The sequence below is a fragment of the Kryptolebias marmoratus genome, linkage group LG11 (assembly GCF_001649575.2).
Source record: "Kryptolebias marmoratus isolate JLee-2015 linkage group LG11, ASM164957v2, whole genome shotgun sequence".
NCBI classification, from domain to species: Eukaryota; Metazoa; Chordata; class Actinopteri; order Cyprinodontiformes; family Rivulidae; genus Kryptolebias; species Kryptolebias marmoratus.
In genome coordinates this window covers 8573885-8644997 of record NC_051440.1, presented here as the reverse complement: position 1 = coordinate 8644997, position 71113 = coordinate 8573885, and the positions used below count along the sequence as shown (strand labels likewise).

The 71113-nt window shown below is 40.2% G+C and overlaps 4 protein-coding genes across 5 annotated transcripts in view; 3 read left to right on the top strand and 1 right to left on the bottom strand.

The window, feature by feature from the left end:
• Positions 1-13231, top strand: part of si:dkey-82f1.1 (DENN domain-containing protein 2A) — a 37137-nt gene extending 23906 nt beyond the window's left edge. Inside the window, exons 5-20 of the mRNA XM_017434253.3 lie at positions 2221-2324; positions 2421-2618; positions 2743-2836; positions 3204-3248; positions 3522-3709; positions 4621-4730; positions 5334-5403; positions 5637-5714; positions 7649-7789; positions 7891-8039; positions 9662-9839; positions 9974-10015; positions 10121-10226; positions 10686-10997; positions 12181-12267; positions 12405-13231. Of these exons, the coding sequence (XP_017289742.1) occupies positions 2221-2324; positions 2421-2618; positions 2743-2836; positions 3204-3248; positions 3522-3709; positions 4621-4730; positions 5334-5403; positions 5637-5714; positions 7649-7789; positions 7891-8039; positions 9662-9839; positions 9974-10015; positions 10121-10226; positions 10686-10997; positions 12181-12267; positions 12405-12436 (1934 nt within the window). The 3' untranslated portion in view covers positions 12437-13231. The remainder of the gene's footprint in view (positions 1-2220; positions 2325-2420; positions 2619-2742; positions 2837-3203; positions 3249-3521; positions 3710-4620; positions 4731-5333; positions 5404-5636; positions 5715-7648; positions 7790-7890; positions 8040-9661; positions 9840-9973; positions 10016-10120; positions 10227-10685; positions 10998-12180; positions 12268-12404) is intronic.
• Positions 13232-23621: 10390 nt separating this feature from the next.
• On the top strand, positions 23622-52931 carry LOC108246608 (transcriptional enhancer factor TEF-3). 2 transcript variants are annotated; one of them, XM_037978385.1, is made up of 11 exons: positions 23627-23759; positions 36626-36690; positions 38404-38475; positions 40480-40614; positions 41801-41844; positions 42127-42188; positions 42376-42506; positions 43190-43363; positions 47705-47845; positions 49289-49441; positions 51987-52931. In XM_037978385.1, the coding sequence occupies exons 4-11, from the start codon at positions 40513-40515 to the stop codon at positions 52098-52100; spliced, it is 921 nt and encodes a 306-aa protein (XP_037834313.1). In that variant the 5' UTR covers positions 23627-23759; positions 36626-36690; positions 38404-38475; positions 40480-40512; the 3' UTR covers positions 52101-52931. The 2 variants fall into 2 exon arrangements, with proteins under 2 accessions (XP_037834312.1, XP_037834313.1); XM_037978384.1 differs by lacking the exon at positions 40480-40614 and having other exon boundaries at positions 23622-23764.
• Positions 52932-55909: 2978 nt separating this feature from the next.
• LOC108246609 (MANSC domain-containing protein 4) lies at positions 55910-60589 on the top strand. The gene is made up of 3 exons (XM_017434248.3): positions 55910-56176; positions 56272-56400; positions 58737-60589. The coding sequence occupies exons 1-3, from the start codon at positions 55957-55959 to the stop codon at positions 59579-59581; spliced, it is 1194 nt and encodes a 397-aa protein (XP_017289737.1). The 5' UTR covers positions 55910-55956; the 3' UTR covers positions 59582-60589.
• A 441-nt stretch (positions 60590-61030) lies between these two features.
• mrps35 (mitochondrial ribosomal protein S35) overlaps positions 61031-71113 on the bottom strand; it is a 10667-nt gene continuing 584 nt past the window's right edge. The window contains exons 2-8 of the mRNA XM_017434242.3: positions 70142-70194; positions 69852-70019; positions 66552-66612; positions 66300-66439; positions 64947-65056; positions 64788-64857; positions 61031-61526 (exon numbers count right to left, since the gene is read on the bottom strand). Coding sequence (XP_017289731.1) covers positions 61257-61526; positions 64788-64857; positions 64947-65056; positions 66300-66439; positions 66552-66612; positions 69852-70019; positions 70142-70194 — 872 coding nt within the window. The 3' untranslated portion in view covers positions 61031-61256. The remainder of the gene's footprint in view (positions 61527-64787; positions 64858-64946; positions 65057-66299; positions 66440-66551; positions 66613-69851; positions 70020-70141; positions 70195-71113) is intronic.

Sequence of the window (71113 nt, the reverse complement as noted above, 5' to 3'; positions counted from 1 at the left end):
TCTGCACAGAGCAATATTCAGATTTCTTTAGTGTCCAAGGAATTTGTCCCTTTTTATTTGTAACCGTCTAGTTCTTCAGTGACTCGGCTGTTATCAGAGTCGCTGCTAGATAAAAGCGAGCCTCGTGAAGCGTCAGTCTGTCTTCGAAAATACAGCAAGAAATAAGGCAGGTTATAATCATTACTTTAATGAAGGTGATGGAGGTGTCCACCTACCTTCATAATGTGGCTGGGGTTTGCATTTTTTTTTTACACGACTTTATATAATTATGCGACCTTATTCTGATTAGGGTGATCTGAAAATGCTGTTTACACTCCTGCATCTTATTTAGAGTCCAACCTTTAGTGATTATGTGAGTCACGCTGTGCATGTAAACCTACTCAGTGTGAGCTCAGCAGCAGAACTGATGGGAACGGCCTCTGCGCTTGTTTATGCTTCGGTTTTAATTTAGGGCCACTTTGGTTCTCCTTTATTAAAAACCACATGTACAAACCTGAATTAGGGGCCTTCCTTATTGTCTGCAGTGTTGTGCCAACCCCACCTAGAGCCCTTCCAATTTCATAACGCACAATAGTGGCCTTGTGAGAGGTTGTGCTGTAGCTGAGGTTGGCTTGTTACATTACTGGCTGTCGCTTCAGTATATCTTTGTTTTCATTCTAATAACAGGCGTCGGATGAGAGTTACTAGTTGGCAACAGTCGATAAACCATATTTAAGAAATGCCACAGCTTATTTTAGATCTGCTTTGTTCTTTTATAAAGTGGTATTGTTTGTTAAAATGCACAAACATTGTCCACCAGAGACTCACCAGGATCCCAGGGGTACGGGAACTCAGCTATGTTTTAAATCAGCTCCAGCAGGCACGGATCTGGAAAGTTTAAACAACAATGAAAGACTGTGATGCTACATCGACCTTTAAAACACTCATAAATGTGAAATGACACTCCACTTACCTGTCATTGTTTTCAGACTAAGAGGAAGGCATGCTCACAGCGCACACAAACTCACTGCGGAGATTAGCGTGCCGTTTGTATCAGCCGGCAAATGTGGAAAACAGAGCACTCATCCCTGGACTGAGCGTCTCTGTTTGCCTGCGTTTACAGGTCACATCTGGAGGATGGATTGATAGAGCAGAGGAGAGAAAAGACACTTTAGGACTAGTTCACTTTCTATATGCAGGGCTTGAAGCTACACCTAGTTTTCACTTTGCAAACATCTTATCGCAGTAAAATATGAGTAAACTTGTATAAATTTGTGCTTGGTTAGGAGTAGTGTGGTATGACTTTTAGGAACAGTACATTGTATGACGTAGACAAAAAAAAATTATGACAATAACAAGAAATTTCTTTATAGACAGCAATGAAATTTTGACTAAACAGGTGAAGAAAACCAGCCATTTTTGGACCTCTATAAGTCAGGCGTTGTTTACAGTAGAAACATTTTTTAAAGTTTAAACTGGTCAAAGAAAGTTGGACTTTACATGGTGGAGGTAGTATTTTAATAACTTCTATGTTTTTTACAAAGTCGCAGTTTAAGTTTTAGGAGTTTTTGGCTTTCTCCACAAAATGATGTCACATTCTGACTTTTAGACTGTCTGAAACTGTTAGATCTTTTATAAACTCTTCCCACTCTTTTTTCACCCAGTGTGTCACTCACTGCTACAGGACTCACTTTTCTCAGAAGTACCCTCAATTTGTAAAAAGTGCACACCCATGCTTCCACAGATTTTGGCTATAGTTTAGCTCAAAATATTCTCTTCGGTACTGTAAATGAAGAGTCTATTTAACTTGTCATATCTCCTTCATAAAACACTGTAGATACATAAAAATCATGTGTGTGGCCATTAGTCTTCTGCTACTCGCAGTTCAAGAAATCTGAAGAGTCGACTTACAGTTTTTACACAGCAACTGTTTATGTGAGACTGAATGCTAACTTTTCTGTTTATTTCTGCCTGTCTCTCCTAAATTTGCTGTCAGGGAGGGAGAGTCACAGATGTGTGGTTATCATGGTGACCCTAACGAGCCACTGACAGCAGCTCTAACATTTTTTTTCTAGCTAGATTTTCTTTACACTTCTTATATAGTTCATACATCAAGATGTGGGAAATTTTTCTAAGCTTAAATTATTTTTAAAAAATATCAAAATTTCAACAGAAATTTTGAACTATTTAAAACTATTGTGCAGTCCAGCTAAAATTAAATACTTGACTTGTGTTCTGAAGATCCACCGTCCAAGGACAACCCTTATGAAGATATTGAGTTGGAGCAAAGTTGTTTGGGAAGCAAATGCGTTTCACCTGCCTCCTCGTCGCCTGTCCCCGACAAGGTACCAGATCACCAGTGCATTCCTGTTATTCTGCATTTATACCAGAACAAGTACTGCAGCAATGACCATCTTGTGACGTGTCTGTCCACCCACCAGCTAGTACCCAAGTCCGGCTTCTTCAGGCAAAACTCAGAGCGCCGGAGCTTTAAAGCCCCAGAACTGCGCAAGACTAACCGAGACGCTGGCATCTCCTCCCCCTCCCGTATCAGCCCCCCCTCGACACCCAGCAGCCCCGATGACACCCCCTGTCTCTCTGGGGACCCTTACAATCGCAGACGGAGGAAAATCCCCAAGGTACGAAGCCTGTTGCTCTGGAACAGTTAAAGGATGTATTGAAGTGAAGAGAATAGAGAATTCTCACAGAATTCTTCACATAGTTCAGGGTGTTAAAGACGGAAGTTTCTTTTAATAATTACAGATGGTGCTGAAAATCAATGGCATCTTTGAGGCCCGCAGAGGAAAGAAACACATGAAGAAGGTTTCTCAGTCTGCGGAGTCCAGCTCAGGGAGAGGTGAGCCTTCAGCTTCTCTGCAACAAACGATTCGCTCACCTCTTAGTTTGTGAAATGTCATCATAAACGGCTCAGTGTTCAGTTTAAAAACTCATCTGTGTTCATAAATTTTTTTGTTGGCTTATGTTACAAAGATGTCTAAAACACGTTATTTAATTTGTATTAAAAAAAAAAAAAATAACCTGGGTTAAGTGAGACTGGTCTGTGTTTTAGAGAGGACAGGTGGATTTTTTAATGTACTGTCCGTGGTCGGAATGATGCTAATGAGGCAAAAATCCAAAAGAGTTTCACATGATTTGTATTTACAGTCTTGTCTCATTCTTCTTTCCTTTTTATTCTATTTATATTTTCTTATTATTTGTGACAGATGAGAACAGTGAGTCCGAAAGTGACACAGAGGAAAAACTAAAAGGTGAGAACCCGCCCAGAAATGTGCATACCTTTTAGATAGGTTGTCCACGTTTTGTAGTACAAGTATTAAAGTGAACACAATCGTAGTGTGTGTGCAAAAAGATAATGTATTTAAAAGTTTCTTTTAAATTATTTAGTACCTATGGAACTGCAGATTGTTTTGCTTTCTGTTGCAGTCTCCCACTGCTTTATGTGAATGTGCCTATAGAATATATGTGTGCGCATGAGATTGAATTCCTGAACTTGCATGAAATGTCCGTTTCTTGCACCTCAGCTCACAGCCAGCGGCTGGTATCGGTCCAGTCCATGCTGAGGCAGGCGGGGCGGTATCGGACCTTGGAGAGGGATTTGATGGAATTACAGGAAAGAAAGCTCTTTGAGTACTTTATAGTTGTTGCGTTGCATAAGACCAAGGCTGGAGTTCCATACCTGCCGGAAGTCACTCAGCAGTTTCCTTTAAAGGTAAAAAAAAAAAAGACTAAAGATGTTACTGCAGCTAAATGAGACACTCGGCATTTTGTATGTTTTGTCTGTTTTTCAGGAAATAATAAAAAAAAAACAATTAAAGGCCTTACATTCCTTTCATGCCAGAGTGTTAAACTAAGATCATCTTATGATGAGAAGGGACAGAGTTAAAGCTGTTTTGGTTAAACCTTCTAAATGACATTTGGCTCAGTCTTATGCAAAATTGTGAGATCTCACGAGATCTGTTAGAGCTCAAAATATATGAAGATGATACCCATTTACTACCATATCAAACTTTATATCAATATTTGTAAATATGACTGAGTTAGAGCCATTTTTGAGTTGGTAAGGTCAACTAAGGTCAACTAGCTGTGGTGGCCTTCTTCAATCGGGTTGACTCCAAAACTTAACCAGCTGTGGATGTACCTGTAATGATTGCTTTCCGATGGTTTCCTTAAACTCTGTCCAGTGGTTCATGAGATGTTTTGACAGAGAAACACATGTACACACAGGCACACACAGACACAAGCAAAAACACTGTCACCCTTTAGACACACAGGCTATAAAAAGGATCTTAAGTTTAATCATTAGAAAAGCATGCAAAACATTTAGTTTATTTAGACTTTTTGGGACAGCTCAGTGTGTTAATTTAAATAGTGACGTGTCAGTTTTATATTTGTCACAAGTAGTTGTTCAAAAGGGTTGATACAGATCTAAAATTCAGAATAAATGATAGTCATAAAATTATTTTTTTACGTCATTATTTATTTCTTCACGTGCCCCTTTTTTGTGTTTCACGTGAGCCTCATACTGTATAGCCTTATGGCAGTTTTATTTTAAAGTTTTATTGTCAACTTTTTTCTACCGCATGGGATGTTACAGTTGTCTGTCCTTTATATGTCATTCAGCTCGAGAGGAGCTTTAAGTTCATGCGGGAGACTGAGGACCAGCTGAAGGTCATCCCTCAGTTCTGTTTCCCCGACGCCAAAGACTGGGCGCCTGTCGACAACTTCCCCAGGTCAGTCTGAGTGCTGCTGCGCCACACTGGTGCTACGTGAAGTGACACAAAACAGAGACGCTGGAATATCGCAGTCAAGTGGTAACGGCTCAGCTGTTTTTGTGGCTAACAAAAACACCTGGCAGAGAAAAACCCGAAAGCCCCTAAAAGATGACTAAACAATCTCCTTATCTTTAACTACGAAGACACAATATTAAAACACCAAACATCTGGACTGTATTATTAAATCACCTCTTTTTGTTCACAGTTTAACACTTCAGTCAGCATCTCTTTTCTTCACGGAAATAATGATATCTTCCTTAGTGCTGATGGCTAAAAATTACCTAAATGACAATGTTTGATGGGTGAAAGGCCCCTAAACATGCATCTGCACCACAATTACTGACACTTGTCCTGAGTCAAGGTCATCTATTAATCAGTAGAAACCTTAGGAGGTTCTCTGTTGACACTTCATTATAAATCTTTCCTATGGGTCTTTCCTGTCACGTTTAAAGACAGGGTATGGTTGTGAAAACTTAGCCTCATTCTTTGTGAATTTATTAGTTTTAGGAAGTTTCTGCATTGCCTAATTCATATTTTTTGCTCTTTTCCCTACATCCCCAGTGAGACGTTCTCTTTTGTACTAACTGGTGAAGATGGAAGCAGAAGGTTTGGCTACTGTCGTCGCTTGCTGGTAAAAATGGCCTCTGACCTGGTTATCAGCTTTATATAATTCGGTTTTACTGGGTTAAAGTTTTATTTTAAATTCTCCATTGTCGCATTGCCTGTCCAGCATGCTTTGCTCTTCTGCCAAAGTAGGAAAATTATTATAGTTTTCTTTAACTGCTCATAGAACTGGAAAAAAATAAGCTTTGATTTGCTCCAGATTAAGTGCGCTAAAGCTGTCTGTCCTCTCCTTTCTGGCAGCCCAGCGGTAAAGGCCGGAGGCTCCCTGAGGTCTACTGCATCGTCAGCCGCCTGGGTTGCTTCGACCTCTTCTCCAAGGTAGGCGTAGTGACTTACGCCAAGGCAGAAACTGCACAAACTATAAATACCTCAATTACTTGCATCCAGTTGCTTTGATTTGCACATCACACAAAATCTCACATCTGGCACGAGCTTCCCTCCAATAAAAAAACAAAACAAACAAAAAAAAAAACACACCACCCTTGGAGCCCACCGAACCACACCCATGACCTGCCCCGCCCACTTTCCCGCAAAGCCTCCTAGTTCTGGCTCCAGTGCAGCAACACATATTAGATGCAGCTGGCGCAGTCGCTGTAGTGGAAAAGGTTCCCTGTAATAACCCATAGATTTATGTGCACGTTAAACTGTGTTTATAACTGTTCACCATGCGCCGTTAATAGGATTAGATTTGTCATAAAGTGGACATACAGGAGTACCTGAATGTGTTTATTCTGTGTGATCCGCCCAAATGTTTAATCGATTTGTGCACTGAATTTTGAGACGTACACATCACTGATGTTTTTATAATAACTCTTTACTTTGGTTGGTTGTTCCTACTTCATTCTGTTCAAAAGAACTACATCTGGGATGATGTTCAGTGGAGTTTTAAAACGGACATTAGATTATTCCCCTTTTAAAGTGATAGTTCCGAAGTTGTGAAATGTGGTTCTGTGTAAAAAGTTATGAACAAGTTATATTTTTCATGCTGTAGATAGCTCTTTGAACGATCTCAGTTTGGAGAAATTGAGTTTAATTGGGAGTGGATTGATGAGCTAACGGCTAATCGGAGCGGGACCGTGACCAGAGTGGACTGCTCCTGCCTGCCAACCCCAATCTCAAAGATTTCTTAGTGCTTCATTCGAACGCTATTTTATAAACATTTTCATCGCTGTCAGTTTCACATCACATGGTTACGTGAAATTTTGTGGTTACTTGTAGGAGCAAATAGTGGCAGCTAGCCATGGCACATCTGTAGCAGCCTGGGTCAGTTCCAGCAGTAGATATCAAACTATTTCTGCCAGAATAACCACGTGATGTAAACGTTGCCAGCAATAAAATAGCACGTGCATAAACCAGTAATAACATTTATAATGGCATGAAGGAGAAGGTGGAAGGATAATGTTTTTCGCAAAATGGCTGTAACTCGATCAAATTTGCAGCTATTGAGTTAAATTTGATGTGGTAGTAGCTGCCAGTCATTCATAACACATACACCAGGCACTAACACATTACGCTAAATCACAGTAGATGTTACTATATTGCACGAGATTGTGCATAATGTTATTCTGAAGGTTTAACGGAAACAGTTTGGATTTTATGTCTCATATTGTGTTGCTCAGTATAAGATTTTCCTCATTTAAAACTCTTGCACGAAAGGTGGCAAGAAATATCCATTCCTTCAAGGGATACCAGACTTTGTTATTGAGATTGGAGTTGTTTTTAGATGGCGTACATCCACGATGGTCTTGGCCTTGTTAGCTCTTCATAGTTCAGACAGAATTAAACTCTGAGAATCAGACCCAGACACAAACAAAAACTGCTGGACCCAAACCAGGCCTGGAAACACAAAATCTGATCTGCATCCAAATTAACAACTCTCATTACCAAGTGGACATTTAGATGTCAATTTCAATACTTTTTATCGTACAAAATGTGCCAGTAGTAGTCTTCTCTCCCATGCTTTCTTTGCCGTGACATTTTTCATTCATCCAGCTCGCCAAGAAACTAAACTCCCTCCACGTTTTCTCTTTCTCCCCTCTAGCTAATTAAAGCAGCATGGCTAATTCACTCATTATGGAAAAGCTTAAGAGTCAGCCTGCTGCCGTGCTGTAGGATAACACACATGGCTCTTTCAAATCATCCAAAAGACGATCAAATGGAGAAAATGCCACACTTGCGGCAAAGCGCGAACGCTTTATACATCAGAGACTGCTTGGCTTCGGTTTACAGTGTTTCCCTTCGGCCTTTTGCAGATCCTGGATGAAGTGGAGAAGAGGAGGGCCATTTCTCCAGCTCTCGTGCAGCCTTTCATGAGAGGCATCATGGAGGCTCCCTTTCCTGCCCCAGGAAGGACGATCACTGTCAAAAACTTCCTACCTGGGTCTGGCACAGAGGTGAGGCGACGATGGGACTTTTCAGTGACCATTGTGTGTGCAGATAATCACATTCCTGACATAAAAAGTGCCCAACATTGTGTCAACTCTTTTGCTAACAGGTGATAGAGCTGTGTCGGCCGTCAGATTCCCGTCTGGAACACGTGGACTTCGAATGCCTCTTCTCTTCGTTAAACCTCCGGCTGCTGCTCCGAGTTTTTGCCTCTCTGCTTCTGGAGCGCCGGGTCATATTTACTGCAGACAAACTCAGGTTGGTTGGTCATAGAAAAGGATTTTTTTTATTAACCAAAAGATGAGTCATTGTGAAGAGCAGCAGTTCTTTGGCAGCCAATTGATTATACAGACTGAATTACTGAGTGTGAGAGGAAGGAATGCTGTTGTGTTATAGAGTTGCTTTGGAAACGATCTGTTCCTTTGTGGAAAACTGTCATGGCTGCCTGACAGACTGCTTTAACGTGCACAGTCATGTCACGTCACCGACACTTGGTCAAAGAGAAGTGATGTTTTCCTGCTGCACAATCAGCAGAAACAACCTGATTTACTTTACGAAACACTTGAAATTTAAAGCTGTACAAGTAACAGGTTTGTATGTATTTTAATGATTTACAACCTTGTAATTTCACGGACACGTGGCACCAGAGGCATTTCTTTGTCTTTAGCAGTCTTTCAGTGTGAGCAGAAGCACATGTGAGAGTGATGAAGTCAGCAGAGTGAGTGAGTGAGTGAGTGAGTCAGCTGCTGCTGTAAAGTTTGAACGTTTTTGACTTTGCATCACACTTCCTCTCAGAGTGACACACTGAGGCCACAAATCAACTTCTCACCATGGGTTTTACTTGACTAAATTCTTAGAGAAGCAGGGACATTTTACAACAAAGTCATAAAATAGCTTTGTTACATAAAAACTAATGGGCAATGAAACAGGGACTGAACTGAATGATCAGTTTAAAAGACACAAATTGGACGACTATTACCCAATCATTTGCTTTTTAACAAAATGTCAGTTTTACAAAAAAAACCCTTATGATTAGGCGGTGATTCATGAGTTCTAAGTCCCTGATTCATTCCTCATTAATCCCTATGTAATTAAGTATATTTTGTGAATCATAATACAAAAGTGCGACCGGAAAAGGTTTTCAGGAAGGTTTGCACCTTCATGTGGAGAAACTAGAGTAGATTTTTGAATTCAAAGGAGTCACATTTTAAAGATTATCCTCTGAATTTGGAATATTTTTTTGAAACTTCTGCATATAATAGCAGTAAATAAATAAATAATAAATAACAGTTTTTGTGCTGTACACCTTAGAGGGCTACTTTTTCTTCTGAGTTGTTATTACCACCTTGAAGTACGAGTTCTCAATAGGAGTGCAACAGGTAAAATTCAATAAAAAGGAAACAAATTAGGACAAATTGTAAAGAAAAATGCCTTTTTTTCATTCTTGAGCAACAATAGTGCTATTAATGTTACATATTTTACAGCATGTAATAATAGGTGTACTTATTCTATATGTACATTTGCATGTTTAAGTGTTACAGTGCATCATCAAATTATAGGTTAAAACATAATTTATGATTATTTACTTGGCCTTAAAAACTAGTAATTCTTTTAGAGTCTGCAAATTAGTGAAAAGCTGCACACAATCAGATCCTGTCCCTTTCAAAACATTTGAACTCTCCCTTTAAATCCAGAAAATTATTGTTAAACAACTCCTGTTCATTGTTATAGTGTTTGGCAATAGCAGTAATGTATTATTAACAAAGGTTCATTGTACATTTTCATTAAAAGATATCAAAAATTTCCACAGCATCGTAATTTTCCAGTTAGTTTTTTATTTTTTAATTTTGTATTTACTGAGTGTTTTCGTCCTTCTGCAGCACGCTGTCTCAGTGTTGTCACGCAGTGGTGGCCCTGCTGTATCCCTTCACCTGGCAGCACACGTACATTCCCGTTCTGCCCCCGTCCATGTTGGACATAGTCTGCACCCCAACGCCGTTTATAGTGGGCCTCCTCTCCAGCTCTCTACCTCGACTCAAAGAGCTGCCCCTAGAAGAAGTAAGACAAGGCTTTGTTGTTGTTGTTTTGTTTTCTGATGTGCTGCCTGTGGTGCCCTTGACTGGGGGCATTTCCTGCACTGAACAATGGCCCCGGGAAATTACATCACTCTCTCTCTCTCTCTCTCTGCTCAGGTCCTGGTGGTCGACCTCGGCAACAACCGCTTCCTACGTCAGGTAGTAACCATGGAGACAAAAAGCTCTACGTGTGGATTTAGTGACTTTACTAGATGTCCTACATGTTAATGTTAATTACCATACACCTGATTGTTTTTATTACAGCTGGATGATGAAGACTCCATTCTTCCTCACAAGCTGCAGGCAGCGCTCGAGCACGTGTTGGAAAAGAGGAGGGAACTGGCCTGTGAGAAAGGAGATCTGCCCAATGGTGATTCTGTCCACCTACTCTTGTTTAAATTCTCATATATCTTCACAAATATTTGTTGTTTAATGAGAAATGCAAAAAAATGCTAAATAGATTCTTCTTTTAGTTCAAGAGAATCTCACTAATCTACAATATAAACAACCGTTTTTACGCGGCTTTAAGTCCTTTAAATAGGTGGCAGATGTTGGACACTGTCGACTTAATACAATGCAAACTTAATGAAAGTTTTGTGACCAGTTTCATCTGGAAATACTGTAATATTTAAGGCTGTGAAAGCCAGGTGTGAACATGTTAAATAGGTAATAAAGCTTAAAGGAATAAATAGGATCCGAATGCAGTTGTGATTGGTGAAACTTATCTTTTGGTGCTGATCAATTGTTGGCAGTAAACTTAATGCACTTAATATCATATCAGTAAATATTTTCTCTCCTCCTGTTCTTGTTTTTCCATTCCTCCTTTCAGACTCCAGCTCCCTCAGCACTGTGGTCTCAGAGGCCTTCGTGCGTTTCTTTGTGGAGATGGTGGGCCACTACTCCCTCTTCATGGGAGGGGCGGAGCGGGACGACGAGTCCTTGTCCTCGCCCACCGTACCCAGCCCCTCGTCTTCCTCCTCCTCCTCCTCCTCCCCCTCCCCGTCCTCGTCCTTTCAGCGGGAGGCCTTTCGCAAAGCGGTCACGTCCAAGAGCTTGAGGAGGTTCCTGGAGGTGTTCATGGAGACCCAGATGTTTACCGGCTTCATCCAGGAGAGGGAGCTGCGCAGACAGGGCCTCAAGGGTAGGGACGTTTAATCAGCGTTAACAGTCTTTAATAGTTCAAGCATCTAGAATATTCTGTCTGCTTGTTATTTTTATTTTTATTGAGTTTTAGAATTGCTAAATTTATATTTGAATCTTTCCTCGGCAGTTGAGCAAATTCATGTATTTATTGGGGAATGTTGAAAAACATGTTCAATCTTGAACTGTGTTTAAGTTTAATGTAAAAATGATTTAAAGTGAAATATATATGGATGGTGGTTAATATATACCTAATACAGGACTATGGAAAAGTCTTGAGCTATCTCTCATTTCTTTGTAGTTTGTTTCCAAGGAGCCGGATTTTTTGTAAGTTTTATAAAGCAGTCCTGATCAATAATCCTGCAGATTTTCTGAAGTTTTTCTTTAGATTTTGGCTCCTTTTTCACTCTTTTCTGTCCACTACTTAACCATTTTCTAAGGCGTTTCTGAGCTCTGTACTCTGTCTCTAAGGCTGATCTGGAGCAGCCTAAGGAGAAAACTCACTTCAGCCGCTTGTAGCTGGGATTCTGGTCTTTCGGTCATGATCCATACCTCCCGACCATAGGTGAGGGCTGGAACGTAGACAGCCCAGTAAATTAGGACATTTGTCCTTTGGTTCAGCTCCTTCTTCACCACGACAGACTGAAGGAAAAGCCCTCATTACTGCTGACGAGGCTCCAATTTGTCAGTCAATCTTCACTTTTATCCCAGTCACTTCACACTCAGACTGTGAACCGCCCTGAAAGCCACACTGCTCCTCTTGGGCACAAGGTTCGACAATCAGTCAGAGCTGAGAGGTGTGAGACCTCAATAGTTAGAACATCCCGGTCCTCCTTGTGAAAAGACACGCCAATGTTGAAAGCCCTACAACGTCCAGAGCCGTCAGCATCTGAGGTTAAATCCCTGCTGCCAGAATTCTTTAACCAGACATTTCATAATATGCTGCTATGGTCAGAGACGTGGCCTGGACTGAAAGCAAGTGAAAAAGCAACCAAAGTCCAAAGAAAAAAGTATAAATTAATAATACTTTAGAAGATTACAAGAAAGTTTGGCTGATTTAAAGCAAAGTATAACGAATTAAAAAGGGCCCAAGACTTTGCACAGTACTGTAAACCGTTTGTAAGTGTAGAGGTCAAGAATCTCTTTTAAATCTCTGAATCTGAACAATTCTGTTTTGTGTCCAGGTCTCTTTGAGGTAAGAGCTCAGGAGTATCTGGACTCACTTCCTGGCAGCGAGCAAAGAGGCGTAAACAAGTTCCTCAAGGGCCTCGGTGAGACTTGCTGTACATCTGCAGCCAATCAGCTGCTCGGCCGATTTCCTAACCGACGATAAAACCACCAGCTTTCTGTTGAAAGAGGTTCGGTTTTTATACATCTGATTTATTGTTGTTGTTGTTGTTTCTTCCAGGAAACAAGATGAAGTTTCTCTCCAAAAGATAAGACGTGGAAAGCTGTGAAAGCAGGACAAAGAAGAGGGACTCCCTGAGTTCTCATGCACGTGTTAAGTCAGAACAAGTGAAGACTTCGGAACTGGATCCATAGTTTGTATGCATGAGGGAAACTGGGGAACGTTAGGGTTTAACTCTCAGCCAGTCGCTCCATCAGGGTTGTGAAGACCAACGTCGTAAAACAGAATCCAGGCTTACAGTCTGTCCCTACAGTGTATCACTGTACAGCACATCACAGAGGAAATGTTTCAGTCCTAACGCCACCTGTAAACCTGCGAGGAGTGAAAACCCTCTGTTGTACTTTTACTTTACATTCCAAGTATTTTCTATAGAAGCTTTTATAAGAACAATAGTACAACTTCCTTGTCAACAGGAGGCTTTTAAGTTAATTTATATCACTTTTTAGACTAACGTTATCTCCTTTTTTTTAAAATGTTTTATTCAAATATTTTTAAAAAGAATCTCCTGTAGCTGTTCATACACTTTATTAGGGTTTAGTTCAGAGAATTTGTAGACCACTGTGGGTTGCTGAGTTTATGTACCACTATTGTAAACAAATGTACTTTTTACTAGAACGGGAACTTGCATGGAGGTCGAGGAATGAAAAAGAAAAAAAATCAATGTGAAATGTCTTTCCCTTGGGTGTCTTGAAATAATGTGTGGCTAGAGCTTAAAAAGGTGATTTCTGTCTTAGCTCAATCATGATCGTCATGTTCTCCAAAATCAACTAGTAATATCATTTAAAGAGAAGCAATGAAATTTCATAAATAAAGTGATTTGAAGTACACAAATGTCTCTTTTTTTCTGAAACAGTATCAAAGTCATGTAGATGTTTACTGTATGTGTTCTGTTTGGTTTAGTCAAAGTCAAAGAGAAAAATAGGTTGTATTCTAACTGTAAAACAGTACTATAGTACTGCAAATAAGTATCTTATCAAAAGCAATATGCATCAGAGATATTAAAAATATTGCTAAAATAATATATGTGATATATAGTTAGTATTAACATGACTTTTGATGCATTTCATTTAATGTTGAAGCTATTTTGTCTGATTTCTTTTGCATTAACGAGAAATCCTCATTACTGTCCTCATCCTATTAACCTTTTTTCACCTAAAAAGAGGGCAACAAAAACTGCTCTTGAACAAGACAGCTCGTCGGTTTGAGCACAAACTGTTATTTAAACTGAAAATAAAAGAATTCATGTAATTAATTATTTTAAAAGTTTATAAATTGTTGTAATTCTCAGGTTACAACTTCACCTGCAGGCAGTGTAAGAGGTTGAGCCTGCAATACCGCCAATTACCACTAGATGGCTCTGTTACCCTGTTCATGCCAGTCTGCACTTGTTGCTTTTCAGGGTCCAAAGTTCAGAATCACATCCTAGATAATTCTGCCTCTGAGTCTTTAATGCCTTGTGCAACACGTGTAAGTCCAACACTTTTACCGCCTTTGTCTGCTCGTGAGAGGCTGGTAAAAGGAAACGACTCAGAAAACACTAATAATAATAATGCTAATTGTTGTGAAATTGGCAGCAGCGTAAAGGCATAAATAAACATAACAATAAATAAATAAACATAAACATACCAGATAAATGCACTTTGGACGCAGCCTGTTTGGTTCTTGTTTTGCGCTTTTTTCAGATATCAAATATAGCGCCACTCCACTCTGTATAACCACACACACACACACACACACACACACACACACACACACAGATAGACAGATAGATAGATAGATAGATAGATAGATAGATAGATAGATAGATAGATAGATAGATAGATAGATAGATAGATAGATAGATAGATAGATAGATAGAACATAAACTGTAGTTTTTTTTATTTAAATGATAAAAAAGATTATAAGAGCCAAGTAGATTTTGCAGTTCCATACAAACTGCATTTAGTGAGAATTTTTTTTCCTCCCCCCAAACATGTTGTTCAAACAGCCATCTACAGCAGGTAAGATATTAATTGTTCGTAACAACGGCAACCGATCTGACCTGTCATTCAAGGGACTCACATCAACGTCAGGAAGACTTTCAGAAAGTCAGACCCAAGATCCGCACAAATCCGTGGTAAAATGTGTCCTTAAATTTAAAAATAAATAAATAAAAAAAATTCTATGCAAACTTCGCAAACTGAAATCCACCACGTGCGTTTGTTTACCTGCAGAAACAAAGGCAAACAGGTCGACCAGGGCATGGAGAAGTCCTACCGGGCTTTGTTTACATTGAGCGCGTACCCCACCTTTCAGTGCGCCATTTTACCAGAACTCGGGCTGACCTGTTTCATGTTGGATTTCATAGTTTGTAATGAGAGCCTTAGCCTTTAATGCCCGGGCCAAACTTTGATATAATTTCCTCCTTTTCTTCTCCTCCATGGCAGCCAACTTATTTGATCTTTTTTTTGTTTCTGTTTACCTAACAACACTGACAGTTTCCTCATGTGTGTACATTATTGTTTTAGTCTTGATGTGACTTCCTTTGCTCCCTAGGGTTTCTTTACTTTCCTCTCTAGCCTCCTCCTCCTCCTCCTCCTCCTCCTCCTCCTCCTCTTCCTCGGTTCGTTACGTGTTGACCGGTCAGACCTCCCCTCTCCTCCCCTCTCCTCCCCTCTCCTCCCCTCTCCTCTCCTCCTTCCCTGCCTTGAGTCTTTTTCGTTTCTTTTCCTTTTTTTTAAATTCTCGGGCTTTTTCCAGGCTTCATGTCATACCGCGGCTAATTCCAGAAATTCCTGCCCTCCTCTCGCATCAAACGAGCGGGCTTCAGGAAGGACGACGAGGCAGCGGCAAACAAACAAACAAACAAACAAACGAAGAAGAATTAGAAGAAGAAGAAGAAGAAGCGAGAGAAGGGAGATGAATTAGAAGAAGACATCTAATATCGCTCCACCTGCCCGCCTGTCGGACTCTTCTTCTTCTCAGGTAAGCTGAACCTGTTTCATATTTGAGGGAACACACCTCAGATATCTCACCTTTCTCCGCTCGAGCGCCTACTTTTTTTGTTTTGTTTTGGTTTTTGTTTGTTTCTGTATGAGTCCAGCTGTTGGAGGGACGGAGCTCACGCGCAGCCGGGCGGTCAAACATGAGCTGAAGTTTTAGCTCCGAGCGGACATTTATTAACTTCCAGGGCTTTACCCTCAGCCTGAATCATAAATGTCATTTAGTGTCAGAAAAACAAACCAAAACAAAAGAAAAAAAAGGGAAGGAAATAAAAAATATAATAAAACAGTCTGCTTATTTACACACACATAAAGTGACTCAGCAGACCAAAAGTCCTAAAACTTTTTATTGGGTTTGTTTATTTTTTTTATTTATTTTTTTATCCTTTAAAGTGGACTTATCAAGCTGTCAGGTAAACACTAAGCAAATAAAATGATTGTCTTAGTTTTTCTAAGTTGGGCAAAAGTGAAAAATGAAGCATACTGAAGTAGTTTGTTAGATAAAAGGAGTTATAACCTTATAACACATACAAGATCCAGTTCTTCATTTTAGATTTAATTTGTTTTTATAGTGTAAATAACATAATCCACACACTTTAAGCACTTTAAAGAAAAACTACCAGTGCTGAAATATCACTACATAGTACCTACGTGGGTCCACATTTTTGATTGTTAATTTAACACTATCTGAGTGCTCTTTTTGTTTTTTTGTTTGTTTAGTTTTACATTGAAGGTGTTAGTTTTGTAGGGGAACTCAGACTGTGTATTTGTACCTTTGACTCGGACACAGAAAGGGTCAGACTTACTGCTTCCTGTTAAATAAGTGCCGTTCTGACCGTAAGAGTGGACGCACATAAACAGCCTCCCCAGTGCTGCTGCGAGCTGACTCAAGTTTTTACGTCGATCGAGAGATTTTTCAACTCCTATTGGGCAACTTGACTCTCTGTCTGACCCCCCAAAAAACATCCCATTTAATTCAAACCACTTGTTATCATTCTGGCTTCGAGTGTTTTATAGATATATATATATTGATAGTTCTGGATGTAAAGTTAATTTATAGGAAACATGAGTTGCTTATATGAGTTGCGGCATGCACATTGCTTTTAATGTTTAAAATTCACTTCATGTTCTTTTTTTTAAACTGCATCAGTAGTTAGGGGTTAAAAACAATTAAAAGCGTTGGTTCGATCAGTTCATAAAACAGGACTCGTGGCTCTGAAAGGTGTATAGTTCTAAAGTTTATCAGGGCTGGATCATCAGCGTGCGAAACAGCTGCAGGATTCCAAAAAGAAACATCCCAGACAAACTGTATGCCAAAAAAAAAAATAATAATAATAATACAAATAAAATAAACTGGCCCTTGGAGAGTGTCGTGACAGAGCAGGTGGCTTAATTGCAACTGGTCTTTGCAACGTTCTACAATAATATGGCGCTTTCCTGTAATGGGTCAGCCCTGTTTGAGAGTCTTATTTCTCCGACGTGGTAATTGTGGTCTTAAGAATCTGTGTCAGGTGTAATTGTGATAAAAGCAGCAAATGAAATGGTGCAAAATGTGGAACGAGACAGGAGCCACCAGGACTCAGTAAAGTCTAAACTGAGGCTAAATATAAAAATAAAGGTTTTCGTGTAAGACCGCATGCTGACCTCTAAATATTTTGGAGCATGTGCCTGAAATATTTCCATGATTCCATGTTTACCAAGCACACCATTTATCCATTTCATTAAAAATAATCATACAAATCTCAAGATTCTTTACTGTGAATCTGAGCCAAGCAGCATGTAGTGTAGAAAGACTGAACATTTATTTTAAAGTGCCTTAAATGGTAATTTGTATGCATCTTTAAATGAATCAACTTTTCTATTTGGAGCAAAGAAAAGACAGGAGATATTGTTTGGTTTTTTTTAAATCTAAGACGTTCTACAGGAGTGTCCAATCAGCATGATAAGAAAGTGAACTACAAGTAAAAAAAACAACAAAAGAAAACATTTAAACGTCTGCCTTAGGTTGAGAGCGTGGTTGATGTCAAACAAATGGGTGAGAAAACCCCTAATGGATAAATTATTTGTCCTAATTTGCGAATCTTGGGTGATATTTTTCACTTTACCAAGTAAATTCATTTGACAAAGCAGGCTGCCTAAATAATCTCCCCCCTAATGATATATATTTTTTTTAATTCAACAAAAAAAGGCTCAAAATCTTAAAATATTTGCATAATAATTGGACCAAATATTCTGCAAACCTTCCATTTAGGGTTGTTTATGTGTCAGCGTGTGATATATGGTGGCAATCTGAAGGCAGATTATTTGATCAGGATTCAACGTAGTGAATGCATGTGTGTGTGTGTGTGTGTGTCACATGGCGTCCATCAGGGCAGCTGACGGGAGTGTGTTTTCCAGAGGATCAACAGGTGGATTGGAGCAGGGTAGCGGTGAATAGAAGGAGGCGAGGGGTTGTAAAAGCACACACACACACGCACACACACACACCTGTCAGATCCTTCTCCAGCCAGAACAGCTATTCATTTTTATTTTTTCCGCCCCAGATCTCCTCATTCTTTTCTCCGAGCCTCAGACAGATGAATAAATTGCAACTAAAGGGTTTCGTTGTTGTTTTGTAGCATTTGTGTGTGGGGGTGGATGTGGCTGCGCCTGGAGGTGGATGTGTTTGTGTGGGCGAATGAGTGGACCAAATAATAAAAAAAAATAAAAATGATGGTTTAAAGGGAAAAAAAACAACAAACAAATGTATGTAAAGGTGTGTGAGCTAGAAGTACAAAAAACAAAAAAAACAAAAAACAAAATGCTGAGTCCTGTCCTTGTCCAAGAGTGTTGAAACTGCCGTGAGACAAGTGGACTGCAGAGTGGAGGAGTTTTTTTTCTCTCTTTCTGTGTGTGTGTGTGTGTGTGTTTGTTTTTTCGCTGCGCTCATCCCACATAGCGATCATTCCTCCCCCGCTTCGCACGAGAAAAACGCATAATGCCTCAGATATGAGCCTTGCAGAACAAGGGACTCGTCTGACCTCTGCTCTCTGAGCGCGTTTTGACGGGACAGGCCATGAGGTGGTTATTTTTTATTTATTTATTTATTTTTTTTTTTTGGGGGGGGGGTGTAGCTGCAGCTGTTTGGATTTTGTGTCCTGGTGCAGGAAACGCTGGGACTCTTGACCAACCAGCGTCAGACATTTACACCTGTTGGCCTCAACTCCAACGCATGGCCACGCAAGAGCTTAACACAGCATGTGTAGTTGGTGTTTCCTGATTGTCACCCACCCCCCGTCTGTTAGCAAAATTTCCCATGAACCGCTGGGTGGGTTTTAATGAAACCTGCAGAAAGTAATCATTAGATTAAGGTTTACAACTGATTAACTGTTGGAATCAACCCGATTCAAGGCAGCCACCCCAGCCAGCAGACCGTAAAAAACATAGAAATGACTATACCTCAGTCAATCCTTTCAGATATTGACCTAAAATTCAGTGTGGTAGTAGCTGAACTTGGTCCTCAACACGTGTTCTGAGTGCTGTCAGATTTGGCAAGATTTTTGTGTGAAATTGTACCATGAACTTTTTGGAGTCAACTCCGGCTGTCTGTTAGCAAAATATCTCATAAACTCCCCGGCAGATTTTAATAGAACTTTCAGGAAACAATCATCGGATGTACATCTACAACTGATTCACTTTTGAAGCCAACCCAATTCAAGATGGCTGCCACGGCAAATTGATCGGAGGAAATGCAAAATGTCTATAATGAAGTCAGTTTGACCAATTTTGTGCTGAAATTTGGTGTAGTTGTAGCTGAGGGTCATTCACAATATATCCTCCAAATGCAACTAATTGTGCAAAATCTTTGCTCACAATGTTACCAGTAACTGATGGAGTCAACCCTATTGTCTGTTAGCAAGATATCTCATGAACAACTGGACAGATTTTAATGAAACTTTTAAGAAGTAATCAATGAATGTACACCTACTACTGATTAACTTATGGAGTTAATCCAATTTAAGATGGCTGCTACGGCTAATCAACATTAACCAACACAAAAATGGCTAAAACTCAGCCAGTTTTACAGATATAGAGCTAAAATTTGATGTGGTAGTAGCTGAGAGTCGTTCCCAGCACATAGTCTGGGTGCGGCATCTTGCGACATCGCACAAAATTGTGCAGGTGTTTGATCAAAACGACTACGGCTCAGTCATTTCCAAATATGAGACGATCCGAGTTTAAAACTCTGACACGAAAGACGGCGGGTGATACGCATTCCTTCAAGGAACCCCTGGCCTTTTTTTTCCCCGAAGCAGTTAAAAAGCTGATAATTGTCTCCGTCTTTAACTTGGTGTTGGAGTTTTTCAGCGCATTAAGAGCTTTAGAGACGTTGGAGCCGTGGAAACAGCTGTCTGCTGCAGCTGGAAGCCCCGGCGAGCAGCAGGCTGTCGGGACTGAGTGTGAACACAGTCGAGTTTCAGAGCCGAGACGGCGCAAATGTGAAGGGAGCTGCGGAGTCGCGTTTGTTGCTGTAAAACACAACGAATCAAGAATCAATAGAACAAAGAGCAGCTTAATTGATTGGGATAAGAGTCTGGCTGCTGCTCTACAGCTGTGCTTCAGTGGTTCTAAGTTAAAACGAACAGACATTTCGCTCCTTTTCGTCCTTTTGTCACGTAAACTATCATCGGGACGTTCTAAATGAACAAAATAGAAGCCCACTGTTTGGATGTGTGTGTGTGTGGAGCTCAGAGGCTCGGAACGGTTCGGGATTCAGAACCAGGGAGCACGTGCCCTCGACGAAAACCCAATCAGGCAACCCCGCTGGCAGCCACGAGGCTCTCGCAGTGACTTTATTGACCATCGCGTGGCCCGATCCCCGTACTCCCGACTTATTGTCAAAATATTTCCTGCCATTACATTCCCAGCGTGATTAGTGGAGATTGTGACCACGTGAGCACACACACGTGCTCGCACAGTTCTTCCTACCAAACACTCACAATACAATCCATAAGAGGCGGCCAATGTACACAACACAAACACATCCAGATATTTTTCTGGGGTCATTCGGTGCAGTTTGGAGCCGGGGGGGGGGTTTGGCCTAAATGAAAACGTCCACGTGCTGACAGCTCGCAGCAACAAACACATCGATGTTCAACAAGAAGGGCGCATTTCTACTGCGATGAAGAAAACTACATGCAAACAAGGACTTAGATCTGATTATGGCACTGAAAGGAAAGTCGTTAGCAACCATTCATTTCTTTACATTTCACTTAACATCCCATCATTTCACAGTTTTTGTGAAAAAGTCCGATTTGAGCCTCACTGGAAGGTCGTCCCGGGAAGCATGACTGTCTGTCTGTGCACAGTTTCTGGGACATTCGTTAAGTGGTTGGTGAGAAACGTTAGTGTATCTGAACACGGTGATGTGCGGCACCCACCTGGCTAGATCGGGTCCAGGACAGAGCTGAACAGAAGCTCATCTCCCTGCAGTTTCTTGTGGACCTTTTTTTCTTTCTGTTCGTGTATCAACGGAGCGTTCTACTTCCTACCTTCATCAGGGCTTTTGTCTTATTCACACTGTGTGTGTGTGTGTGTGTGGAGTTGGGGTAAGGGTTGAGGGGCAGTTGGGGCCTCTGACTGCAGCACAAGCTGCTGGGATTATCCTGTTCAGCAGATCCTACACAGAAGGACCGGGTGGTGGGGGAGTAGGCAGAGGTGGCTGTCCTCCTGGACACGTGGAGCGAGACACACTAATGGTTTGTGGCTGCTGCAAAACTCACTGCGTGGGACCACATGGGGTTCAGTGTCTTGCCCAAGGACACGTCAACATGCAGTTTTTTCAGTGTAAGATGGCTGCAAACGCATAGAAAAAAAAAGTGTTTCTCAAGACGTCTGTATTTCTGTGGCCATAATTTTGTTTCATAAACATGGTCCGTGGTACTAAATCATTTTACAGGCAAGAAAATCAATGTATCATTGGTTCTTACAGAAAATCTTTGTGACTGCTTTCTGTGTCAGATTAAGTTCAAAACAAGAAAAAAATAAAATCTGACATTCTGAAGAAATTCATTAAATCTACGTAAAATATGTTTTAAAAAAATTGCAACAAAATTTAAGGTGTTTTTCCTTTTTTCAAAAGGTGTAATTGCAATACAATTACAATAAGTTGTCATTTATCAGCAAGACCAAACTAACTAACTAACTAACTAACTAACTAACTAACTAACTAACTAACTAACTAACTAACTAACTAACAGCAGCATTGATAATATTGTCCCTCAGAAAAAGCATACTGTTATGGAAACTAGTCCCGGTGTTTTTTTCCATGTCTGCTGTCTCTCTAAAAATACTTTGATTTTTTGTTGTTGTTGTTTTTGGTTCTGTCTGTTGGTGTTTGTTTGCAGTGAATTTATTTTTACAACCTGATGTGTACATCTGTGTAGTCCTACACACACACACACACACACACACACACACACACACACACACACACAGGAGGCCTGCTGGCTGGACATTTTGCAGGAAGCGCTGCGGAACATCGGGGAACTCAAAGGAAGCTCAAGTGGAAAAGGTCTGGGGGGTGGGGGGGGGGCAGACAGGGTGCACTCTTACTCACTGCGTATAACGTGTTGACTTGCTCTCCCGATCACTGCTGCCTCTGTCTCGGACACGCTCTTGTTTTGGGATTAGAAGTGACGCAGTGGTTGCTCTGCTTTTGGCTTGGCTACCTTAAATGGACATGGTGACACAGCTTCATTGCAACAGGGAAACGGTCCGTGACAAAGACAAACTCTGTTCAGATTGACTCATGGGCCAGACAGCTCTTTCCCTCGCTTGTCCTTCCATTGTTCTCATTTTTAGTCCCCATTTTTCCTCCTCTTCGTTTGCTGATAGGAAGAGGCAGAGCTGACGGCGGTCTCGTTCTCCCCGCCCTGGTGTTTAAGTACCCTGTGGACGTACGAAACAAACCGGCCCAAACAGAAAACAGGATGTGAATCTATTGCAGCTAGTCAAATGCCCCTTGTAACCCTTTACTATAAATCTAGAATAATACTAGATTATTATTGCTTCCTGTGCATCTAATACAAAATAAATAATAGAAGAATATTTGCCCATTTATCTATTTCACTAACTTTTGGAGATAAACCAATCACAGTTTTCTTAACTGATTACAATTTCTGATTTTTTTGTGATCCTCTGACTCTGTGATTCTGCTTTTGGGACTCCAGTTCCTCTCTCAGAAGTATAATTAACAACATACAAAATATATTTTTTCTTATTTCTTATTTCAATTTAAAATTTGACCGTATATATGACTCTAAAACTGCAACAGTTTTCAAAAAAAATTTTTTTCCTGTCTGTCACTGGAAATCTACAAATATAAATAATAATAAACATCCTGGTTATTGGACGTAGGTATTTGCACAAAGTAAATCCAACTTTTAAAAAGGAGTGTTTCTTTTATACATCAGACTATAGCTCCTAAAAGGGATAGTCTGCTCTTTTTTTGAAGTGATGTTCTGTCAAATAGTTATCAGTAGTTATTACCTTATGAACTGTGACACCAGGCACATAGTATGAAGAAAAGTGCAGAAAACATCCTCCAGGCTAGGCTAATGGCTAGCCAAACCAGGGCCCCTGTGAAATTGTTTTTCAGGCTTATAAAACAGCTTATTTGCCAAAATCTCATACAGGTGTGAAGGATTAGCTAATATTAAATCCCATGACACAGTTTGTTGCTGGTCCCCCAGCTGAAAAACATCTGTGTTACTGTGCTAAAGTCAGCCTGATGAGGCTGAGGAAACACATCAGTCCACCTGGTCAGTCCAAAAGTTTACTCAGCTCCCGGCAGATCTCCAGCAGCCTCAGGAGAACAACATTCATGTAGTACCGTGTTCGAGTGAGAAAACAGCAATAAACGAAACAGACAGTGTCACGCAGAAGTGTAAAGGTTTAATATTAGGTAAAGCAGCATTCTTTCACACTACCCAAAGCCCTACCTATCTAAAGTCAGTTTTCCTTATTTTTCTCGTCCTGTCATATCCAGATTCACCATCACCATCTTCATCACACTTGTGGATTTCCCACAGCCAGGTGTGCTTCCTGCTGCAGCCTCTTCTTCCTCCTCCCGCTGCCGCCTGCTGCACACCTCCAACCACCCAGCCCTTGCTCTGTGGTCTCCTTCCTGTCGTCCCACCACGTCTGCGGAGTGGGTGCCGGCTCCCTCCCCCCGGGGTGGGAGTGAGGAGCTGGGAGATGGACTCGACAAACCCCTGGAGAACGATGCTGAGGGTGTGTGGAGTCCCGACATCGAGCAGAGCTTCCAGGAGGCCCTGGCCATCTACCCACCATGTGGCCGCAGGAAGATCATCCTCTCTGATGAGGGCAAGATGTACGGTACGCCCATCTCTCCTGTCATGCTCTCTGTGTGCTTTTGTCCGTTAGTACACAGGTTTCACACCTCATTTATGGATGGTTCTTACTTTTAAGCGAAACAAGTAGGAATGATCTGGAAAAAAAAGCTTCAGAAGAGGGCAGAAAAGTACTGATTCTGAATGTCATATTTGGTTGTGAAAAAGTGTGAGCTTTTTCGTATATATACTGCGCTTCTTCATAAAATTAGCTGAAAGGAGCGTAATATTTATGCAGTTTAACAGTTTAAAAATGTTAGATATAGACAGATTTTGAAAAAGCTTTGCTGCTGGAGATAAAAACTAGGGATGTAACAAGGTCTCGTACCATAAAATCTTGTGAGATTAAAACATCACAAAATTTTTTGTTGGGTTTAAAACTGTTTCTCGAAGTTCCAGTCAGCACAGTGTCCTCAGGTGAAATTAGCTCTGAAGAAATTAGAAATTAGCTCTTTCACTTTCAATTGTTTGTGTGGCAGCAGTTCATTCAGACAGGTCGAGCGCAAGGACCCTGTCAGTGTGAGCATCTTTTCTCTGGGATGAAAGTGATCATAAGCATCATAATCATGTGTAGTTGAAGGATCATTCTAAGGTCTGAAGAGACTCATGAGAAACAAGAGAGTAGAACGGTCAGTCAGTTGAGTTTGTGGCAAAAACCATTTTTCTTAAAAATATTGCTATAATCTCGTCTCATTCTCGGTAACCCAGTATAATGACTCATCTCGTCTTGTGAGTTGAGTGACACCCCCACTTAAAATCATTTATTTCTCATAATAAACAAACCTATCCAGGTAATATAATAAACAAAAACTTTAAATAAAAGATACGATCCTGTGCAAAAGTCTGTCCAGATGATTAAAGAGCTTGAAAACTGTTACTCAAAAAGATTACAAGTTTAGCTTCAAATATAAAGAAACAGAGGTCTCAAGACTTTTGCCCAGTTGCACATAAAACTCACATTTAGGATGAAGGAATCTCCTCATACTTGATATCTGAATAAATGAAACAACAAAGCATTGTTATTTTTTTCCAGTTTTGTTCAGGTTATTAACAAAATCCCAAGACAAAAGTATCAACAATGAGCATTTATCCATACATTTAAAGCTGAAGAAAGACAGAAGGCTACAATTATGTCAACTGTGAAACTTATTTAGCACAAACACCAGTTTACGTTGTGGGGGGGGACCAACAAATATCCACTGCCAAACCCTTCTGAGTACTTAAAATGTTCTCACAGTTTGTTTCACATGTCCTATACACATGTTCATCGCCACTCCTTGCGTTCGTGATTCACATCACTCATGTTTCCTGTGCAGCTGTCGCTCAGTTTTGGGCCCACAACAGACTGTGGTGGCATGAAATGTCAGAGGCAGGCACACACACTCTGATCGCTTGTTTCTCTGCGTATAAGAAACACAACATGTGCTTTTAAGTCTGTTCGTCGTTAGAAACGGTTGGATTCACGTAAGAGAATCGAAGAGCTTCACATAAATTATCCAGACTAACGGTCAGTTATTCTCCAAGCAGTTCTGGTAGATTTGTGGGGTTTTGCTGCAAAGAACATTTCTTCTTGGGTTTTCCTCACTGAAGCTGGGTCATCCTGAGAGCAGTTTTTGCCTTTTGGTCAAGTTCAGATTTCTTTTTACCAGGAATGTAACTTCTTTGATGATTCTATGGATGATGTCATTCCCAAACAGGTGTTGGGAAGGTGAGGTTTCTGCAGCATTTTGCTGAAAGATGTTTGGTGACAGATGGTTTGGCCGCAGCGAGGCCTTCCACCCGACCGTTTGATAGTGGATCTGGTCGGTGGAAAACGGGGCGGACGCAGGCGGTGGCGCTTTCAGACAGCGTCTGTCATCGCCCCATCTTGTCACAGCCAGACAGCTCCTTCAACTGTTAGCTTTGCCTATAGCCTAGCTCAGCCGTCTATTGAGGTCATGGCCAACACGTAAACCCTTATAAAGCCTGTAATAATAGTTGGAGGGGAGGCAGAAGAGGGAGGGGGGCAGGTGTCTCACTCAGTCACAGGGATTGGCAGGTACTGGTTGGGCGACGTGGGTTTTGACAAGGAAGGCCCTGAGGTACCCCTTCCTCGCTGTGGGGGTCAGGGGCAGGTGATGCACACCGGGAGAGTGCGTTGGCTTGCTAGGAATGGCATGTGCGCATGAAAGTCCGGAGGTTCAAGGCAACTTGGCTGTAACCGTAAACTAGAATAGACGTTTAACCTTTGAGCGCCTGGAGGCGGGGGAGGGAGGAGGAGCGGGCGAATAAACACCAAGGTGGTCAGTGGAGTTTTGCAGGACCGCGGGGCATGGCAGAACTCTGCCACACCTGTCTTCGTGTCTGAGAGTGAGAAAGGCGGAAGGTGTGTGTTTGTGAGCTTCTCTTGTTCGTGACATGCCTGATTTAGAGCCATCGTGTCTCTTTTGTCTTAGACAGTTGTCTTTGTCCTTTGTGAGCAACCTCTTCTGTCTGTCAGTCTGTCAGTTGGTCGGTCTGTCTTCGAGTTCGCCTCCAACTGTTCCCCGAGTTCAGCCTGACAGCCTTGTGACAAATCCGGATTTATGACTTGTGAAAAAGATAAGACTAAGACCCTGCTTGGCCTGCTTTGCCCCCACTGCCCTCCAACAGCCATGGCAGCCCTTCCTTTACAGTCCTCACAGCCCCTTGGGCTCACTTTTTATCGACATCCCTGTGGTCACTTCTAGTCAACAACTCAAGTCATTCAGACAACCACAATCAATGCAAAGCCACTTTGAAGGTCTTGTTAATGTTGCTAAAGCGCTGATGGGTGGTCTTAAATGAGGTAGCCTAATCACATATCAGCTGAGAATATCTATAAAGGCATACATGAAATTGTGAAGAGATGACGTCGTGCTTTTAGAAATATTATTGTGTCTTCTTGCACAGACAAAACAAACACAAATATGTGTCCATCGGCTGAGAGAGGCATACTTTGAATTTCAGGTTGAATTCCCATGTGAGAAATGAATGTCATTCTTTGCTAAACAATATGATATTGAGTCTCCGGGCAGCAAAACGCGAGGAATGTGTTTAGTTCACCTTACGCATTCTAAGCTCTTAATTAAATGGAATGTTTTTGCCCCATATTTTGGTTTTGTGCCCCACATTTTTTTCCACATAGTCCTCTGCACTGTGCCCACCCTCATGCCCATTAATCAACAGACCCTTAGCTCGCTTATTAGGCAGGGTGTCATGGATATTGTGGCGGTTATGTGCTCTGGTTGTAATTCGACATGCATCTGCCAAGAAAAACATTTCCTGCCTTGTGTGGCTCTCAGCAAGAGATATGCTCCTCGCGCTGCAATAATGGAGGAAAAGTCCCCAACTTGTACCCATGTGCTGATAGCTCTCAGGAGAAGAATGTAGCCCTGGAAATATAATTATCTTCTGTTTATATGTTGCCACATATCTGCCATTTTGATTTAGGCGCCGCTTTTGCAATTGTAATCATTTTATTTTATGGCTGTTGGATCTTTGTTTGATTAAACTGCATTTAGTCTTGCGTCACACCATGTTTTGTGCAGCTGTTTGGTTTTGTCACACTGGATTTCCTAGCATCCGTATGACAAGCACTTTTCTCACTTTTTCGTGCATTTGACTTCCTGTGTGGAAAAGGAAATAGTGACGGTGTTAGTGAAAATGATAAAGTCAATACTGCTCCCCCTCGATAAGGGCGTCCTTTTTCCCAAACAAAGAATAATGAATCATCCTCCCACAAAGTTAAACACTTCATCCCGTTGTCTGTATTAGTCTGGCAATACTAATTTGTCTCAAGTCTGCCTAATTAAAAATATGATGAAAAAAAAAGGTCAATGAAAAGAAGCAGCGAGTCTTCACTCAGGCTCTAACTTCAGCAGTGAAGTGAGAGATTCTTTTAGACACTTGTAGACTGATGGAAAAGCCTCTGGTGCCTGTGACTTTACGTGGTTTTTGACCTCAGATCAGAGCCTCAGTTCTCTGCTTGAAGAAACACCTTTTTGTGTGAATAGCTAACTCGCATGTATCCATGTTAGAATAAAAATTCCCAAAGATATAATCTGTTACAAGTTGTACTGGCTGCCTGTATTTCCTGAGCAGAAACATGAGCTCTGTGATGAGCCGTCGGTCTGTCTAGGGTTCATCTCGCCTTTTGCCTGCAGCCACGTTGACCCCGAACAGGAATGAAACGAGTACGAAAAAGGAACGAATGGACATTTGAATGAATAACGTTAGACTCAGACTTCTTGTTTCAGGTTGCAGACATTTTAATGACGTAGCTTTGCAGAAGACTTTTAGATTAAAAAAAAAAAAGCAATTGCAGAAATCATCCATCCATTTTCTTTAACCGCTTCTCCATTCCGGGTCGTGGGTAGCTGGTGCCTATCCCCAGCAGTCACTGTGCGAGAGGCGGGGGACACCCTGGACAGGTCGCAAGTCCATCGCAGGGCCACATATAGACGAACGAGACAAACAACCATTCACACTGTCACTCACACCTAGGGACAATTTTAGAGTCATCAATTNCCTAACATGCATGTTTTTTGGTCTGTGGGAGGAAACCGGAGTACCCGGAGTAAACCCACGTGTGCACAGGGAGAACATGCAAACTCCACCCAGAAAGGCCTCAGGCCGGGAAGCGAACCTGCAACCTTCTTGCTGGGAGGCAACAGCTCTAACCACTATTCCACTGTGCAGAAATCAAACATTTTTATTTAACATTAACAAATTTTATTTAATAAGGTACAGAAGATCACACAACATGAAACTGTGACATGTTAAAGTAACCACGACCATGTACCAACTGTAGGTCTTCTAGCCAAAAGCTAATTTGGTTAATATATTCATTTGGTTATTATAATTTTAATTTAATTGATATATTATACTTTTACACCTACCTCTAGTGTTTCTTCACTAACAAATCTGTATTTCCTCTGTTCCTTCAGTCCTAGTGTTTAAAATTTTAATTTAATGATCTTGTATGTATTTTTTATGCTTGTTTGCTGCTTCTGTTTTATGTTTTTTGTGTTTCAAGCTGGTGTAAAGCACTTTCTGTTGCACTTTGTTGTATAAAAAAAAAAGTTTGATTAGCTGATTGATTGAATATGCAGCAGTCTCTGCGGTTAGGCTTTTTAAGAATATTAAATCTCTGTAAGTGTCAATACCAATAATAATAACAATTAAAAAGCACCTTACATATTTAAAATAAACAAAAAAATAATAATAAATTAAGTCACTTTCACCAGGTCATTCCTTAGTACAATATAATTGGTAAATAAAAATTCAAATGGTGTGTGTAAGTACTACTAAAGCTGAAATTCTTGCATACAGCAAAAGAAAATGATTTTTGAGGATAGTGTTTGAAACAAAAACGTGATGCTTTATGTAAATCTTTATTTATGTCTATGCTAGCATAACCATTCCCAAATGATTTTCTTACAATAAGGCTTTTTGTGTTGAAAATGTTACGACTTGTTTTTCTGAAAATGTTAATGAGGTATTAAAGATGTACAAGTTTTGATATGTATTTTCACATCCAGTATATCTGTAATGTTTTTTTTTCTTACAGACAATCATTTAGGGAAGCAAAATAACCCAACATTTCCATCCACGCTATATTTATACGTGTTTAATTCCAGCTGGAATTGGATGAGAGAGGGGATACACTCTAGACTGGTGCCGAGTTCATCACAGAGACAAACAACATGTTCACACTCACCTACTGCCAATTTAAAATCCTCATTTAATCTCGCATGCCTGTGATATGTGGGGGAAAGCCCTCACATGTACAGGGGAACATGCAAACTCCACGTTAGGGTTGTCACAATATAATAATATAAGATTTAAACTTTATCCAGATACCTAGTACTAATGTTAATACTGTGGGTAGAAAAAACTATTGATTAAAGAGCATAAAATGGGTTTTCAGACTAAGTTTATCGCACCAGCATTTCTGAGTTTAGAGTTTCAAGGTAGCATATATAGAGAAAAAAAATGCTGAATGGTTGAAGTTTTGATTACAAGTTTCATGTAATCCAGTTAATATTATTTCAACATAATGTATATTTTAGTGTTTAATTCTCAAGATTGGACATAGGTTAATATGCAGTTTTTTCTTACTTTTTCCAAATTTGACACAATTAAGTGTCAAAAAGAGACATTTTTCACTTTTTTAATGCACAACGCTTTGATGGCAGAGTTAATTTTCTAACCTCACTGGTCGATTGTCTCTGCTTGGTGTCAAAGCACATTTCAAAATGAGGTGCAGTTGTTTTGACCACAAAGAACATCGGCCGACTTTTGAGTCCCACCCAGTGGCTTCCCAGTAACAATCCATGTCAGTATCCTTTCCTGACACAGTTTACCATGAGTTGTCACCTTTTGATTTCTGACGTCCGGCTTATCAGTTCCTGATCCCAGCTTACTATCAGTTAGATCAATGTTTCTTTTTGACAAGGTACGTCCTCCACCAGCTTCTGGCATATTTACTGTTCTGTAACATACTTAGAAGTTTTGCATGATGTCTTTGATTTTTTTTCATTTATTTATTTTTTTCCTCCTAAAATCTAACCTTCAATGGGCACTCTGTGACTCTTTTGTTTTAGCTCCACATGCTGGTGCAACACACATCTTCTAAAATGTGAAATGTCTTGATAAGATTGCAAGATAAAAAAAAACAAAATAAGAGAATTTCAAGGTCTTTGGCCAATGCCTTAGATTTATTCTGCTTTTGGAAATCTTTGTGATTTTTTTTAATACTGATGTTATTTTTTAATAATTTTAATATGTCAGATGTTCTCAAACAAGTGTTGTTTTTTCTTTGTCTTTCTTGTCTTTCTTTATCAGCTCTATTTGCGCAGTGAAGCCAATATTTATTGCTTTATTGTGTATTATATAAACAAGTTAAACTAAATAACAACCATAGTATTTGGTAAACCTCAGGTCTCTCTGCTTTAATGTAGTACTTGACTTGTTGCTATAGTCATGGCTTGGCAGAGGCCTTTCAGAGCTCAGTAAACAGCAGCCAGACTCTGTTGGAGGGGAAATAACATTCAGCTAAGACATTCCTGCAACCTAAATGTGACCTTTGTTTCCTTGAGAAGACACAGCGGGTCATATGTGCTGCGGAAAGAAAACATAACGTTGGCAGATAATCCAAAAAAAAAAAAAAAAAAAGCATTCCGACTAGTATGATTATGGCTGCAATAACAGTTTAAGAATATCGTTTACAAACATGCATGTTATGGGGATCATAATGTGGTGCGTGTAAACTGGCTTGTTTTTGTACACACATGCACGAACAGGACGTGAGATAATGTTGGATCAGCAGACTCACTATGAACCAGCCAGTAAACAGGAATGTCAGGAATGTCAGGAACTGAGGAAGAAACTTTGAGAGGGAGAGGGAGTGAGATCAGTCCCGGCCAGCGGTGACCGCAGCTCCATTAAGAAAGGGCTGATTTATGAGCAGCCACGGCCCAGGGGCTGACTTTGGAAGGATCTCTGCAGGTGTCCTTCACTAACCTGTCCACCTCTGCCTGACCTTTAGCAACGATCCTGAAGAGGAGGGGAGAGCAAACTCACTAAACTGTCCTTCCAACGCTTTGTCAATTTTTTTCTCTCAGTCCGAAACAAATGTTTGAGTCATCTATGCTTTTCTTCTTCGTTCTTTTTTCAATTTTTGATATGAAGTTCATCTGTATTTTGATTTAAAATCAACTCCCAATATGAAGTTGGATCAACCAATATCAATTGGCTTAACCTGGATCACCTCATCCAACCATCCATTCATATTTTTACCTGCTTTTTCCTTTTCTGGCTGTAGCTGGTGCCTGTCTCCAGGGGTCATTGTGTGACGAATGCATTGTGAGACGATTTACACCCTGGACAGTTCACGAGTCCATCACAGGGCCACATAGAGACAAATAAGACAAACAACCATTCACACTCTCGCCCACGCCTATGGACAGTTCAGAGTTACCAATTAACCTAACCTTAATGTTTTTGGTAAGTGGGGAGGAACCGAAGTTATTAAATATCATATTGGAAGTAATTACAATGAGTTTCATGAAAACAGAGACAAACCTAACATTTGGACAAAAGGCAAGATTGTTATTGATTTCAAATACAGCTTGATCCTAACCCACTGTCATCAGAGAAAGAATGTCACACCCCTAGATTGCTCCAATCTTTCTATTGCAGTGTGTTAAAGTTGTCAAATACAGTAAGCATTTAGAAGGTTTTTATTTTTTTTATTTTTTTTTAGAGTCAAGATCATATAAAAGTATTTTGGTTCTTGCTAAGATTTGAACAGTGACAGATTTTTCTAAAAGTGATGTCCTTCAGTGAGTTGCCTTTTGTAATTTCTCATTTATTGTGGTAAAATTATTAGAACTTCACAACTTATTTATTCTTTTTAGGCAAAAAACCCCCCACAGTTTAGACCCTTGAAAGCCCTGACTTTGCATCAGCTGTGTCTCTTTTCATGCTTCTAAATTAATAATTCAGATCTTCTGATGAGGAGTTGTGTAGAAATGTTATGAACAATTAATATCTTACCTGTTGTAGATGTGTAGCTTTTTAAACAGCCTCAGTTTGGAGAAACAGAGATTGGGTCGGAGCAATTGACAAGCTAATGGCTATAATGAGGGTGGTTTGCTGCAGTCCTAAAACAACTGAAATCTCAAATATTATGTAGCTGATGGTGTGATTACAGATTTATTAACCTTTACACTGTTGTCGGTCAGCATAAAGGGGTACTTCATGTAGAATCATTTCTGCAGGAAGTGCCCCAGGCCACATCTGAAGTGTGACGCTGTTTGCACGAACTGCTCTAAAACGGTTGAAAATACAGTTGTTCTAAGACAACAGCAGTCCACCTTGGTTTTGGCCCAGTTCTGAAGTTCTCCAAACTGTCATCATTCCAAGTCCCATTTACAACAAGTTAGATATTAATTGTTCATAGGCTTTACAATAAAACCCACTTCAAAAAATCAACTACAGCTTTAAAAACTGTTTCCAAATTCAGACCCCCCCACCCCCTCCCAACCATTGAAGTCTGTGACTGCAGGCGTTGTGATAAACAACATCGAACTGTGGAGCGGTGGGTAATGGTATAGTGTTCCTACTTTCCTGCAGCCTTGGCTGTCACAGGTTGTGTGTCTGTGCTACTCCCTTTGGACACCATGATCTCATCGCTGTGTGACTGAGTCTCCTCTCTGATCTCATGGGTGTGTTAGAGGGTATTTTGGACGAGTCTAGCGCTCACACTAGGAGTGGTGGGGCATCTGATACGAGTACATCAGGCAAGGGGTCTTTGACTTCGAAGTTGTTTAATGCCTGAAATGTGAACCGGACTTATTTTGAAAGACATACTGTCACACTGATGAAAGCTGCTTGTCCTTTGCTCTGTTGGCAGTAGAAGATGTTTTTTAAAAAAATCTTTTATTCCGAGGTGAACAAAACAAAAGTGATAAAATACTAATCTTGTTCATTCTGTTGTTACGAAACTACAACTTGAACTTCAGTGTCTTTAACACTTTTACCTGAGTTGAAGTAATATTTTTCTTTAAAGGTTTAAAGGCATTCAAGTTTAATAACAACATGAGGCTTTTACATTCACAACACTTTTCAAACCTACTGAGAACTAAGAATTTCTGAATTCCTGATAAAGAACTGTGTTAATCTTTGGACTACGTTGAAAATCCTGTTGGATACGCAGTGTGCGCTGCATAGAGTGAAGATGGTTTGCGGGGAGTTGGAGGAAACTGCTGCTGTAATGTGAGGAACTCAGTGCAGCCAATGTCGTGTTCATTTGAGGTCAAAGTAATTGTGAGGGTTTCGACAAATGTCCTTTGATTTGGCTTTTCAAGAATTTGATTGGCGGGAAATGCGGAACATTTTCTTAATCCCTTGGGAATTAAAGAAATATGGATTTAGGGGCTCAAACAATTGTCTGGGAAGCGCTCCTCCTGATAAACACTAAACGGCTGGAGAGCTGCAGCCACCGTGTGAATAAACTGAGCTGTGCTACATCACAGGCTGGTGTTTAAACCACAAAATATTCACACACAAAAAGCAGTCTTACAGCTGAGCAGGTCGTGCATTTCTGCCCTTCCTGTGTGTATGTTTTTCAGTGGATCCCGTCTTTATGCAGAATAATAATCCTGGCCATCTTTTCCTGTGATCCTCTCCACAGCACTGTTTATTTCTTTTTGCTCCTGTAGTGAAACTTAAAAACTTAAACTAGATGTTGTGAAATATTTTTATATATCTGCATTGATACTGCTTGTGTTGGAGGTGATTCTCAGCTACCCTCACACCAAATCTTATCTCAGTATCTCTAAAAATGACTGAGTTATAGCCATTTTTACGATTGTTCAGGTTAATGAGCTGTGGCAGCCATCTTGAATTAAGTTGGCTTCAAAAGTTAAAGAGTTGAAGATGTAGATCCAGTGATTACTTTCTGAAAGATTAATTAAAATCTGCTGAGTGGTTTATGAATTATATTGGTAACAGACAGACAAATAAACAGAAACATTACATGATTGCTTGTCTTTCATAGTATGTGTGTGTGTGTGTGTGGGGGGGGTTATATGTTTTTATTTTGTTAACTTGATCGCCTGACTGCTTGCGACTGATTGACTAACTTTGAGTTTGGACTCTGTCTAAATCCTACACTCTAGAAATAAAACTTTGAAACCAAGTCCCAGTATGTGATTAGACAGAACTTGATGACTATCTGAAAATTGAACTGTGACCTGTAAGATCCCGTGCGTTATCTCTGTGCTCAGTTTCTAATGGAGGTAAATGTTAAGATGACTTGGCAACAAAACATAAAAGCTCTGAGTGAAAATTTATCCCAGAATAAACAACAAGGTCCGAACTCTCAGTTTCACATGAGCGCCAGGTAGATATGCTGCCCTGAATCTGATCACTTTTATTGGCTGACAAATTGTCTGATGGGTAGGTGTCATGTTTTCTCTTTTCCCTGGGCAGGGGTCAGCAGATTGGCAGGTTTATCAGTCCAGAGCATCACTATGTTCGAGGAAAATCTAACAACTTCATACCAGGATGTGTGTCGTGACCGGCCCATGTGTTAATTCACACAGGGCTGCGGTGCCAAGGGAAAAACGGCCGTGTTTAAGAGATGGTACAAAGCCGAGCAAATTCTTGTGTGAACTTTCTCTGGGTCCCTCAGACCTCCCTCCCTTAGAGTTTGAGAGGTTCTGGTTTGAGTATTTAACTATTGTTACAATGTGGCACAACATTCAGATTATTGTTTTCCTGTCTTTTTTTTTCTGTACGCATTTTGCAATCTGTCCACTTCTGCATACTTTGTGCCATTCATATAACAAAACTTTCAGCTCATTCAGGAGATGGGAGCTATGACTTTTGGTTTTTGTAACTTAAAATTTTAAAAATCTTAACCTTATCTTACGAAGAAAAATTCCACTTGGAATTACACAGAGATCTCTTCAGTTTCTTCAAGAATATTGTTTACTTAAAATATTGCTTCTCCATACTTGATCTGATTTTGTCTTCTTTTATTCAGCACTTTTGCAGAAAACATGATTTCTCTAGTTATATTTATCATCAATAATCTCTTAAGACATTTTTGTGTAATTTGTTTAATTAATCCCTTTAGAGTCTGAAAATTTTATAGCACGAGTCTAACTACCCAATAGCCAAGGTGAAATCATTAAATTAAAGCTTGTATTTGTCTTAAAAAGGTCTAAAGTGGAATAAAATACATCTATTTAGTGAGTGAATATTAAGAATGTCCCCAAAATGACTAGAATCTGAATGTACATAGACAGTTTGTAGGCTTGACTTTTGTTTATTAACTGAACAAAAGTTAGTTTCAACAGTGCTGTAGCATCATGGGTAATGTGTTTGTGAACTCTGAACACGGATGTTCAATTTTTCTTTTACAAAACTGGTTTCTGTATTTAAACTAGAATGACTAAAAAGCACCTGACTGTTACCCTCCAGAGCAACTGCAGGCTTTGAATCAGGATGTGAGGTGCCAAGTTCAACATGCACTGTGGGGGTAAAGGGCATATTTTTTAAACCCTGACACACACCAGCTGCCCCACGGCCTCACCGGCCCGACCCTCATGGTCACCGGCGTGCATCGTGTCTGTCCTGGGTCGGGTCTGAGGATCGCATGGCCACCGCCTCCACCTGCTCCGCCAGCGTGACCTGTCTGTCAGCAGCACCCAGACACACACTCACTCCAGAGATATGAGCTCCAAGAACGCTCAGGGGGCCAGTCGGAGACCGATGCAAGCCCTCAACAGCCAGGAGTGTATACTTAGTGATAAACTAACATGATAAACTTACACTTCCAGCTTTCAGTGCTGACACACTTGACAGCTTTGGTGCTTGACTTTTGCACGTGTGTTTGCCCACCTATCTTTACATTTGCGCCTGCAAACACTTTCAAGCATAAGCATACTCGCATGTGCGATCAAACAATTTTTTTACTGCTTCATTTAGCCAAGTAGATTTCTCTGTTTCTATAAATATGAGCACAGAAATAGACTCTGCATATGTATTTCCTCATTCATCTCTGTCACACAGTCTGCTTTGGCCTGACAGTCTGAGCAGATTGATGAGGAGTTAAAAGTAGGTGTTGCATCGTTTCGGCCATTTAGTTTGTTCATATTTATTTATTTATTTTCTCATTTTTGAGCAACAGACACAAAATTAAAAGCTACAGAACTCCGTCGCTCAGTAAAATGAAAGAAAATGATCACAGTGAATGGAAAAACAATGTGATCCAAATTGTTGACTGTGATGGGAATGATTTTATAGTAACGTTTTGTTTTCTGACCCCTTGCAGGACGAAATGAGTTGATCGCAAGGTACATCAAACTTCGCACAGGGAAGACGCGGACCAGGAAGCAGGTGAGTTCTTTGGAAATGCCATTTGCTGCTGCAACTATTTTTGAACCGCTCCAGAAGATCCTGTTGAGTGATGCCCCGACACCCAGTGGAAACCCACCCGCCGGACCCGCAGCCCCTCCTACTAGGACAACCAGAGATGATGATTGATTTAGGGCCAGTTCCCAATGCACAGATGCTATAGGATCGTGTGTCGGTGTTGTTTCTTTAGCACCTCGTGGATCTGGTGCTTGTTAGAAGGGAAAAGAAGCTGAGGAATACCGTGATCTAGACGGGAGACTGAGGCGGGATGGAGGAGGATTTGGAACTCTATCCTTACTACAGTGTCTGATTTGGAAGATCTGATGTATGGGGCAATGATGGATGTGCAGAGAAAAGGGGTCTGCTAAGTCATCTGGCATAGTCAGAACTGGAATGGAAAAAGATGAGCAGAAGATGAGGGGCAGTGATAGAGAGAGATACTGAGACAGCCTGGGAGTATAGAGGGACACCTGCTGGTTTAATAACAGTAAAAAAACTGACTGCCATGTTTTAGTAGAACACTTTATGGGAAGAGACTGAAATTAAGCATCAGCATTAAATCTATTGATGTAAATAATGTTTGTTGTTCTCACTGGAATCCTCTTTATGTGACTAATGCCTTTTTGTATGACCAAACAGATGAGCTGTTATGTGCAGATTCACTGCTATAGGTTGGCAAAAGACCAAATTTTGTTTCCTTTTTAGAATCTTTTTCTGAGAAATAAAAAGGAGGCAGAGATATTTGCCATAGTGGCAAAAATGGAGGTAATTTCACCAAAACTCTAAATGAGAGATGTTGCTTGAGGAGTACATCATTAGATTTTGGCAATATTATACAATCAAATGGATACAGAACAGAAATATCAAAATAAACCATTTTTTCAGGTTTAACATCATCTAACACTTACATCCATTAGCTCACTATAAAACTTAAATCTTTAAGAGTTTTTATTAGTTGTTTATTTTTGTAAATCTATGAACAATGATGTACCTCAGCTTTTACACCTGAAACAGGACAATATTTTCCTCCCCTGCACGTTTCTTCTGTCTTTATTCGTGTTAATTTTATCTGTGTATGTATGTATGTGGAAATCTTTCAGTGCTGTTTACTTTAGATGTGTATTCATTTATTGATTGACCAGCACGCAGTAATTTTTTTTCCTGTATGTGTGTGTGCTAATGTGTTTATGTGTATGTCTGCTACCAAAAGATTTTATGAACCATCGAACCAGTTCTAGCCAAATTTGGTGTGGTAGTAGCTGAGACTATTTCACAACACACACATTCTGAGCATAGCGTTCTGCAATATCTGGACCAAAACGGCTACAACTCCATCTTTTCTCAACATAAGATGATCAAGGTCTGAAACTCTGTCATGAAAGGCAGTGGGTAATATGCATTCATTCAAGGAATGCTAGGATTTTATTTATGCTTGTAGTTCTTGAGATTTTATCTCTCTTAAAATCTTATTTTTACGGGTTTGCAGAGCAGCCATGGTTTGGAAGGCTTACAATGTTTCACATGCAACATTATATTTCTGTACCACCCTTTATAAAATAAAACAAATAATAATATTTTCTGTCCTGAGCAGAGCTGCTGGGAGCATGAATAATTACAGAAAGTACCGTACACACATTGTTCTGAATTCAAACACAGCGCTGAACCGTGGTACTTCCTGTTGCCTGTGTCTCCTAGGTGTCCAGCCACATCCAGGTTCTAGCCCGACGGAAGGCCAGAGAGATCCAGGTGAAGCTGAAGGTACGCTACGTGAGTCAACTTTATGTTTTTATACATTCTTCAAATTCTTTGAAAGATTTAACCTAAAATGAAGTTTTCCTTGTATTTTTTTTTATCTAAACATATTTAATTAAAATTGAAATCTGGTCTTTAAGTGCTAATACTCCAAAAGTTATTAGTTGTGGCGCAAATGTATTTTATGTGAGTTTTTAAACAGATTTGTTTTATGGTAACTCTAACCCTACTCTTCCACCAGAGGAGTCTCATAAATGTCCTGAAATGATTGTACGGTTCTTAATTTCCTCACTAAGTTGCTGAGGCTGGCAGTCTTGTCACTTGAATTTTGAACATGTTCAAACAATTTATGTGGCAAATTTTCTCTAAAATAGTCGCAACACTCCTATGACAGAAAATATCCAAGGCAACAAGCCTGAATGTCCAGGTGTAGAACCCATACTGATTAATAAAAAATGTTGAAAAACTGGTCCAAATCTGTCATCTTCATTTTAAAAATGTACTCCATTAGATTAAAATATAAATGTGGGGACGACTGCCACAGTTGGTGCAAAGGAACAAGCTGATGTGAGTATATTATGGGCGAAGGTGGTCAAAGAAATATTGTGCTATATAGTTTTGCAATCTGTCCACAAAGAAACAGGCCGTGATTTTCAAAATGCAACCACACAGCTCACTGGTTGCAAACATTCAGAATTAGGGGAGAATAATTCAAATTTTATCTTTTTTCTCACAGTTTTGGGTCACCAGCTAGTTTCTAACAGTTGCTGTCCAGCGAGATGCTACCTTTAGCATGCCACATTTATATTTATTTTTTAATTTATAATTTTATCCAAGTTCTTGCAGGTTTTGTTCAAGATGTCAATTGGCATGATTGTAATTTAATTTGAGTTAAAACAAATGGAAAACAAGATGAACATGTTAGAGTTTGAAGTTTCCTCTTATAATAAAGAGGCTTTGTTTTATGTTGAATGTGTTTTAGCATCCATGCCTTATTTCTTCATTGTACAAACACAAAGACATAAACTGGCTTTTTAAAATTGCAGTTTCTAATTGACATCAGTTTTAGAGGGGACTATTTCAGATGAATGTAAACGTATTTCACAAAGCCTCGGGCTTGCTTTCCATTGACTAAATGCAATTGTCATAAAACAAATTATTCCCTTTATTAATCCCTTCAGGTTTTATATTCCGTGAGTGCCACAATGAAGGTTTTTTTCCCGCGTGGTATGCTGAAAGCTCACACATCCCTGTCTCCCCATTACTTTCTCAGTTTACATTTCTCATTCGCATTCGCTCACATGCTCTCAGTCACAGCAGGCAACCCTGCTCTCCTTCACCTTGGACGGTAGCCACGAGGGTTCAGCTGGCAGAGCTCTGCGACGGTCACAGGGCTGGCCTCTGTGACCAGCCTTTTTAAAAATGTCTTTAGTGTAACTGAGATCCCTGCCACATGCAACCCCCAATATTTCAGCTATGCCCTTGTGTTCGCCAGTTCTGAGAAGAAGAATGCTCTGTGTGGCCTTGCCCATTTGGGAAGTGTGGCAAGTGCTTGTAGTCCTCTGCAGTTTGGAAACTGATAATCAAAAACAGCAACTGTATCATTTTGTATTAGATGACACATTTTAGACTTGTTTTTTTACCTATTCCCTATTATTGATAATAGTGTGTTGCAGTTTTGATATCAGCCTAAAGAGCGTATTGACATATCACCCCAATAACTGCCATGACTTCTAGTACGACCTCCAACAGAAGTTAGTTGTCATCACTGGCTTGCCCCTGCCAAAGCAATAAACTTAACTCTTGACCCAAAGGCCCTTGACGGTAATATTACCTTCTCCCAGGCTCTCTGCCTGGCAGGGACTCACCAATGATGCAAGATGGCCTCAGCCTCCACTCTCCCCTTTTAGGGCTCTGCTTATGTTAGCAGGAAAGTGGGCTGATGACTTACATGGAGCACGATGAGTGCTGTCCTTTTGTCAGTTTATCTTAACGCCCGCCGTCTGTCTCTCTCTGTAGGATCAGGCGGCCAAAGACAAAGCTCTGCAGAGCATGGCCACCATGTCCTCAGCTCAGATCATCTCACCCACAGCCTTCCAGAATAAGATGGCTCTTCAGGGCCTCTCTAGACCAGCCTATCCCACTGCTGGTGGGGTGAGTCTTCCACCAGCATTCCCTATATCATTTTAAGCACACTGAGCACTTCTTTTTCTTTTTAGTTGAAAAATATTGCTGTTTAAAAGTGTGGCCATTATTACAGTCACCACAGCTAATCAACACTAGCCAACACAAAAATGGCTGTAGTTCAGTCAAATTTACAGCTATTTACTTATAATTTGGTGTGGTAGTAGCTGGGAGTCATTCACAAAACATGTCCTGAGCTCTAACAAATCATGCAAGATCTTAACACTTTGGCAAGAAAACTGCAGGCGATATTAATTTAATTACTTTTAAGAATTAATTAATTTGCTATTCAGTTCAATTCAGTTTCTTCATTTAGCGCCAGTTCACAACAAAAGTCATCTCAGAGCACTTTATAAAAGAAAAAACAAGTCCAAATGGTAAATACAATGTAGCCCAAAAAAGGTCCAGATTCAAATTCAAGGATATATCATAAAAAGATGGTCCTCTTATTCTGGGATGTTGATTAGTTTTACAATGTGACAACTGTCGCTTTATAGGAACAGGATTTGTCTGACTTTTAAATGTTTTTTGACTGATTTAAAGAACACGATCAACCTCTTTTGGTCTATTTAAACAGAGCTACACAAAGTTAATTTTGGGGGATAAAATCAAACTTTTCTTCCTAATTGAAGAGGCCATCAAAATTCAATATTCTTCCGTTCATTTTGAGAACCCTATTAAAGCATGTGTTTACTGAACAAAAATCCTTTCAAACCAAACTGCACAGTCATTCTACATTGGGCGTGGCTAAGCAAACATGAAAAGAGCCAGAGGGAAAATTTGACTGTATCTGTATCATATTGTTTTTGGATGCTGACAATATTTAATTTTCAATTCTGTATTGTTTGATACAGATGACCCGCAGATAGTCACAGAGCAATAATTTAAAATAAACAATTCTGTAGTCTGATCACAGATACTTTGACCCACAACTTTCTTGACTGAATATAAATTTATATTTATTAAATTTAGAAGTAAAGTTTATTTGATTCATTTGACCACAAATGAGCTTTTCTGTCTTGTATTAGATCAAGATTCTATGAGAAAGTTTTTTTAGTTCAAGCATCCTGACTGCAAAATGAACACAGTTCTTGTGTCATAATTACTCTTAAAGTCGAATTCTTTTATTTAATTTGCACTCTTTTGCTTTTCCCAGTTCTGGCATGGGACACTTCCAGGACAGCCAGGAGGCCATGAAGAGTAAGTCACTTTTTTAAGTCGCTCTCTGTTCATTAGTCATTTCTTATGTGATTAGCTTAATAATCATCAGATAGATTTCAGTCAGGAAGAAAATTTCAGAACAAATCAAAACAAGTCAGAACAATTAGAAAGAAAAGTCCTCAGCTGTCTGACATTCAGCATTCCACTCTGCTCCCCGCGTCCCTCGAGGTCAGGCAGTCCAATTAGTACATGAGATGGGGTCATGAGGCCGAGGGGGAGAATAACATGCCTCTCCCTCTCTCGTCTGTCTCTCCTCCCCAGCATTAAGCCCTTCTCCCAGCAGAGTTACGCCATGCAAGCGTCCGGCCCGGCCCCAATAACAGGTGGGTGCTCCTCCTCCCCTCTGCTGTGTTGACGGATGCCTGTCATGTCAGTGATGGGTCAACCCAGATCACCATGTCGAGTTCATGCAAAGCTCAGAAAATTAGCTTCAGTTTGACTGTATTTTCAATTTGAACTCGGTCACACTTACACGGGACATCTGCGCACTCACTGCCATGTGTTTTACAGGTTATGAAAGCACAGCAGGGCTGTCCATGTCCCCTGGTGCCCCCCCTTGGCAGGGTCGAAGCATTGCCAGCTCCAAGCTGCGAATGTTGGAGTTCTCAGCCTTCCTGGAGCAACCTCAGGACTCAGAGACAGTGAGTTCAACTGTGGGGACTATCCATGTGGGACTATCTAGGTGTTTATTATTGTCAGGTGAAAATCAAATGCTGCACACTCTGACTTACCTTTAATCACTCAAATTCACAGTATCTCAATGGTATAGAGAATAAATGGTTATAGAGAAAATACAGTTTCAGATATGTTTTTATTTGGACCTTTATGCAAAATTGTCTGTTTTTTTGCTTTCTAATGCAGTGTGCATTATCCTCTGGTGTTGCGGTAGAAAGCAAACCTTTGTTGTAACTCTTACTTTTCAAATTATTCTTTTTCTGTAAAAAAGACTATGGGACATTCAAGTATATAAAATCCAGGTGTTTTTGTCTTTTATACCTGAGAAAAGGCCCAGTAAATATTAAAATATTAGCCAGCAGGTTGAAAACAAGAAAATACTAAACATTTTCATTGATGCTGACAAGATATTCTTGTTTTACACCTACAAATGCTGTATTATTTCACCTAAGAATTAATAAATAGAACTAGTAGGAAGCAAAATAGCAGATGCTTTGGGGTACTTGATGGGATTCTGTAATAAATGTGATTTAATGTTTACATAGGTCTAAAATTTAATAGATGTTTTAAAATATCCAGATCTAAAGCTGGTAATTAGACTTGAACAAACTACATATGTGCCTTTAATTTGGGGCTTTTGTCTCTCCAGTTCAACAAGCACCTGTTTGTACATATCGGCCAGTCCAACCCGAGCTACAGTGACCCCTATCTGGAGTCGGTGGACATCAGGCAGATCTATGACAAGTTCCCGGAGAAGAAGGGAGGCTTGAAAGAGCTGTTTGACAAAGGGCCACACAACGCGTTCTTTCTTGTGAAATTCTGGGTAAAGCAAACCCCTCCCCCTCCATTTTTGCATTTTTATTTTACCACTTTGTTATGATTAAAGGCCAGTTGAGCCCATTTTCATTTCTTTTTAAATGATAGTTTTCATGTGAATACACGATGCAAAGCTCAGTCTGAGATTCTGTGTGTTTTAAGTTTCGTACGTGATCATATAATCCTCTCCAAGTCACGAGGTTGAAGTGAGCACACTCTTGTTAATGTTTTGTAGCACCTGTTGGCTGTTAATGGCCTGGCGGTGTTAACCTCGATGGGAAAGCTTAAGCATCAAAGTTGAAGGCATTTGAGTGCGATTTAGGGCCAGAATGGTTGGAAAGTCATTGCCCCCTTGACCTTACTGCTGGTTTATATGCCAACAAAGTGAGCATTGCTGTGCAGCGCACCTTTCCCATTACTGTATTTGTCTGGGATATGAGTGTGTGTGACGGCAGCCTTGGGAAGAGTGGCAGGCCTGATCTTTCACTAAAAGCAATGTGATCCCAGACACCTGTCTCTGCACTATTAGACTGAGTCCACCCTTCGTGCCCCCATGTGTTCTTATTTATAGAACCCCCCACCCCACACACCATACACACGCACGCACGCACACACACACACACATATTCATGCACAGATGATCATGCAGCCCTCTCTACTCACAGTTAGATACTGTGAGAGTAAAGCATGATGGCAAAGTCATTATAGGATGCAGACAGACGGAGAGTGCAAAGCGTAGAAAAGTCTAAGTAGAGATCATAAAAAAAGGAACCAAGAGGAGCTAGGTAGACCATGTAATTGGACACATGCTTTGTTTATCTTTCTGTCAGTACCTCAGGATAAGACGTTTTGTATTCGTGTTGTACCACAAATATACCCACCCACTTTTACTTACCGTCAAGACACGTCCAACACTTTTCCAAGCCATCTTGGTGCTCTTTGTTATGTGGTTACATTGACTTACAAGGATTAAATGCAATGGTTTTTAAAGAATTAATAAATGGACAGATCTGGCTAATAGGTTAGGGCCTCCATTAGTCATTATGAGCTGATAAGTATATATTTTTTTGAAGCACGAAGCATGCACGATCAAGGTTGTCTTGAGAGGTTGTTGCTGGTGAGGCATCGTCATTCTCTGGATTTAAAAAAAACAAAAACAAAAAAATACAAACACCCACCCAAAGGCATGACATGTTGCTTTCAACTAAAGTCTGCAAATTATGTAAAATGGTAGAGAGCACAAATCAAGATTTACGCTCTAAAAGGTTAATGTTGGTCTGAGAACTTCTGTTCACTCATTTTTCAACCATTGCTATGCTAACATCAGTGTGTAAAAAACACAACCAGTTTCTTCTAAAGAGGTAGAAAAGAAGATAGTAAGCCAAGTTTTTAACATGATGATATATTTATATTTACAGGAAAATACCTTCAGAACATTGTAAAACATAGAGTTGTCTTTGTAATTTAAAAAAAAAAAAGGCAATTGTTCAGCATTAATTACAAACCTCAGCTTACACATCAATTCAACCCAAAAATGCTTGGTGAGACTGTATGACAGTCTGACTTAGAATAGGGAGAAACAATCGCATAATTTCCAAAGTGAATCTTTTTCATTACTGAGGTATATTCCTTGCCGTTGAAGGCCCACGAGTGGAAAGAAAATGTCTGATTGGGTTTATTCACGTAATGGTGAAATATAGTTTTTACTGTTGTGGTTTGGAGCACCGGACGCTGTGAATGTCAAGTTCAAAGCGCCGCCTTGCTTCTCATACCACCAGATGGGTGTGTATGTGTGGCATTACCCTGCTCACATGCTTGGCATCCATATTATTTATTGTAAAGAGATAAAAGACATTGGTGAGTGGCACCATATTGGAAAGGGTCTTCTCCGGTCCTTGGGAAGAGCAGCTGGTCGAACCACGGCATTCAATTCTGGGGTGAGGTGAAGGAGGGGACGAGTACCCGCGCCGTATATCATGAGGGAAAGGAGAGCAAGGCAGCAATAAAGAGCAGCGGCAGATACAAATAGGGATGCAGACAGTGTGAACAAGAGATATGGATTGCAGGAGAAATTCTGGGTGACACGTAACCAACAAGTCGTTCATCAGTGAAATATTACTCTCTTAATTCATGTCAGAGCCTGGTGGAGTCAACGGTTATGACATGTGCAGCTCCGCGCCAGAGGAAAAACATGCTCATGACACTGTCCCCCCTCGGTTTGTTCATCTTTTCATATCCCCAGGGGCTCGTCCAGTTGTCAAGGCATCCATGACAAAAGACACAAATGCTAGTAAACACCAGGGCATTTCAACACCACTGCTGCAATATTCTTAGCCTTTAAATGAGCTAATTAAAATCTCTGACACACCCAAAAATGCTATAAACTCATATAGTTCCTGATAAAAGATGTGAAAAGTGGATTTGATGTTGCCGCTTCCGCAAGGCAGGTCGTGACTTGAGGGGGGGTGCTGTGGCGCAGGTTGGCATGGTGACAGTGACAGGCGGCTGACCCACCTCCAAAGCTATGGTATTCTAGATTGAATTTCCAGCAAAGCCCCCCTCCTCTGTGGGCCACTGGCTGCCCCACTCCCCCCCCACCTTCCTCCTCTCCCCTTCAGCGCCCGTGGCCCTGTCCTAACGGATTGTCTCACGCCTTTGAAGTGCAGGGGGAATCCGATTTGAAGTGGCTCTGCTAAATTGTTACACAGCCAGCCTGCCCACCATGATCTAATCAGCCAATTGCACGCTGATGATTGTAATTGGATGAATTCCCTCGCAGGCTGTTAGGGAAGCAGGGAATGGCAGTTTGGGGAGGGCCACTAGGCCCCAGGGATGAAGACAAATAGAGAAATTACATGAGCAAGGGATGAAGACAAACGGGGCGATGAAGACATGAGAGGAGGCTGAGCGGTGTCTCAATGGCCCATTAGAAGACAAGAGCCCGACAGGGGAAACGGTAAAACAGCCCAGCTGTCTGACAGAGGAGATTTTACCTCAGTCTGATCCAAAATCTGATTATACTCGCCTCAATTCAAAGTTGAACCAGAGGGAGGATAAGAGAGGGGTGAATGTCCTTCCACCCGTGTGTAAGAGATCACCACTTTTGGTTGCCTTTAAATTAAACTTGTCAAGGCATATTTTTGTCATAGAAAATCAAGTACGCAAATGTTTGGTTTTTGCCTTTACTTTAGGGTGCACTTTAAATGGTTTTATTGGAAAGTCACTTAATCACAAAAAGTGATCTATGATGATTTATATATATATATATATATATATAAATCATCATAGATCACTTTTAACACAAACACAAAACACATAAACACAAACACAATTTCGTAAGATTCTTAAAACTAAATTTACTCGTACTTGAGCTGTACCATTTTCAAAAAAATATGTCCATCGAGTGCCTCTTGGCTCAACCAAGAATCGATCAGATCTGTAAGTAGGATATGGCATTCTACTTATCTTTGATTAGGGAGCGAGCGCTGTATATTTGCAAGACTGAAAGCATTTAATTTTACAATCATTATCCAAAACTAGAGGCTAGATGCATTCCCATAAAAAAAAAACATGCAAATGCCTTTTCCTGCACACAAGCTGGTATTTCTAAAGAAAGATCCTGGGATCAGCATTATTTAGACCTTTCTTTAACAATTTAGGCTTAAAACAGTAGAGTGGAATCAAGGTAAAAGTGACAAAAATTTTAGCCAACAACAAGCAAACGTGCAGTTAGATTAGTACAGTATGATAGTAACCTTTTGCGATAATCACTTTCTCTGATATATTCATTTAATTGTGAGTGATATAAATAACTGCAGCAGTAAACAGCAATCAGAGGATGCCTGCATGTTCAAAAAATTTCAAAAAGACTAAAAAAGTTGAGATTGCTGTTGTTTTTTTGGCATCAGGTGATATCTGAGATTTTAATCTGTTTGAGAAAACAGTCAACTTATTATATTTAACCTGTACATCTTCTTCTCTCCACGAGGCTGTATGATTCCGTAAACAGGTTATTGATTTATCCACAGCAGGTAAAGCAGGGGCCACTGATCCTCATTCCCAAACCTCCAATCCCAATACTATTCAGCGCTGCTTGTTCAGTTTCTCTAAAGCAGCCCGGTATCCAAACCAGTGTAGAAAAAAGCAGTTTTTAAACATGAAAACAGTCCATTGTATATCTTAAAAATGTTGAAAAGAATGGCAAAAGCCTACTGCAATGGATTCAAATAATGCAAAAAGTTCACAATATGCAATATAAGTTGTAGACATGTAGACATAAACTGGCAGGGCAGCAGGTTAAAAACACATTTTGTTTAGCTGATCCTGTTATCTGCTTCTTTCCTTGAAGGCGGACCTGAGTGTGAACCTGCAGGATGACAGCAGCTTTTTTTATGGCATGTCCAGCCAGTATGAGAGCTCTGAGAACATGATTATCACCTCATCCACCAAGGTCTGCTCCTTTGGCAAACAGGTGGTGGAGAAAGTGGAGGTAAGGCATGCGTACACCCAAAACATTCGGTTGGTTGTTTTAACAATACAAATAGTCAGTGAGTTAAATAGGGATAGGCATTTCAAGGAAAAATTATCATTGAACTCGTCAGTATTTATTTGATTATCCTTCGAATATTCCCCCTGCTTGAGTTTAGTCCCGCCTCTGCTTCTTCGTCTACCGACCAGCGCTCCAAATATAACAAGAAGACCAACTTGCAGCAATTCAGGCTTTTCATAATGCATGTTTATTTCAACCTTTACTCATACAGAGATGATTAATATAGCACAAGTGTCTGTTCAGCAACAAATTGTTTGAAAGCAGAGAAAGCAGTCTTATCGAGCTCTCATCTTAGCAGCCGCTTTATGATTTGGGATCGTTGCCTGTTTCTGGTTATTTGCTTTTAAAAATGGCCGTGTTCATTTTAACTAGACCTCATTTTCAAAATTCACTAGCCATCACTAGAATTAAATAATCGGTCTACAAACCAGCTTCTGTTGTGTTTTTGTGTCTGGGTCTCAGAGCGCTGCATCGAATCTCTTATCTGAATGGCTTTGCTTCCTTGGTAAAGAAACTGCTCATGCTGATGTCACCAGAGTTACTTCCTTAAAAGATAGCTCTAATGTTTTAAAGGTTGGTTTTGAGGAAAGGTGTCATTTCCTTTCATTGTAGCTAGCTCTTTGAACGGCTTCAGTTTGGGGAAATAGAGTTTAATTCTGACCAGACTGATGAGCCAATGGCTAGTTCGAGCGCAGCCAAGACCAAAGGGTTTTGCTGCCAAAGTCAAACAAATCCATTCTCAAATATGTCATAGTGATTTATGCAAAAACAATTTTATAAGCCTACTGTATGCATCACAGTCAATTAGAAGCAGTAAATGATATACAAGATGTCACTGATTAGGCCATGGAAGAGTGATATTTTTAGAGTCATGAGAGTCATCTTCAAAGAATCATTACCTTCCTGACTTAACAGTTTCTGGTGAAGGTGGATTCCAGTCAGTTACAGCTGATTTATGGGTAAAAAACTGATTCACAGCTGACTAAGTCCTGTATTTCCTGTTAACCATACACAGCCGCCGCCCTGCCCCCACACACAGCTGACGGATTGTACATTATTAACACACACATAAACACACTCATCCCTTAGTAGAGCCATCTGCCTCAGTAGACCACATGATGATATGTAATGGTTTCATCATTTGATTACGGTTGTCATGTGAAATATGTTTATTGTTAAATCTGCTGTGCCATATGCTGCATTAGATATATTGCATTACTCACATTACAGCTTGTCAAGTAGATCCAATGTATCCAGTGAAGATATCGCCAGACTGCATATTTTGTTCTTTTATGCGTTTTAAACTCTCTTACAGCATAAGATATGCCTTTAGACCATGGATAATTGAATTGTGAACCTGCAGATGTTTATTTTTTTCTGTAGACGGAGTATGCACGCTTCGAGAATGGGCGCTATGTGTTTCGGATCCACCGGTCCCCGTTATGTGAATACATGATCAACTTCATCCACAAGCTTAAACACCTCCCTGAGAAATACATGATGAACAGCGTACTGGAAAACTTCACTATCCTACAGGTAAACACTGAGCTGTGGGGGGTCCACAGAAGGGATGTGATTGTACTGTAAAAATATAGACAGGAGTAGTTTGACATTTTGACCTTCTGGCTGTGATTTTTACATCTTGAGACAAAGCTCCTGAACTATCTGAAACACCTTGATTGTATTAAAGCCTTTATTTCTCTTTACTTAATTACATCACCAGAAAACCCCTTTGCTTTACAATGGATTGTTGATATTTCGACACACCTCAAACAAAAAGTCAGCAGCTTATCTGTTATTTTTCAGAAGGAATGTCCTGATTTAGGTTTTTTTCTTCCAATTGGATCAGATTTTGATCAAATCATTTTGACTGAGTGACCTCAGGGTCACTGAAGGTACCTTAACTCCTGACCTTTGTTGTTCCACTGTCAGCACACAATGATTTTCTATAGAAGGTCACTAGCGCTTAGCTAATTAGCATCACGGACGACTCTCTGTTTTAAATGTTTCAGATTTATTTCACACCTAGAGAAATAAAGATTGTCTAGAAAGAATGTTTACACTAGTTTTCCTAAAATTATTTTGCTTGGAAAAAAATCTTTAGAATTTAATAATATGTATTTTTAAAATGTGCTTGGTAGAACTATCTGTCAGTAAACCTTCAGAAAGTAATAAGTTAGAAAGTCAGCCCATTTGAAGATGGCCGCCACATCTAATAAACACAGAAAAATTATTATAACTCAGTCAGTTTTACAAATATTCAGCTAAAAGTTTGTGTACCAGTAGCTCAGAATCAACCCAAACATGTATCCTGATCACTAACAGATCCCTCGAGATGAGATTGAGCGTAACATTATTTTCAAGGTTTGACCAAAACAGTTCACAACACTAGATGATCTTATTTTAACTCTGGCATTGAAATGAAAGGTGTCAGGCAATATTCATTCCTTCAAGGAGTGCTAGGCCTTTAATTTTAGACTGTCTCCTGGAACATTGTATGCACCCTGCAGTGAGCTGGACTTTTCTGAATGAGTTGCTGTGCTCCTCAGACACCGGGAGGAAAAAAGTGAACTGAGTGGACCGTATTACCATAGCAACCGTGCTATCCTCAACAACAGGGTTCAAAGAAATTTGTTCCTTCTACTGACGGGCTGCATTCCTACAGAACGAGCCGGGAGGGGGACAATGACCATATTGAGCCCACGCTGACGACCACATGGCAGCATGTCATTAGGTGTCTCAATGGGTTGATTTAGTTCATATTAACCACGAACGGCACTTAGTCACATACAGACAACAGATACATGGAGACTCGCATTTTATGCTGTAACGATACAATGAATCAATGGGCTTATTGTGACAAGTGTTGCATTCAGTGCAACTTAAAACGCAATGATTTGCTAAGTTTTGTGCTCCTGTTCAGCTTGTTGCAGTATTGATGGGCTACACTCATTTTGGTGATAGAGATTGGTGTTTAATTCATTGTTGAGTGAATAAAGTGAGTTAATTTTTGGAGGGTGGCATGTTTTTGTTTTTAATTTTTGTTCTGTCAGGGTTGTTTTTTCAGTTCCTTGAACTATACACTAATTTTGTCTAATGTCTTCAAGTTCCAAGTCACTAAATGAGTCAATCAAATAAAAGTCTCCATGTAAATGCAATTTTAAATTGTAACTAGAAAGTTTCTGAAGAAGTTTTAAAGGGTGATAATACTGCTACTGTACCAAATTCCACCATCAACTTTGTAATAATCTAAGTTATTAAAAAATACCTACATTTTGATGTATAATCTGTATAAAGAAGTGCAAATGGAATAGAGATCAGAAGAAATGTTTAGGCTGCTGCCAGTGGCGCATTAACATCACCATGGTGACCACATACCTGCGTCTCTCACTCCCTGATAACAAACATAAGAGAGGCAGACAGAAACAGATGGAGGGGTAAGCCTCAAACAAACACTTTTTTATGTAGGACATATAAGAAGTACAAAAGATCCTTTACTTCCAGGTTGAAGAGAATATTATGAGCTAAAATAAAACTGAATGCAATAGAAGCTTGGGTGTGCACTCCCTGCACCCTGAGGGAATTTGTCTGATCGCAGTGAGCGACACACTGGGCAAAACACCAAAGTGCCTACGTTTGGATGTATAATTTGTATATGTACTAAAAGAGTTATGGAGTAAAAAGAGGTAAGAGTGTGACATCATCAAATGCCAGTTGAAAATTCGGTGGAAAAATCTACGGAAATCGAAAAACTTAAACTGTGACTGTGTAAAAACCATAAAAGGTATCAAAAAGCCAGCTCAGACACGGAAAGTCCCACTTTCTGTGACCTGTTAAAACTTTCAATAACATTTCTACTGTGACGTATGGCTGAGCTGTAGAGCTCCAAAGCGGGGTGGGTTCTCTCACCTGTTACACCAAATTGTCCCTCTAATAATGTCTTAGTGGTGATGCAGAAACCTCACTTCTGCTAAAACCACCAATGTTAAAGATAAACCCTTTTCTTTTCTTTTTTGCACACTAATGTTACAGTTTCATTGCCCTGGCCGTACTAACATGGACTCTTTGTGCTTGTCTGCAGGTGGTGACTAACAGGGACACACTGGAGACCCTGCTGTGCATAGCTTACGTCTTCGAGGTGTCTACTAGCGAGCACGGCGCGCAGCATCATATTTACAGGCTAGTCAAAGACTGACACAGATCCACAGTTGGAACCTGCCACCTCTAGACCCTTTTGTAGCACACGAGTGAGCAACAACACCAAACAAAGGACTACTTGCCGCCACGAGCTTAAAGCTGGAATCTGTCAAGTCGGTTAGGAAACCAGAGGAACACTGGCTGCATCAGCGCATGCAGGAACATTACTACTGCTGAAGAAGAGGAAGTGGATTGGGGACTTTGGAAGCTGGAACAAGCTGTGTGTGAAAAGTGGCAAAAAAATAAATTTTAAAAATTGAATAAAAAAGGACTATGAGGTCTCTATACCAAAGGAGCCGAACATATTGTGCATGAGAGAGTTGTCATGGTGGTGTTTTTCATCCTGTTTTACTGGAGCTTGTTTTTAATTTAGATTCTTTTACACGTGCATGTGCAAGGGCTGTTTGCAACAGAGGAGTTTGGTTGCCACATGGTGCCATCTATTGACTTAAATAAATATTACAGTGAGGAAAACAAAAGAAAGGTTGACTGTCCCTCTTTTGCACATTCATTGAATATCACTGTCTCAATGTGCCAACGTTTTGTGTTCCTATAACATTTAAGTGATTATGTACAGGGCCACATCCATCTCCTCTAACAAAGCTCTGAGAAGTGACTGAAACTGTTTTTAAAGAACTACTGAACTCAGTTTGTTTGGAGTTTATCGTTGAATGTTTCCCGTATTCCTGTCTTTGATTGACAGCTCTCTGACTACAACATAAGGCACATAATAAAACTGCTAACTTGAACCGGATTGGGATCTGCAAAGCTGACTGTCTACATATGTAAGCTGCCCTGTCAGATGAAAATACAAGTGTTTCTTACTGAACTTATTCTGTTGCTGGTTTTTCTGTGAATTTAATAACATTCAGCCGTGGATAAATTTGTCTCAGAAACTTCAGAGCTAGTCAATATGCATTTTGATGATTTGCTGTTTGGCTTTTTTGGTGTGTTTTCCTGTCAGTATTGGAACCCTCCTGGATTTTCTTCCATGAAGCTCTTTATCTTGGCTCTTTTTCTACCATTTGCTCTATCTGTCTGATCAGCCTGGCGTTGCATTTCCTCTCACGTCCGTGTCCTGGGAGGCTGGCTACAGCCCTGTGAGTCTTATCATTTTAAAGGACACTGGCAACTGGATCAGAGGAACATAAAGCCACTTGGAGATGGTCTATAATCTGGACATCTATAATCTTCTTTCTGAGCTGCTCAGGCAGCTCTAACCTTTGCTTTGTCTGGTCCACGTTCAGTGTGGTGCACACAACAACACTAAACTACCCAGTAGCTGTTTGTTCCCTTTAAACAGGCTGAATGGCTGATGAAAAACTTGAAGGCACCAATGATACCAATTAAGGTCAAACACCTAGTTTGAAACATGACTTAAAGAATAGGATTTTCTTTAAGGGGACAAATTTATTCATACTATTTTAGCATACCATTGCAAAATAAACAACAAACTAATTATTTTTTCACATTTCTTGTTCACTTTACCACAAGCTAAAGGCATTCAGGGATAGATCAGGCAATTGTTTTTAACTGAATCACTTTTCATGAGAAATGAGGCATTGTTTCAATGAGCTGTAACAATACCAACAAATTTATCCACCACTGTATATTGACGAATGTGCACGTTTTTAGTACTCGTCAGAGCAAAGCTCTCAGACATTCAGGTGCTTTTGCAAATCTTAGTCATCTCGTGTTACTGAGACAACACACTTTTGAACATGTTAATCAGAACCTACTTTTACAGAAACAGATGGAAAAAGTCTCCAAAAGTGGAAGACAACAAAAAGTCAAGCATATAGTTGACAGAGATGTCATTTTAGAGCAACTTCGACTTCTGAGTACACCACTTCCAGTTCTTTTAATGAATCAAATAACTCTGAGAGGAACAAGAAATTTGAAATTTGAATTTTGAATAAAAAAGGATCTAAAAGCCCTGCTGAAACCTGTTTGTCTCACATACTGACGTGGTTTTCTGATGCTTTAGGTAAAGAGAATATTGATCGTTAGACGCAATTTGTTCTATGCAAGTAAACAGTGACATCTAGTGGTGCAGAGTTGCCATAACATGTTTTCTTTTCTTCTGCCTAAAACCTTAAAAAGCTGAAACTTAATGCACTACATTCCAACTTCGCTAAGATGCATACAAACTACGCTTCTGTCGCTTGTGAAGCATTGCCTGTAAATGCCATTTTTCATCTAATTTATGGTGCAAATCAAAGTTTTCACAACTTCAATCCATCTATAACTGGATGTTTTCAGTATAAAGCTACTGCAAGATCATCTCAGGTAAAATATTTCTATCTCCAAGCAAAGTTTGACATATAATAAGAAATATGACATTGCTTTTCATGACTTGGTGTCACAACTAACTTGTTAAATTCTTACCCCCACCCCTCCTTCTCTGTCTCCCCCTCTCTCCCCCTCAGCTCACAGTGTAAACTGAGAATGTGGCTCTGAGATGGAGAGACAGCCTCACAATGGGAAGGTGAAAGAAGTGCAACAAATCCCAAAGTGGGGAGCAAAAGGCTCATTTTTGTCTCATTAGATTAGAAAGATTAGATATTGTTTCTAATCGGGCTGGATAGGATTCAGGTGAAATGTGAGAAATGTGTCAGTCTACTCTAGTACTTCAACTGTTTCTTTTTGATTTTGGTCTAAAGCAGAAAAAATAGAAACCATATTGCCCCTACTGGGCAAAGCTCTCAAATCAAATTAATATGTTAGAAGCTAAACCTTTATAATCTTTAGACTAAAAAGACAAAGTCCCAGATGTAAAAATGTAGAGCTGAAAATAAAGTTTTAGCTTGTTGCATATCTGTATTTGATGCATAACAAACCTTTGTTTTGTTTTTTGTTAAGTGTTTTGAGTATCTATCTCCGAGAGGAAACAGACATAAGCAGGAGCTTTGTAAGACACCCTGAACACCTTCAGCCAGTTAGTGAGCTAAACAGGCTGAATTCCCAGCTGAGCTAGTCATTTACTTTATTACCATCAACATTAATAAACATGGATAAGGTGTTTCTGCCTTCTCCTGCTGTTCAAAGTTGAAGCCAAAATGTTTTTTTGGGGTTGTTTTTTTTGTGCTGCCATGATGTGTTGTTGGAGCCACTGTCTGCACGCTACAGGCTGTTCCCTCAACATGGAAGTCCCACCTCCACACCTTCACAATAAGCTTGTGAAGTAACAATGTAACTTTTCTCTTCAAGTAACTAATTTAAACTAAACATAATCGAGCATACAGCAGCCATTTATAAATTATGTGATAAAAATAAAGACATGAAAAGAAGTTTAAAGAGCATTTTTTATCTTTCAGTATGGAAAATGTCCCTTTTACATGAGAGTGGCAGGACTTAACACTTGTACTACAGCCAGCCACTAGGCTCATCCTAGGGGGCGCTCATCTTAGGGGGCGCTAAGTCTGGTCGAAATTCAAATCAGTTTCTCCAAACTGAGGTTGATTAAACAGCTGTTTACCACAATCAGGTGGGTATAATAATAACATATCGACTTAATTCCACTTTAAAAGATCTGAACTTTCATGTGAACTACTTATAAAAAAGACTTCATTGCTGTGATGTTGATTCGGTTTGTGAGCTGCTGAGAGGGACCCTTGTTTGTGGCCCCCACCGGTGTCCACAAGGCTGGGCGCTTTTTACGCACGGCTGGGTCTACACCCCCCACGTCAGTGCGCATAATGTGATCCACCTGGAGACGGGACTGACCCCTGTAAAAAGCAGAGACCACTGGCTTCACACACGTCAGGGCCCCCCTTCAGCTCCGAGTGAGTCAGCCCCCCCACCTCCTCAGCTATGCGGCTGCTCCGTGCGGGCTGTGACTTCCACCGCGCGCCATGATCGCCGCAGGGGCTTTGGTGACGGTGCTGAGTCTGGTGTGCCACGCTGAGTCCAGGTGCTCACCGACCACCTACTACAAGAACTGCTGGATCCGACGGTTCCCGGGGATTTTCATCAACATGGAGGAGTCTCAGAGGAGAGGGGCGCAGCTCGTCAAGTTCTACCAGGAGGAGAGCGCGCTGAAATGCAGCCGCACCTGCTGCCTCACCAGGAACTGTACGCTTCTCTCTCTCTCTCTCTCATCTTCACTGGATGTGTTTTCTATTTACACTCAAACACTCTGCTCTGACTGTTTGTCGTCTCTCCAACAGTTTCATGTAATCTGGCCATATTTCATTACGACAGCAGCCAAGAAAACTGCTTCCACCTGCACTGTCCGACGCTGGAGAGCTGCATTCTGACCCACAGAGGCAACGTTGTTCTCTACAACATCACAAACGGTGAGTCACCTCAGGGTCTGTTTTAATATCACCTTACCTGGTCATATGATGAGTCCTGCAGCCTTCAACACACCTGAGAGCCAACAAGTATTCCTGCACAAGCATTATGTGCAATTTGGATGATACCGTGCTTAATATTTTGCTACTTATAACTTATAATCTGCTTTTATTGTGAAATGCCCCTCTTAAACTAAATTAGCAGCTTTTTATTTATTAAGATTACACACATACAGCTCGATCAGTCTGTTAAAACCCCACACTTGATTACCAACCAATAAACTTTAATATACTCCATGCATGGTGTGAAAACATGCACATTTTAAATGCATCACAACAATAGCGTGTTTCAGGTGCTTTTGACTGCTGCTTTACATCGCCTGTTTTGTGTCAGCAACTTGAAGATGTTTTGTTTCCATTCTTGCAACATGTGGAATTTCAGACACTCAACCGTCTGGTCAAAACGTTGTTCTACATGTGTTTAAAAAAAAAAAATCATAGTTCTTTGCAGTCTCTGAAGGTCTTTTAAACATTTATTTATGAGGAAACTGATGAAGTTATATCTCACTGATAAGCTGTGTTCACTGTCTGATATAAATAAATAAAATAAAATAGAGGAATGTGGGCAAGAGAAAAACAGATAAAAGTGTTAGGGCTTTAAAAACTACAGTGGATGATCAATATCTAAAAGTCATGTCTTTTAAGAACCAGGGAAACATCCAGCAAAGACCTGAAAGATTCATTACGTTCAGTTAATCATGTCAAGACTTCAGCTTATGGCTCCATTATGTCAAATTGTGTTAGTTTTAAAAGATTTAACTAAAGAATTAGGAACGACTTGTGCTTTTGTGACCGGCGAGTGGCAACAAAGTGCCTAAAATTACAATTTAATTATTAATTAATTATTCTTGCCTGAATGATTCTTGTGTCAGAGTTAAAAGGAGTAACAAACAAGACATTCTTTAGAAAAATGGTTAGGTGCAAAGGCTGAAACTGAGTGAAAAAGCAGCTAAAATCTAAAGAAAGACTGAGGAACTACTGATCAAGAGCACCTTAAAACGGTACACAACTGTCTGCTTGTGAAGAAAGAGTATATAAAAATGAAGGATTAATTGTCTATATTCTTTTTCCAACGAGCCAGACTTCAGACCAGTTTAGTATCTAAACTCTTCTTACCAAATTTGTGATGAGTCCAGGTTGTAGTCTGGTGTCATACATCTTATATTTTGTGCAATGTTCACAATCCCATCCCAGATTTGCACATTACTTAGTTGCTTCAGCGTGTACATTTATGCTAATTTTTAATTTTAAACTGTTTATAAAAAACCTCTTCTCTCTCTTTTTGCCATGAAGATGATTTGTGTCTGATTTCCAACGGATTGTTAAATTAAAAATTGCTACTTTGCCTCAGTTTCTCTTTCTACCAGCGAGTTCACGCCAAAACAAGTCACTGACCAGGAAATACGGCTCTCGAAATAAATTTTCCTCAAATATATTTGCAAAGAAAGACAACAACATGAAAAGTAATTATAATAAACTTAAGCTCTTCAAGAAAGAAACATTAAATCATTCTGTCAATGAGTTGCAACAGTTACCAGAAAATGTAGAATTTACTGTATAAATCCTGTTTACTAGTTTTGTAATATTAACTTCTGCAGATGATACATTTACTCTTTGCCATTTTAGGCCAAGGAATGGTACTAAACTGGTTAATTATGTTCTTTCTTCATTAGAGGTAAAACCTGTCCTCTAGTTGAAAACCTATAGTAATTGTCCGATCATGTTACAGTTGTGAGATCGCCCCCTTCCTCCCCTTCTTTGTTCTCCTAAAGAATGGGATCCTCAAATATTGGACGTGGCGAGGATCCAGCCCCTGGCTCAGATCCAAATGAAGTCTTATTTGGACCTTGATCGATTGTTGTGTCATTCTTACCTGTGCATGTTTTCTCACATTTACAGGAATTATTTGTTAAACAGTTACAGCTTTTCCAGTCTTCACACCCAGAAGCATTACACAACTTTTCTAGTATTTTCTTACCTCGTCAAGCTTTTTTTTTTTTTTTTTTTTTTTTTTCTGAATACAGTACATAAAAAAAACTTTTATTTTTTGACATAAATGTTCTGTTTAATGATTTAAAGTTAATTTTGTATTTAGATGTTACATTTCACACTGCATCTAATACTCTTCCTAAACAAGACTGCACATTACTTAGCTTTTTGCGCGTGTTTGCTTAACGACTGAATGTTTTGACTGCAATCATAGCAGCTCGTTGTTACTTCACAGAGGTAAAAACATGGAACACCAACACGCACTGAGACACACTGTCTTCTTGTTCCAGGAGTGGACCCGGACCTGTTGGTGTTTGGGAAATACTTCACGTCTAACGTTCGTGTGTTGCCCCACCACTACAGCCGGGTGAACGCCTCCGATCCGCTGCCCCCAGACAAGCGACAGCTCATCCATCCACCTCCGCCTGATAAGCAGCCTCTCACCTCGGCGTCCCCGGTGACGCCTTCGACTCCAGGGAGAGACGAGCGCGCCACCACCGCACGACGGAGCACCTGTCAGCTCACAACAGTCTCTGTATCCACCGCTGCCTCCTCCTCCTCCTCTCCCTCTGGAAAAACCTCACCGCATTCAGGAAACCGTGTGCGGACAGCAGACCCAACGACTGCTTCGCCAGCTCCTTCGCCTGGCTTTACTACGCCTTCATTGTTCACCACCCTAACCTCAGCTGGTCCTTCCAACTCAGAGACTCCTCGTGACATTTCTGCTCCAACTTCAGGACCCTTCATCTCTACCCAACCTCTAACCACGGCCCGCCACGAGACGTCCAACAGCACTTTAGCTGCCTCGACTCGTCTGAGCAACACAGGAAGCAGCGAGGGCAACACCGAGGGCAGCGTCGAGAGGAACCAGACTGCAGAGAGCGATGACGGTCAGGGGGTTAGTGAGGGGAGCACGGTAACGGAGCTGGGACCTGGGTGGCACGTGGCCGCGCACACCGTCCTGGTGTTGGTGGCCGTCTGCGTCACCGTCCTGCTGGGCTGCTGCTGCTCGGTTGTGCTGGTGGCGACCTGGAGGGGTCAGAGGAAGAGGATGGGGCGCTACCGTACGTCGTGGAGGGGGAAGAAGGGCTCCATGCGCCTGATAAAATACGTGCTGGTCAGAGAGAACTGCTGAGGGGGAGCGGGGAGGATGGAACGGATGCTTTTCATCTTTCACTGTTTTCAAAGATGAGAAAGCGTTTAACTTTGCCTACATTGGAATTTGGACAGTTTTAGTGATTGTGATCATTTTTTTTAAACTGCTTGTTTTAGTAACACACATTGTGTCTTGTAATGCTCCATTATAAGTAGATTTAAAAAAACAAAAAAGCTCACGTTAAAGGGACCTGGATGTTTAAATGAGACTAAAACAAATCTACCAATCATGCAGTAACTGAAGAGCAGACCACAGGAATCTGCTTCATTGTTGTCATTCTGGCTGAGCAATGTTTTGTTGAACTTCACGTTTATTTATGACGAATCAACCCGTTGTCCCCAGGGCTCATAGGACTGATGAACAGAAACTATTCAAGGGTAGTTCATATGTTGACAGACTACGTTTTTATCCTGCAGCTTCTGTTACTGAACTGTCCTGCTTATCTCCTCTGATAGTTAGGTTCAGTTTGAGAAATCAGACAGAACCTCTTTAAGAGAGAAGAACTGTTAAACTGTCTGCTGCTGAAAGCATCCCCTCGCCGGGAGCCGCTCCTCGACCTGATAACGATGAGCAGGATGGAGCTGAAGTTGGACGTAAAACTGTCCGAATGGAGCTTTTATTCCTTTAACCCACGTTTTCCACCTTTAAAGACAATCACTAAGAACAGCTTGTACATTCACGGCCAAAGGTTTTGGCAGCAGCACATAAATCTTGTGTTTGTGGCTCCAACATGTTTAGATCTGTTTTTGCATGTTTCTGTGGTTTACTGAATAACAATAAAAATGATATTTTAAGTTTTAAAGGCTTTTTTTTTTAGCAAATACATCAAATATACAGGAGTATTGAGTATTTTCAGAGTTGAACCTTCATAATTTCTGTAATTCACATTCTGGATATCAATTACTTGGCTAAATCCTGACAGATGGTGACCCATTCTTGTCTCGTTAGTGCTTGATCAGTTTGGCTTTTTCAGAAATGGCCACATGTTTTCAGTCGGTTAAAGATCTGCAGAGTTTCCTGGCCATAGATCCAAAGTTTGAAAGCTAATTTTCATCATATTGATGACTGCATGCTGTTCTATGGAGGTAACTGTTGCTAACACATGAGGACAATGATTTCAAGCTCATCCATCTCTCTTTTATATCAGGCTGTCTGCTAATTAGACTGATTCAAATGCCTATATGATATACTAGATTCACATTAGCTGATAGTTTTGTGCCACAGTAAAAAAATTGATTTTGGCTTAGCTATTTAAGCTTATAATGATCTGAATGAATCAAAATACATCTAATCAATCATCACAATAATCTAAAAACAATACATTTTCACCACAAAAACTGAGGCCAGGAAGTTTGCAAAATCATAACATTGCAAAAACCTTTGGCCATTCCTGTACTTTCATTTTCCTATTAAAGAACACATCATATATAGCTGGTATGACAGCATTTTATTCTGGAAAATAAATACTGCTACCTAGTTGAGACCTTTGAGGTTGTAATATGTGCACTGAAACAGACATTATTTATCATTTTGTTTATGTTACAAAAAACAATCACAGAGCACGTGTGATTTATCGGGCCACAAGTTTGGAAAATATTTAACTGTCCTTGTTGCTCTTGGTCACCGTTTCCATGAAATGCACGTTTTGCTGGTATTACAGGCTGAGCACTTTTCGAACCGCCTCCTTGTACTGCTGCATGCTGCTCTCACTTTCTGCTTCGTTCTTCAGCCTCGTAACAGAGTCCTTAAACTCCTGCACCTCTTTTCTTCCCAGCAGCTGCTCCCTCACTTCCTTCTCTTCCCCCTCGCCGGCCACTTTCATGCGCAGCAGCGTGTCCAGCAGGTTCTTTTGGGACGGGCTGTCCTCCCAGCTGTACTCCTCCATGTCTGCTCTGGTCTTCTCCGCCTCCCAGGCCTCGATTTTCTGAACAACGGGGAAAGAAAAACAAACAAAAACAGAACATTTGTAACGTGCATGCAGATAGGGACATCCGCGTCTGAAGATTGCAGTGAAATAACTCAGAGAGCTTCTGTAATCAAAGTCACGCTTAAAAATTAAAAGCGGTAACCGTGCTGCTTTGTGTTGCAATAAAACACAGATTAACGGTTCATTTTTAGCAGCTGATGTAAACCGTGGTGTTTAAAAACCATCGTCACGTCTTTGCTTCTCCTTTACCAAATATTTCTCCTTCTGCAGCTCTGTGTGCTCCCCGCCTGTCATCACATTCCCTGGAAAACAATCAGATCCATTATGCAGCAGCTTAAAGCAGAGCAGTGACCAGTTGAGCTTCGGTCCAGGTGTTTCAGGTTAATGATCATAATTACAGTGGTACGTAACTCATCACTGTAAAAAATCCAGTCTGAATCGGGTCCGGGTCCTTGTAAACCCCTCGCTAAGCTGATGAAGGCCTTCTTTCCTACAATGGTTGTTTGTATAATATCAAAAATACAAGTGTTTACAGTACTGCCACAGTGTGAGCTCGTCCATCCATCAGGAAGTAGACAAAGGGCCACCTGTGTTCCTGATTTGATTCTGTGTGCTCTCCAAACAAATGTTTTGTTCATTTGACTACAGGTGTCGGCCATGACGGTGTAAACATCCCCTTTTGTTGCAGAAAGATTTGGACAGTCAGCTCCGACGCTGGCCTGGATTAACACACGGCTACAAGCAGGCGAAGTCCGTCTCTCCAAGTGGGGAGATATTATCACCTCAGTGGCTGCAAACAATGGGCTTCTTTGTGAGCTACTGTTACAAACCGATCACTACTCCACTCTCGCTTCTTCTGGACAAGCACTGTGCCTTCCATTGTGTGTCCAAAAGGCCAGCGGACAATGTTCTGCTTCCTGACTCAAACACCTTTCTTCACAAACGAGAGGCTTTCCTTTAATGTGGCCAACCCGTGACAGGAAGAGCTCCCAGAGGCAGAGGTTGCGGAACAAGGGCGGTCAGTTTTCTTTTATGTGGCCGGCTGAAGATCTGCGCGAACAGCGGCGGGGGCTAATGACCTGATGGCGAGCTTCTGCGATGTGGCGTGCTTAGCTTAATGTCAATGAGCATCAGGGTCAACACCTGATAGGGGAGTGTGTTTTCCACTCATCTGTGGGGAAATGTCAACTGGACAATGCTGCTGTTTGCCATCCTTCTGTCCATTCAACTATGATGCCTCTCTAATGGGTTTAGTCTCTCAGGTCACTGAGCACGATGGACAGGAAAGAATGAACCTGTTAAAAGATACCGTCATGTCGAAATACGTACATGTTACGCAAATCTCAGCAAGGATGCTAATGAACAAATAAAAACGTTTAACATCATCTTCAACATCAAGATCTTCATAAATATCATTCAGTATTTTGGTCATCTGATGGTAATAACAGGGCTTAGTGTGTGACATTAATATAGCAATGATCAGGCCTAAAGCAGCTACTTTGCACTCTTAGCCTTTTCTTGCCCTCAGAGCTAAAAAAACAAAAAACAAAACAAAAAGACACCACACACACAAACTGATTTTTGTATGAAAACTGAATGCTGAAATGCTGCAAAACACTACAAGAACGCATGATTACAATATTTTTGAATACTGCAATGACAAAATCAGTTGTAATAAACACACACTTTCCTCTCTCCACTCTCTGTTTTGTTGCAACAACGCTTTCAACTCTCTGTGTGCTGAAGTATCTTGGCTACTAATATCTGGCAGTAGTTTATGGCAGACAGAATAAAGTAGCCTATGATTTACTGCAGTCCAAGAAGTACTTTTAGATTCTGATATTGCAATAATGATAAATGTGATATACTAACCAGGCCTGGTTATCAGGGAGAATTAACATAATTCTAGTTATTTCTCACAGCTAGAAAGGCGAAAGTAGAGTCTGTTTGTTTGTCTTTTACCAAAATATCTCAAGAACCAGAAGACAAGCTTTAATAAACAGTTGACTTTTAGAGTCAACTCATTGAAGATGGCCACCACAATTAATTGACATTTGCCAGCACAAAAATGGCTACAACTCAATCAATTTTACAAATACTGAGCTGAAATTTTTAGTGGTAGTAGCTGAGAGTCACTCATAACACATACTCTGAGCGTGACATCTTGGGATATTGCATGTTAACTATTAATGTTTGACCAAAACAACTAAAACTCCATCATTTCTCAACATATAATGTTCTTAGTTCAAAACTCTGACATGAAAGGTGGCGATGTGCATTCCTTTAAGGAAGGTTAGGCCGTTAATTATGTACATTTATTTAATCTGTTCATAATTTTGGGGGTAATTTTGAGCCAATCCTTGTTGAAACAAACTACTGTGGATAAACCACTAACTGCATTAAGACAACGAATGTTTAGGTGGTCATTTGATAAATCTGAACACCCCCAACATACTGAGTGTTTTGGATTTTAAGAAGCATATCTGGTTAGTTCAATTTAGATTGGTCATAATCAGTTCAACTTGCTTTAAGCAATATTTATCCAATATGATTTGAGACACAGAGTAAATCAACACTTCTAAATATGCTTCAGATTTCAGGCTGACAGCGTTAAATCAAACTTCTGAAACTGTAACATATATCATAACACAAATGCAGACTGAAAATATGAAATTTCTTAAAGTTTAAACTTTTAGCTCCAAAAGGTTTTCAGATGACCCAGTCAGTCACATCGTTATTGGCTCAGGGATTTCTGAAGAAATTAGGATATTTTAGAAAAATAGAAAAAATACAAAAAGGAAAAAAAACAATGTGGACGAAGTAAAATGATAGAAGAATTTAGCCTGAACACGACAGCACCACCTATGGGTTCAGCACCTCACGAGCAAATGACATCACATTACATCAAGTAAGAACCCAGGAGGCCCGGATTTGTTTTGGGTTTTCTTTTGCAATGCAAGGTGCAGAGTGTGAGATAAGGCTTTATTTGATCTGCAGCCAAAGTGAAAACACACTGAAGGTGACAGCAGAGCAGAGCGTGCTGGCTACAGGTAATGCAGGCGAGCAGCTGGCATTTAGGTGAGTGGATGCTAGCTGAAAGAAGACAAAAGGTCAAAGACTTCAGTGGGCCAAGGGTCACAAAGAATCCAACAACCAGCACGGAGTTAAAAAAGGAAGTCCAGGTAGAGGCTGAGCTGAGGTAGAGCCGACACAGAACAGTTCAACACACGCAGAAGAGTAAAGAAACAACCAACTCACCCAAGACTCCTGGTAAAGGACAGTCAGCAGGTACATGGCGTAGTCGTAGTTCTGCACTCTCAGAGGGCAGCTGGCAGAATAAAAAATAAAAAATAAAGTTTGATGGTTTCGAGACATTTGCCTCATGTTTGTACCCCGTTTGTAAGAGGCAGTGTTTACCTGTCAGCTGTGATGGTCAGGATATCCGAGTCACTGCAGTATCGCTCCCCAACGAGTTTCAGCAGTTTCTTCCGTGCGTGATCGTCCATGTTCAAACTGGACAGCTTTACCTGGGAAGGCAATGAGACGAGACGACCACAGAAACGTTTAGGAACCTGAGGCGTTATATTCCTAAATCTACAGCACGATTCTTGGCACAGTGAAATCACAACACTTATGCTGCAGATTGGAGTCCTTTATATTCTATTTACAGAGACGATGGATGGAAAACGGAAGACTTTGCTTCATCAGTTCGGTGTCACTAACACTGACATATACTGTACGTTTGTAAAATAGGTTGTGTTGATCCTACATCAAGGTCAAAAAGGTCCGGGTACACAAACGTACACAGAGACGGATTAAAAATTAAAGAATGCCCTCTTAGAGTACGCACTGAATGTCCATCCCTTGAGGATTCATTCAGTTTCTTGTTACCTAAAAAAAAAAAGCACCGACTTTGTCAACTCGCTCTGGATTTGCAGTTTCATCGTGTGAGATTTTCTCTTCAATCTAGGTTTCATTCTAATCCACCTGGATTATTGTCTGAGTCCTACCTTGCTGATCTAATCTAAGGCAGTGTGTCGGAGGAGCAGATGGCTGGTGATTAAAGGCAAAAATGACACTTCATTCAGAAAAGGAGGAAAAGCTCTTCAATGACAGTTTACGTCTGTGCTGTAAGGTAAGATTTCCAACCAGACAAGAAAAGAAATACGAGCAGTTTCTGTCATTTTTCTTTAATAATGAGATTCCGGCAGAGGAGAAATCATTTTTTCAGCCACTACAGAGATAGTGTTTTCCTTTAATATATGCATCTGTATCATCAATTTACACCTGAGCTGTTTGTGTATGAGGCTCGTGGAAGGGCTGGTGGACATGTGGTGAACTTTTTAAATTATATTTTCTATCTAAGCTCTCAATTTAATAAAAAACATCTTTACTTTTATGGATCTCTGCAGGCATGTGCTTTTCATGTGTTTACATGTATGGCTCCAGTCTGACAGAAAAACTGCATATTGATGGATTAGTGGTAGAGGGAGGATTAAGAGGAATATTAAAATGTCTCAGAAAATATGGCAAAGCCTAAATGTGTTTTACTTTTATTGTTTGAAAGATGATGGAAAGAAAAAAACAGCAATCTAACACTTAGAAAATAGTAACAAAATGATACAAAATGTAAAACCATGTTAAAAATTAAACATTTTTTATCACCTACAGAGCCTTAAAAGTTTGAGAAGGAAAGTTTTTGTAGGTAAGCAACACTGAGATGATGTCAGCTGGTCAACAGAAAAAAAACAACAAAACAAGGGCACTCACTCTGAGACGAACAACACGAGCTGCAGGGTTTCTGACAGAAGGCCCAGCAGAAACGTAGTCTGTACTTTCCACTTTAACGGGAAAAAGTTTGTCACATTTATCATCGGTGTCCAAGGCTGACGGCCACTCTGTACAAAAAGCTGAAAGCAGAAAGACAGTTTCCTATAAACTAAAACAGTTTTTTTTGTCTTTTTTCTGGAAATCAATAACATAAATATTCTGGTAAACACCAGAAAGTCCTGAACTGCTTACGTTTCAGGGCTTCACAGTGTTTCTTGATAGCAGTTGGTGTCAAATGCAGAAAGTTAGGAATCTGAAACAAAATGAATGAGACATCATGTAAATGCTCTGATTTGCTGATATAAGAGAAGTAACCAAAGATAAAAAAAAAAGTTCAGATAATACATCAGTATTGCCATTTTTAAATTCCATGTAAATCAGCATCAGTAAAACAAAAAACTGAAACAAGCATTTGTTGAAGGAAGGCATATCTCCTACCGCCTTGGAGAAAAAGATTAAACGTTTGAAGTCAGCACTAGACCAGCTAAAATAAAGAATAGCCACTCAGAAAGCAGCATTCTTCAAATTAACATGTATTACCTGCTGCCTTGCATGCCAAAGTTTTACCCAAAGATGTTGTGTGATCTGTTGGCGCCGAAATTATTTAAAGTGGATGAGTGTCCGATGCCATCAGCCAAATTTTAGCTCCATATCTGTAAAACTGACTGAGATACAGCCATTTTGCTTTTGTTTGCTAAGGTCAATTTCTTCTCGTTTACTGAATATTTTAATAATTCAGTGGCCTTTTCATTAGATCTCACTGTTAAAATCTTTGCTTTGTAAAGAGATAAGATACACCTAAAAAAATCTGACCTGAAGAGTATATTTTTGATTGTTTTAAAGATAAAAAACAATAATAAAAACTCCCCTTCCTGAAAGCATGTCTTAAAAATTTCAGCCATAAGTTACACAAAAAGATTCTTGTCTGCTCACACAGACGGCGTTCCTCTTCACATGTAAATGTGTGTATTTAAATTCTTTTTTTTTTTAAAGGTGTTATTAGTAAAATAATTTCTTTATTTACTCAAAATGCTTTAATAGTTACAATTACACAAAGCTCCCAGATGCATTTCCAGCTGATTTTGGGAGGACTCGAGCACCATAATGATATTAAAATTTAAATAATCTAAACATTCAACCTCTGAACCCATATTAAAGCCTGGGAACAGCAGGAGACAGTAAATTACATATTCATTAAAACTCTGAAAATGACCCGATTTATACATTTGCAAAATAAAAAAAAGTGGAATAATTCACCAGATTCATTAAAGCAATGGTGCACTCATTAATTCACTCTCTGCTCTTGCATATGGCTCGCTCCACGTCCTCCCTTTTTTTTTAATCTGCCCCTTTGCCCTGTCACATATTTCTTTGTATCAGATGCACATATTTTATTGTACAGTGATTTAACAGCTGGAAAGTGTGTGTGTGTGTGTGTGTGTGTGTGTGTGTGTGTTTGTGGATGAGGGCACACATTTGACATTATGGCAAAAAGAGCTGATCCATTTGCATTAAACGTCCTCCAGCACATTTTAAAGATTTTTTTTAACCAAGTCAAGGTTTGGATGTAAGGGTCAGACTTCAAGGTGTGAGAACTACGAGGCTTTAATCACTTTCTGAAACAAAAACAACATCAACCTGATGCATTCTTGTCATCATTAAATGAGTTATCACCATTAAAGGGAAAAAGAACTAGTAATGAAGTTTATTGAGATTAGTTTCTATCTTTCTAACATTTTGAAACAGGATAAATGTGCACTCCCCGGTTCTAAGGTCCAGTCTTTATGCTTCCCAGCTCGTTTTCTCCTGTTAACATCACTAATTATCAGTTTAGTTGAAGGTACATACTTTGCTCTCATTACATGCACTCGTTTTTATTACTGAACAAGGCAGTGAGTTTTAAAGTAGCTTTTACAAAATTGATTTCTTTCTTAAAGACTATAATTTGCCAATAAAACCTCCAGATTTTATTATTGCATAAACATATTCTCAACCCAAATGCAGTAGCTTCAACATTGTACCAGTTTGTTTCGTGAAGAAACAGAAAACTTGAATTCAGATTACATTTCTTTTGCAAACTAAACTGTATTTTTTATGATGTTTTTCCAATGGTAGGTTTTCATTTGTTTACTTAATGAAATCCAGGTTCTTTTTCAAGTCAGACGATGAAGAAATCAAGCTGATTCTTTATGATGCTCTGGTTGAAAATGTTCACAGCTAGAATTCAGAAAACATTGGCTTTAAAGGGTATTGTTAACAAAGTGGAAAACAAAATCCCCTTGATCTATTGAGTAAAAGACATTATATAAGATGTACAAACGTGTAAATTTCCTCTCTTAGGTTCAAAATAAACTTTGCATAGGTCTCATTAATGGCATGTAATTGGACAAAAGCTCATCTGCGAGTTTTGGATTTTTCAAAGTTGGATGTTTCAAGCGCTAAACAAGAGGAAGCTCTGAACAGCAGTTCAAGCTTCTCAAGGCAGGCCGAGAGAATGAAATCAATATTGTTAGGGCCGCCCGGCAGAGATCCAGCTGTGACGGGTGTAAGTAGAGGATCTGCAAGTGGCTTGAGTCCAGATGGAGCAGCTGGTGTTTGGACAGAGCCGCTCAGTAATCCGTCCACAGACACACAGCCATGAGAGCCGCGCAGCAGAGCACAAAGAGCTCCATTAGGACTGCAGTTAACTCCGCTGGTCGGAAAGTCAGCACTGAAATCCAAAAACATTTCCATTCGTCAGGTGTGGTCTGCATTTGTCTTTAGAGGATCTTAGATTTTTGATTTAGATGTGCAGATTCTTCTTGAAATTAAAGGCCTAGCATTCCTTAAAGGAAATCGTATCGCCCGCCATCTTTCATGCCAGAGCTTTAAGACGAAGATCATCTTGTGTTGAGAAATTTCGGACAAACAGAACATTTTGGGCAACCTCATGCGATACCTCACAAGATCTCTTATGATCTGTTAGCGATGGGAGGATATGCTGAACGACTCTCAGCTACTACGTGATTCCAGTACTTAATGGCAAAGCTTTAAGTACAGATCTCACGTGATCAGATAGTGCTTGGAGTACAAATTGGAGCTCAGTCTCAGCTACTAACACACAAAATATTAGCTTAATATCTGTAAAACTGACTGAGTTATAGTCATTTTTGAGTTTGCTAAAATTGCTTTGCTGTGGTGGCCACCTTAAACGGGGTTGATTCCAAAAGTTAATGAGTTGTAGACGTACAGTCAATGGTTACTTTCTGAGAGTTTCAGTAAAGTCTCTTCTTTGGGACAAGAGATTTTTTGCTAACAGTCCAAACAAACCCACACACAAACACGAATGCTCTGCCTTCACCTTTCAAAAAAACTTACAGAAAAAAGATGCCAGCCTATTCCTATTTAAATTGTACTTTGTGCAGATTTATCACTGCATATAATTCATTTGTTATTCTTTAAGTTTTAAGACCACTAACGTACTTTGCTGCAGTACAACTAATGAACTCTGACCTTTATCAGCTCCAAGTTGCCCTCCTTCGCTGGAGGAACTCCTCTATTCACCGGGTAGCCCATCCTCACAGGAAGAGGGATGGCGTTTGGCCTGAAGACGGCTGCTGCTGGGTAAACTGCAGTCCAGTCCTGATCCAGTGGCATCTTCTTTGTCCTGGGCTCCCCTGACTAATGCAACACACACCAAGGGCAATAATTATATAACATCACGAGTGCTAGTCTTGTTTCCTTATTATTAGCAGGAAGAAAAAAAAGCCCAAAACATTAAAAATTAAAGATGAAAAGCTCACCTCTCTTTTGGGTCTTTTGAAAACGGATCCTCTCTCACCTCTGTCCAGTTCACCTGAAACAGACGGTTTCCGGTTTCACGTTTCACGTGCGGTTTTTATTTGATACAAAATGCTGCGTTAAAGAAGAGCTATTCGAACTGTTTGTTCACGAAGTTCGTTGGTGTCTTGTATACAAACAAACAGTTTCAAATGCAGTTTTTGTATTCATCACTTGCACTGCTTTAACTCACTTAGCAATGTGTGTACGCAGACAGGCACAGAAAAAAAAGACCTAAAAGTGTGTTCAAGTGTTCAGCTGCAGCTGTAAAAATGCACAGTACTGTGGAAACATTGGGCAGGTGTGAGAACTTGTTGGAAAGTACGAATACTTTCGCAAACGCACATTTCAAATGTTTGCTTTTTATGCAAATCTACAAAATAACCTCGTAGGTACACGTGAACAAAGCGGTGGGATTTTTGCAGGATTATATCGAAGGTGCACGAATAACCTGCTGTACGAAACACGGGCCAACAATCGTTTTAGTTTGCAAACTAAAACAGTGACCGGGATGAAGCACAGAGAAACAGGCACTGATACAAACTTAGATCAGCACCTGAAAAACACATCGGGCCAACTTTTCTCTACCTATAATCAGCAGGAGCTCAGCACTGCACTCAGCTCAGAACTGACAGGTACCTGAGAGACCCGGGTACCTCCATCTAAATGTCTGGAGAAGTCTGACCAAAAGAGCGTTTTTCCTGGAAGAATTTCAGCCAAAAAATCCACACCTCTGGTGTGCCAACAAGGCCAAGCGACTCAGCTGTATGACAACATGAGACGTAAGAAGCTCTGGAGAGATTTGGAAGATTAACCTGCAAAGGGATTTGGGAATTTGGCCAGAATTACTGTCGATAACTACAAGCAGATACTTCTCCATGAAGAAGAACCACAATGGAGGCTTGTGATGGGCCCCATATTTACTCTGCAACAAG

What these genes read in the sequence shown, in the direction of transcription:
- LOC108246608 (XM_037978384.1), top strand. An exon ending in TGAAGCTGAAGGTACGCTAC is followed by an intron (nt 38,476 to 41,800) that starts GTGAGTCAACTT and finishes TGCTTTTCCCAG; the next exon opens with TTCTGGCATGGGACACTTCC. An exon ending in TCTTTCTTGTGAAATTCTGG is followed by an intron (nt 43,364 to 47,704) that starts GTAAAGCAAACC and finishes CTTTCCTTGAAG; the next exon opens with GCGGACCTGAGTGTGAACCT.
- LOC108246609 (XM_017434248.3), top strand. Translation starts at nt 55,957, where the DNA reads ATGATCGCCGCAGGGGCTTTGGTGACGGTGCTGAGTCTGGTGTGCCAC. An exon ending in CTGCTGCCTCACCAGGAACT is followed by an intron (nt 56,177 to 56,271) that starts GTACGCTTCTCT and finishes TCTCTCCAACAG; the next exon opens with TTTCATGTAATCTGGCCATA. An exon ending in TCTCTACAACATCACAAACG is followed by an intron (nt 56,401 to 58,736) that starts GTGAGTCACCTC and finishes TTCTTGTTCCAG; the next exon opens with GAGTGGACCCGGACCTGTTG.